Source organism: Micromys minutus (assembly GCF_963924665.1).
Source record: "Micromys minutus genome assembly, chromosome: 4".
NCBI classification, from domain to species: Eukaryota; Metazoa; Chordata; class Mammalia; order Rodentia; family Muridae; genus Micromys; species Micromys minutus.
The window spans coordinates 30,385,411-30,456,540 of record NC_137973.1 but is presented as its reverse complement, the minus strand read 5'-3'; the positions used below and the strand labels follow the sequence as shown (position 1 = coordinate 30,456,540).

Sequence of the window (71,130 nt, the reverse complement as noted above, 5' to 3'; positions counted from 1 at the left end):
TTCCCTAACGCTATACCAAAAGTTCTCTTCTCGGCTTAACAGCGATTTTCAAGAACTGACGGAAGCCATGCTCACCATCCAGAAACAGATAGGCTCCTTGGCAGCAGTGTGCTTCAGAACCGACGGGGACTAGATGTCCTGACAGCTAAAGAAGATGGGCTTTGCCTGTTTCTCCAAGAAGAATGCTGTTTCTACATCAACAAATCTGGGACAGTGAGAAATAAAACCCAGCAGCTACAATCAGACATCCAAAAACGCAGGGAACAGCGTGAGGCCTCCAATTCCTGAATTTTTGAAAACCCTCTATGGAAATGGATACTGCCCTACATATATATATATAAGATTTATTTATTATATATGAGTACACTGTCTCTGCCTTCAGATACACCAGAAGAAGGCATCAAATCCCATTACAGATGGTTGTGAGCCAGCATGTGGTTGCTGGGAACTGAACTCAGGACCTCTGGAAAAGCAGTCGCTGCTCTTACCCACTGAGCCATCTCTCCAGCCCTAATGCTACCCTTCTTAATGCCTCTTCTCATTTTTCTGGCTTTACTATTTGCTTTTTGCCTCATTAATCTTGTCTCAACAACAAATTCAAAATAATTTATCTAACCAAACGATCAGTTCCTTTTACAGGATTAGCAGCCACTGTTCCCAGGGCCTCGATGTAGTCAAGACACCCCAAAACTGACGATACCCCTAGACAGCAGGAAGCAGTTTAAGAGATCCAATACCCCTATTCCCCTTGCACCACTGGCTTCCCTCTCCCCCCTTTTTTCCTTCTCTTTCTGATAAGAAAAGAGGGGGTATGTTAGCATCAGACACTGTTTACAGCCAGCCTCTGAAGCCAGCGATGACATCACCACTAGGAGACAGGACCCTCCTGCATCTGTTGCCATGGCAACTGTTGCACAACCCCAGTACATGCATTATCTGCATTACCTGTATCACCTGGGAGTCTCACCTTCGTTATCTACATCATTTCCCAGATAAAAGACATAGACTCTGACCTATTTTTCTCTTTCTCTTCCTCACTTCTTCCCCTCTTTCAATAAAGACCTCCCAAAGTGAGAACTGTGCTGGTTTGGCGTGATCTGTCCAGGAATGTGCTGCTTCAACCAACAACATGAACCTCTGCTTCAAAACAAATGAATGAATAAAAATTAAATTTCAAACTAAGAGTGGTGGCACACAATTTTAATCCAAGCATTTGGGAAGCAGAGGCAGGTAGTGCTGTGTGAGTTCCAAGCCAGATGGGGCTACATAGGGAACCCCAGGCCAGTCAGAGCTACATAGTGAAACCTTGGCTCTAAATCAACAAGTATGACTCATTTTGAAAACAAGAATCTGAGCAGCCAACATATCCTAGGTTCATCTTCATTAAAGCTGGGCTTCACAAATTCCAGAGTGAGGTTAATTCAGAGACCCATACTCCAGTACCCACAGGTCTTAAACAGGAGGTATTATCTGCACCATTACCCTCGGTTGTTGTCTTAGTCATTGTTCTATTGCTATGAACTGACACCATGACCACAGCAACTCTTATAAAGGAAAGCATTTCATTGTGGGCTTGCTACAGTTTCAGAGGCTTGATCCTTTATCATCATGGCAGGGATCTTGGTGGCAGACATGACAGCTTGGTGAGAAGCTGAGAAATTCTGCTCCACAGGCAGAGAGAGACTTTTGAAACCTCAAAGCCTGCTGCCGGTGACATGCCTCCTGCAAGGCCACACCTCCTAATCCTTCCCTGACAGCTTGTCAGCTGAGGTCCTAGCATGCAAATATATGAACCTATGGGGAGCATGCTCATTCAAACCACCACAGCTGCCCAGCCCTAGCAGAGTTATGGAAATATCCCTTTGCTGATCAGGGCTCCGATTCAATCTAGTGGATCATTTTCCTTCTCGCCATAGGAGAGTTGGAAACTTGATTCTGTCTTAGCTGAAGTATTCATGAACTTTCTGCGTTTCGGTGAGCACAGCAGAAGGGACCCAGCAAATAAAAACCTCTCTGCTTTCCTAGGAGGGGGTGTTAAAGAGAGAGAGCCTGCCAAGAGAAGGAGGGGACTGATCTAGCAACACACAACAAACCTGGCCTCTGATGTCCCAAAGGTAAGCACTGCCCCTGTCACCTTCACTGGGGAAAATCCCAGTAATTCTGAGTTTAGCAGCGCCTCACATACACTTAAAAATATGGGAGAAACCACCAGAGGAAGTTTAGAACTTTGCCTTAGTCATGAAAAATTTCATCTGAGGCAGGATGATCCTCTTGGCTGTGGCCTCTTTTGGATTTAAGGACATACCATAAGAAACTTTCATTATCTCCAGACAATATGTTGCGTGCCTGTATTCTCGTACTCAGAAAGCTGAGGCAGCAGGATTGCTTTGGATTTGGGGCCAATCTAGGCTACGCAAATATATTAGACCAGCCAGGACTACAGAGTGCAGCCCTATCTCAAAATGCAAACCCAAAGTCTCTGTAATTATTTCTTCACCGCCTCTCCCTTCAGAGTTGTTACGGCCAGGAGAGAAAAGCAAAAGCAGAATTCTGAAAAGAAAAGAGGAAGGGGTATGTTTGGTGGAGGCCCCTCTGTGGTCCATGCTGAGGTATTCCTCCCCCGATTTATTTAGGGCATTGGGAAGGGGGTTGAGGGGATAGGAGAGGAGAGGAAGAGAGAGAGAAAGGGGAAAGAGGGAGGGAGGGAAAGACAGAGAGAGAGAGAGAGAGAGATGGAGGGAGGTAGGGAGGGGGAATAGAGTAGAGGTGTAGAGGAGGCAGGTCATGAGCACATGGAGAGAGAGGTGGGAGAGGAATGGGGAAAGACTTGGAAGAGGGTAAGGGAGCAGGAGCCAGAGCAAGAGGAGGAGAGAAGAGAGCAAGAGACAGGAGGAGACAAGCAGCCCCTTTTATAGTGAATCAGGTACATAACTGTGGGGCAGAGCCTAGACAAAATGCTAACACCCCCCAAGGAGTGGTAGGCCACTGCAGATGGGAAAGATAGAGGACCTGGGAAGAAAACACAGAAAGAAGTGACTGATCTTCCTGTAGGTTGACTTTGCATTAAGATTTAAATATCTTACTATTGCAGGAACAAGGTCAACACCAACCAATAGATTCACACCTCACCTTCTTTTTTCTAGTCCTGAGCATTGCTATTTGGATCAAATGAAACAGTAAGCCACAAAAATGAAAACAAAAACAAAATTACAATATAATCTCTCTTGGAAAAACAAATTTTGACTGTGCCATTTTTAATCCTGTATCTGTCAAGGAAATCTACCTTTTTTTTTTTTTCCTTTTCTTTTTTTGAGATGGGTTTCACTTTGTAAGACTCACTGACCCCACTTCTAGGTCAGATTGACCACAAACTCTAGGTGAACCTCCTGCCTCTGCCTCCTGATGGTGTGAGCCAATGTGCCCTTCAAGAAAAACTACATTTGTGTGGTAACTCACTCTCAGAATTCAAGCCTTCAGGAGGCTAGAGTAGAATTCCTGGAAATAAAAGACCAGCCTGTACTGCTTAGTGAGTTCAAGGCCAGCAATAAATATATCTAGCAAAACCCTGACTTTAAAAAAAGCGTTTTTGTTAGGCCTCAGGCAGTCTAAATAACAGAAGCCTTTCTGTAAGATAAAAGGCAGCAATTCCTCGGGAACTTGTGAAACTGGTTTCCATCTGCCAAAAGGAGTAATTTTCCTTACCTCTGGCAGATGGGACGCATGGCTGTCTGTGGCACCTATCAGCACATCATGGCTGGCCTCCAGGCTTCCTCAATATCACAAGTGTAGCATCTTAGCCCTTCCCTTCTTTGGCCCCCATCTCTTGGTGTCTCCACTAGTCACTCCCAGAATCCCTCTCCCCTAGCTAACCCTGGCCAGGTCTACTCCTTTCTTTCCTCTCTCCCGACTCTTCCAGATGCCTCGATCTCGATCTCATCTCTATAATAAAAACTTGAACCATGTCCTAGAGCAGCCATGTTTCCTTACTGCATATAAATCTTCCTTTTGTTTTATCTTGAGATAGGCTGTCACACTGTAGCCCACACTGGCCAGAGACTTCTATTGTAAAATACACTTACAATATTCTTACACTTACAAAATACACTTACAAAAGGTCTTCCTTCTCTGCCTTTGGAATGCTTGATTAAAGATGTGAGCACCCGAGTCTGTATGTTAGCATAAGTTCGAGGCCAGCCTGGACTACAAGGCAAGTTATAGTGTGATAGCCCTTCTCAACATAGCAAAGGCAAAAATATTTATTTAGTTTTGTACCTAAATACTCATATTCTTCTAGAGGACCCCAGTTCAGTTCCCAGCACCCATTCATGTGGCTCACAACCACCAGTAACTCTAGTTTTATGGAATCCAGTGCCCTCTTCTGGTCTCCTTGGGCATCTACACAAGTGCACATAAACACACAAATAAAAATAAAACAATTTTTAAAAATAGCACATAACTGCTCTGGGACAAAACCAAAAGATTGACATTTGCCTATTATTATTATTATTATTATTATTATTATTATTATTATCATCATCATCATTATTATTATTAATGTGTATGTGCATGTGCACATACTGTGTGAGCCAGAGCCCTTCCTACAGGGAAGTACAGCCAGTTGTGAGCCACCAGACATGAGTACTAGAACCAAACTCAGGCCCTCTGGAGGAGCAGGTGCCTTTAGCCACCAAGCCATCACTCCAGCTCCTGCCGTTTTGTTCTGTTCTGACATCCAACATTCCTTTATATTGGGAAGACTTTCCTTCCTGTGACTCTTTGAGAGACAAAACCTCATTCCTACTCTAGAAGGTAGAAGGCTACAGGGACCAAATGTTCCCTCCATGACATTCTGGCAGAGAAGATGCTGGTTCATAATCCTGGGCTTGACCAGTGTAAGATCTTTGCCAGAAGGAAGCACCGGATGACAGTTTATAACTTGGGCTTGGCAGCAGTAGCAGCAATATCCTCGGGACCAGCCATGTCTCCTGCTGTCGCTGCCCTGACCAGACCCTTTTTGAGCTCACACTGGCCAGGTTTCCTCATATCCAGCTTCTGCTTGCTTAGAAGTCTAACTATCCCCCTCTGAAACCTACTTTACTTCTTTCCAATAATGTCTTTTCCATTGATTACAGGAGACTCCATTTCCATAGCTCAAAATTAGGAGTCCTAGTTCACATAAAAGGTCCTGGGGAGTGGAGGAGGAGAGATGACATGAAGGGGGAATTGTGAAGGTAGCTTTTCTGAATCCACAAACTCCTTGTTTTGTGAGGAGTTAATGAAGACTCTTTTGCCCAGGCTAGCCTGAAAGTCATTATGTAACCAGACTGGCCTCAAACTTGCTTTAATCTTCCTCCCTTGGCCTGCTGAGTACAGAAACTGAGGACCTGTGTAGATTCCGTTGAGAGTTCAATGTAACACAGAAAGAAAGTGGGCTTGAGAAAGGCCGTGGATGCACTCGGCAGATAAAGACAGAGCCCAGATGACACCCGTCTGTCTGAATCTCTGAATTCTAAAGTTAACCTCATTCAGAGCTTTTGGTTGGTATTTTGAGTCAGGCTCTTAAGTAGCCCAAACTAGCCTCCAATCCTCCCACCTCTCTGTCTCACTATGAGTTTAGGGCTTTGTCTACATAGTGAGTTCTAGGCCAGCCAAGGCTACATGGTGAGGCACTATCTCAAAAACAAATAGAAAAAAGAAAGGAAGGAGGAAGAAAAGGAAGAATAGGAGGAGGAAAGGAGAGAGGGAGGGAGGGAGGACAAGGGAGGAAGGAAGAACAAGACAAAGCAGGCTAGGAGGAACACACCTTTAACCCCAGCACTCTTGAGGCAGAAGCAGGTGGATCTCTATGAGTTCAAGACCAGCCTGTCTACAGAGCAAGTTCCCAGGACAGCCAGGGCTAAACAGAGAAATGCTGTTTCAAAAAAACCAAACCCAAAAAAAAAAAAAAAAAAAAAAAAAGGAAGGAAGAAAATATAGATAAAGCCTGATGTGGTGGCTCACACCATCTTATCTTAGCACTTAGAAGGCAGAGGCAGGTGGATCTCTGGGAATTCAAGGTCAGCCTGGTCCACATAGACAATTCTAGGATTTCAATGCTAGAGGGAGAGAGTCCCTGCTTTTGAAAAAACAAAACAAAACACTAAAAGATAAATATAAAAATATAAGTAAGTGAAAACGAAATAAGAAAACAGGTCAGATGCGGAGCCTTGGAGCCTCACTGAGATTGGAGGCAGTGGGTGATGGCTGACATATCTTGATCAAAGGCGATTGATTCACACTTACTAAGGTCACTTTGTAGTTTGGAAGGGAATCACGGCATCTTCAGGAAATCAGTGTATTTATGGAGTTTGGCATGATGCTGTCGTGCTAGCAGAGAGCTTAAAGAGACAAAGTGACACACTAGACTTGGAATGACACAGATGAGCAGCGTGGCCCTGTATGAGGATAACACGAATTATGAGGAACTTCACCTTTAGGCAACACTGAGAACATCTTTTCTAAAATCCACATGCCCTCTTGCAGTACTTGAATACCAGGCTGACCTCGAACTCACATTAAAGTTGTGAACCACTACCCCAGACTAGTGCTTAAAGTCTTAATAAGAGCAAAGAGGCAACGAACAGGAAGGATATAGAGGAAGTACAGTAGGAAAGAAAGAAATCAAGTCATCTCATTTGTAGACCAGCTCTTGGTCCTAAGGGGCTGGAGAGATGGCTCAGTGGTTAAGAGCACTAACTACTTTTTTACAGTTTCTGACTTCAACTCCCAGCAATCACATGGTGGCTCACAACCATCTATAATGGGATCTGGCGCACTCTTCTGGTGTGTCTGAAGATAGCAACGGTGTACTCATACATGACATTTTTTTTAAAATTTCTTTAAAAAAAAAATAGGGGGCTGGAAAGATGGCTCAGTGGTTAAGAGCACTGACTGCTCTTCCAGAGTTCACAAGTTCAAATCCCAGCAACCACGTGGTGGCTCACAACCATCTGTAATGAGATCTGATGCCCTCTTCTGGTGTCTGAAGACAGCTGCAGTGTACTCACATAAAATAAATCTTTTTAAAAAATAGGGGGAAAAAGGTCCTAAGAACATTCTTGGATCTGATACTTTTAGCAAAGTGGTATAATACAAAATCAACATACAAAAATGAATAGTTTTTCAATATACTAATAATACAACTGAAAAGAAAAAAAATTCCACTCGTGATATCTTTAAAAAATGAAATTACCTGGAAATAAACCTAAAAAAGGAGACAAAATACTGCCACAAAGAAAACTCAAGGACACGAAAGAAGACACTAGAAAATGAAAAGACCTTCCATGATCATCTAATGGCTAGACTGGTACTGTGAAAATAGGTAGATTACCAAAGGCAGAAGCTATCTATAGATCCAACACAACCCCCATTAAAATCCCAATGACATCCCTCACAAAACTAGGAAAAGGATTTTATTCCAGCACTTGAGAGGGTCGGGGTTTTAAAAATCATCCTGCCTTCTATAGTGAATTTCAGACTGACTTAGTCTACATGAGACATTGTTTACAACAAACAAACAAGAATCATTTTGGGAAAAAAAAGTTGCCCACTTGTGGTGGCCCACACCTTTCACCCCAGCTCTCAGGAGGCAGGAGGAGGCGGTTGTCATAGTTTTAGGCCAGGCTGGCTACAGAGCAAGTTCCAGGGCAGCCAGGACTACACCAAGAAGTAAGTCATGTCTCAAGAAACAAAAAACAAAGCAAAATAACCAGAACAACAAGAACAAGAGAACCATCTGGAAAGAGAAAACAGAACACTTCATTTAAAGTGGGGATGTGGGCTAAGATTGCCATTACCGAACTTATTACATTGTATGGTAATCTCAAAACTAATGAAAAAATAGGCATTTGGAGTGAGGAATCATTGCAATTTAGATCAGAAGGGAAGCATTCAACCTTGCTCGGAAAGATCGCATTAGAAAGGATGCTGTGTCTGCGACTGGCCTCTGTACATTTACACTGCCATCTTCATCTTCTGACCATCAGGAGGAGCTCTAGGACAGCTTTCTCTTAACTCTGAGGCTCCATTTCCCTTTGGCAAACTAAGATATAATTCAGTCCTCTTCATACTGTTCGAAGCTTAATTCAGCAACTTTACAATCTGAAAGTCCCAATTAGGATTTGGTTTTCGTTTTTTTTGTTTTCTTTTTTATCTCCGAGGCTCCGATACTTCATGTAGCCCTGGCCGTCCTGGAACTTGCTCGGTAGACCAGGCTGGCCTCTATCCACCTGTCTCTGCCTTTTGAGGGCAGGAATAAAAGAGATGGCTTATTGGTTAAGAGCACTGGCTGCACCCACGTGGTAGCTCATGACCATCGTAATGAGATCTGACTCCCTCTTCTGGTGTGTGTAAGGACAGAATACTCATTATATATATATTAAAGTGCCAGGTAGTGGTGGCACATGCCTTTAATCCCCGAACTTGGGGAGACAGAGGGAAGCAGATCTCTGTGAGATCAAGGCTATCTTGGTCTACAAAATGAGGTCCACCCAAAGCTACACACAGAAATCCTGTCTCAAAAAAAAAAAAAAGAAAGAAATGTAACAAAGCATTAGCATGTGTGCTTGTGCTGTGCTCGTACATGAGTGAACTCACATGGGATGTACCACAGTGTTTACATGGAGGTCAGAGGACAACTTTGTGAAGTCCATTTTCTCCTTCATGTGGAGGACTGGGTTCAAGTCACTAGGTCTGTGTATCAGTGCCTTTAGCTGCCGAGCCCCCTTACCACCCTGATTGTTGTCCTTGATTGGTTTTGTTTTGTTTTAACTACTGCTCAAATGGAAGAAAGTGCTAACTTCTTGTGTTATAAAAGGATAGAACGGAGGGGTTTGGGTTTTGTCTGTAACCGTTTTGGTTGGGTTTTGGGTTTTGTTTATGACAACTACCTGATTTGGTTTTCTGAGCCAGGATGTCATTTCTGGAGTTAGGAGTCCTGTTTTAATGGCCTTTTACTATATTCTGTCAAGTCATGTTGCTGTCATCCATATTGCTTACTAGTGCATTTTAGATGGTCGTTGTAAATAAGCCCCTTTAAACTGAACGAAAAGTAGCTCAAGTAATTTTTCAGATATAGCATGAAACCTCCAACCCTAACTGTGGATAACTCTGATTATCATGCCAAAAGCAGGTGGGTTGTTTTTTTTTTTTTTTTCCTTGCAAGAATACTCCAATTTTTCACAGGCTGCTCTTAACCCTTGATTGGCTAAATCACATTCTTAGCAGAGTTGGCATGAGTTCATTAAAACGTCATTTAACTGTGTTCCCTAACTCTGAGTCTTTTAAGTTTATTTAATTGAAACATAATACACGTGCATCCTTTGGGAACGATATAATTCACTCTCTCTCTACATATATAGATAGATAGATAGATAGGTAGGTAGATATAGATATAGATATATAATCTAAAGCAGAGTAATAGCACTTTGTACTTGTCAAGCAATAATTGTCTTTTGACGTGTTTGGAATTTTTGTACACTCTTTTCTATTATTACATACACAGATTGTTAAAAAAAAAAAAAAAAAAAAAAAAAAAAGTTCCCTTAATGTGCTATAGAAAACCGTAACTAGTGCCCAGCTGTGGGATGGTACCTACATCTAACTTATTTATCCTCTCCCTCACCTATGGCTGTCTCTAATGAAAACTCTTCTATATAGTTCTATGAGATTTTATATGGTTCTATTTCAATTTCTATACATAAATGAGACTTACCACAACAGCATATTTGATTATATGTTTTTTAAATATTTTTACTATGTTAAAGCTTGAACCCAGAGCTTTGTGCCTTCAGGCAAACACTCTGTCACTGAGCAGTTCCCTCAGTGCCTACCATTTTTTGGATGAGGGTAGTCTTGAACTCCTGATCCTTCTGCCTCTGTCTCCAAAATCCTGGAATTATAGCCATTGGCCACCACATCTACTTTTTTTGTAATAGTTCTGAAGGTCCTTGTACATGCTGAGCCAGTGTCCCACCACTGAAGTACATCTCCAACCCACAGAGTTTTCACTTTTAAAAGACTTTTCTTTTTCTTTCTTTGGTGTGTGTGTGTCTTCATCTGGGCAGGCATATGTAGAGGTCAAAGGTATATGTACCAGAATGTTTTCCTCTGGTTTTTTTCCACCTTATTGTATTAGGGTTTTGTTTTTTTTGTTTGTTTGTTTTTGTTTTTGTTTTGTTTTTTTTTTGAATTTTATATTTTGTTTTGAGTTAGGGTCTCTCTGTGTAGCTTTGGCTGTCCTGGAACTCTTTGTATAGACCAGGCTGACCTTGAACTCACAGAGATCCACTTGCCTCCTGAGTATGGGGCAATACATCACCACACACAGCTTCTACCTTTGTTTTTAATTTGTTTAAAAGAAATTTTTTTATTTTATGCATAAGAGATTTTTGCAAACATGTATGTCTATGTGTCACCTGAGTGCCTTGTGCCCATGGCCAAAAGAGGGATTAGATTCTCTAGAATTGGAGTCACACAGACAGTTGTGACCGGAACCAGGGGCCTCTGCAAAGATCAAGTGTTTTTCACTGAACCTAGAGGTAGTCGTTTCAGTTAGACTGGGTGGGCAGGGAGAGTCCAAGATCTGCCTGTGTCCTTTTCCTAGCAGCATGACTACAGGTACCAGCTCCTGGCTTTGAAGTGGGCGCTGGGCATCTGAGCTCAGGTCCCCACACTTGCACAAGAAGCACTTTAACCCACTGATTCATGCCCTTAGGACCTCTCAACTCACTTTAATCAAGATTCAGTGCAGCATAAAGTGTATATTTATCTTGTGTCAACATAGGGATTTGGCCAGCGGGCTTTGACAGTGAGAGGCACCGTTGTAATCAGTGCCAGCAGGGATTGTACAAACACTGGTGAGATATGGATGAGGTGGGGGGAGACTGATTCTGCAATCCCTGTGCCTACCAAGTCCTTTCAAAGGGCATCACGTGTTTCAGAAGGAGCAGGCACACTGAGGGGTGCCTGGAGGCTATTGTCACCAACAAGGAGTCATTCCCGGTTAGGAGGAGAGGCCTGTTGCTGTGAAATCTAAGGAGCAGAAATTCCATGGGTCTCTGTCTCCCTCGTGCTGAGAGACTAGAGGCATGTGAGATTTCGTGCTGTTTAGTCAGTGCTATTTGAAAAGGGTCTTCAGTGACCATTTTCAATCTTCTAATGAAGATTGACATTGCTCAAAAACCCCACAGACAATCCCCACTCAAACACCAACAGCTTTATGCAGAATACAGGCAGGTCGACTCGCTGTGGGACACTTCGTCCACTAACTCAGAACCACCCACTTCAGTGTCTCTTCTCCCTGGAGGTGCTGGGGCCTCAGGGGACACAGCTATGAAAATCTGAATCATCCGTAAAACCAACAATTTAAAGCACTAGGCTGTTGCTGTTTTTCTTTAATAATTCCATAGATACAGAATTGATACATTGTCTAATCATCCACACTCTATAATTAAATCATCGTCAGCACATCCATCAGGTTTTACATCTTGACTGGCACAAAAATGAAACCCAGGATTGGGGGGGGGTGTTATTTGTTTGTTTTGGGTTTTGTTGTTGTTGTTTTGCTTTTGTTTGTTGTTGTTCTTGGTTTGGGTTTTTCAGGACAGCCCAGGCTGTCCTGGATCTCACTTTGTAGATAAGGCTGACCTCAAAATCACAGATATCCACCTGCCTCCCTGAGTACTAAGATTAAAGGTGTGTGCCACCATCACCTGGCCAGAAACCCCTGTGTCTTTAACTCTGATCTTAGCAATAATTATTCTGTCCTCTGTTTCTTTAAATTTTTTATTTTATTTTATTTTATTTTATTTTATTTTATTTTTTTGTTAACATATAAAGAAATAGCCTAAACTAGGCTTTTTGTCTGAGACCAGCACAGACAATCAACAGGTTCCCCAGAGCCAGAGCAAGGATTGAAAGAAAAAGGACATGGTTAGTTAAAGCTGCAACATGTCTTTCGGCCCAACTTGAGGCCGAAACCTCGAGGCAAAGCTCGTTTTATTCCGTCCTCTTTTTAAATCACTTTAATTACATGCAAAAAGGTAACAACTGTTCTGAGACCGGGAACAATCCTAGTTAACAATCAAAGATCCTATAAACATCTTACTGGAGGTCAGGTGAAAAGGTCAGAGACAAAAATGGATACTGCTGTGCCTACTTCCCAAAACCCTGCCCAGCCACCAGCTGCATTCCTAAGGGTCCCCCCGGAGCTTCAAATGCAAATGTACTTCCCTATGCCACATTCCTAAGGGCTCTACCCTGAACTTCAGATGTAGATGTACTTTCCTATAGCCTTATCTTAGGGGCTCTGCCTAGAGCTACAGATGCATATGTGCTTAATACTAGCCCTTACAGGGCATAGCACAGAAGCCAGATTCCTGTCGATGGTCAGCTTCAAGATGTCCTGGAAAATTAATATTATCCTGCCACCAACTGTCCAGAGGTGCCATAAATGCTCTCCACAGCTTTTCTATGACTAGAATTATACAATATTCTGGGTTTGGCTTTGGTTTTATAATTGTCTTTCACTTATCATAATGCATTGGATATCTGCCTAAGGGTCTAGTATTTTTAAGATGTATTTGTTTATTTTATGCATGAGTGGTCTATCTGCATCTACACCAGCTTGCCAGAAGAGGGCATCAGATCTCATTATAGATGGTTATGAGCATCCATATGGTTGCTGGAAACTGAACTCAGGACCTCTGGACCAGCAGCCAAAGCTCTTAACCACTGAGCCACCTCTCCGCCCCCAGAGAGACATCTAAGCTATTGCTATACAGGTGGATGACCTTGAACTTTTGTCTCCACCTCTGAGGTTCTAAGGTTACAGGCATGTGCTAACCTGAACCAAATGAGCTGTCACCAACCTGCTTCCAGAATTCTTTCTTTCTTAAATTATTTTATTGGATAGTCTCTGTATCTACATTTCAAATGTTATCCCCCTCCGCCCCCAGGAATTGTTTTTGATGGGTCACTTGTTTTTCTTTTTAAAGTTTAATTTATTTTTTTTTTGATAATTTCAGAGATCTATATATTTTAAAGATTAATTTATTTTATTTATATTAGTACACTGTAGCTGTCTTCAGACACACCAGAAGAGGGCATCAGATCTCATCACAGATGGTTGTGAGCCACCATGTGGTTGCTGGGAATTGAACTCAGGACCTCTGGAAGAGCAGTCAGTGCTTTAACTACTGAGCCATCTCTCCAGCCCTATATATTGTATTTGAATCATATTCACTGTTACCCTCTCTTGGGCATCTTTTCCATCATCTAAATCTCTTCTAGTCTCTCCAATACATTCATATCTTATGTATATGTATGTCTATACAAGTTTATATGAGACCATTGAGTTTAGAGTTGCTTATGTGAGTATTGGTGGAAGATTGTTTACCTAGCAACTTCTAACTGCCATTGTCTCCTCAGGAAGGTAGGCTTCATGAGTCTCTTCCCCAGGTATGATGGTGCTAATAAACAGTCTCATTCGGTCTTGGGCAGGTGACCACAGACAATCTAGGACAATGAGTTCACTAGCCATCCCATGTTCAAAAGCCAGCCTTCCTTCCTGTCCTCTGGCTCTTATACTCTCTGAGGCTCATCTTCCAGTGTTCTCTGTGCCTTGAAGGGGGCAATATAGGTGTCCCTTTAGGGCCAGTCAATAAACGGCCAATTGCTGTTAGCACTCTGATCAGTCTCTGCAATAACCACAGACCACTGCAAAGTGAGGCTTCTTGCCCAGCACTGAGAGGAACACCAACTGATGAGCATGGATACGAATGTGGTTTGATGGGCACAACTCGTCTGTTAATAAAGAACTGTAACGGCTTCTGTGCTGTGCAGCCTGCGATGTCTGCAGTTACAGGATTCTGACCAGTTTTACAGTACCAAGCACAAATTCCCTCCTGTGGGTTGTGCCTCAAGTTTAATCAGAAAGCAATTGGTTACCCCGATCACAGCCATACCACGGAGCAACCTGTGCACACAATGTACCTGGTGGTTTGGTTGTGCATTACACAGCTACTCATAAATGGGTAAAACTTAAAAACTTTTAAAAATATGTATATGAATGTTTGCCTACATTTAAGTATGTGTGGGTGCTTAGACTTCCCAGAGGGCAGAAGATAGTCTTGCATTCCTCAGAACTGGATTTACACATGCTTGTTGGCTGCTGTGGGGGTACTGGGAACCAGACCCAGTTTCTCTGCGAAGGTAATAATGCTCTTACCTGCTGATCCACTTTTTTATAACTCTCCACAACCCCTATCAGCAGGCATAGTGCCTTCCGACATTATGAAAGATAGCCAGCAAGGGGGAACCTTCCATTTCTGTTCTGATCGATTATGTCTTGTAGTAATAGGCATGTCTACTGTGTTAGGTTCTTACCATCTAGTTCTGGTGGGTAACCAAATTCAGCCCTGGTGAACTGTGCTTTAATAATTGAAATTGATGACTGAATTTACGTGATTTTTCATCAAGAGTTGAGAATGACGGTATAGTATCCAGTGACTGGAACAAACAGCCATCTTACATTACTGCTCATTGAGTTTTAGATAACATGGCTGGGCCTGGTTTGGTGGCTAAGAACACCTGCTGATCTTCAACAGGGACTGAGCTGGGTTCCCAGCACCTGGTCAGATGCTTACAAGCTTTAAGGGATACATAATTGCTTCCCTCCATGGACACCAAACATAAATGGCATACACATATATAAAAAACAGAAATACTTTAAAAAGGTAATATTGAAGTCAGGCAAGGTGATGCATGCCTTTAATTTTATCACTCGAGAGGCACAGGCAAGAGGATCTCCAAGTGTTCAAGGCCAGCCAGGGCTACACAGAGAGATCCTGCTTCAAAGAAAAACTACAAAAATTCTAGGAATTAGAAGAAAATTTAGGGAGGAATATGGAATTGGCATGTTTAGGATTTTTGGTTCTTGCTTTTTGAGACAGTCTCTCTGTGTAGCTCCAGCTGACCTAGAACTTACAGCATAGACCACCTAGCCTTGACCTCACAGAGATCCACCTGCCCCTGCCTGCTGAGATCAAAGGTGTGTGCACCACCATGCCTGCCTCTTTCATAGAGACCTTGATCTTCCAACCCTAGGTCTCTGTAGTTTCCACACACTGCTAATGCAAACTTGTATATGCTCTTTATTTTTCTAGAACTATGACAAATCTGAAGCTATCCCCATGGAGGTAGCTGTGTCTGGAAGACAGTAAGAGATGTGTGTCCTCATGGAAGATTCCAGCATATCCAATGGTGTTGATGTGGACAAAGGCTTTGCCATTGCCTTCGTTGTCCTTGTGTTTGTGTTTCTAATAGTGATGGTTCTTCGGTGTGTAAAATTGGTGAAGAATCCCTATGAGGTCAGCTCTACAACCGCAGACCCACCTCTGAATTAAAGTACCATCAAACCTGGTGGTCTCCTCTCACAAGAGACTTGTAACTTTTTTTAGGGGTACTTTTAGCATCATCTATACAGCCAAGGCTTGCCTCAACCCCCTGGCCCTTGTTTCTCCTCCACCTCCTAAACACCGGGACTATAAAGAATGCTCCACTACAACGTTCGAAATCTTTTACATTGATGTGTATGATCCAGACTTTATAGTCCCTTACCTGTGCATTTCTCAACCTTGCCATCTTGTGTTCTGTAACAAGCACATAGGAGTCAAGTATCTCTCCAGAGAGAAAACTCAGGCTATTTTCATTGTTCTTTTTCAGGGAATCCATTACTAAAGTTGAGCTTATTGACTAGACTAAGGCTATGACTTTCTATTGTCCCATATCTATGCTCCTGGGGTAGGATAGTGTATCTTAATTTAATGATGTAATGTAACATAATACTATGCTTGGTGAGGCCCATCTGAAACTAGAAGCTGACTAGGATGTGGCCACGTTTATTTGTTCCTTAAGGTAAGAGGAAATGGTAAGCATCTGACAAGACCTATTCAGGTTGTCAAATCTTCTTTCTTCTCAAAAGGGTAGAGCTCTATGCTACAGGTGGTTAATGTGCCTGAAGTAAGTCCCCCAGTCTTTGTCAGCCAAAGTTCCCTCAGCTATAAAGTAATATAGTTCCAAAAGGCACATATTCATGCCCTAATCCCTGAATGCTAGGGACACGCTCAGATTTGGGAAAAGTCTTTAAAAGTCAAGACTCTAAACCTACCAATAATACCAGAATGTGGGTGTCAGAGGTAGGAGGATTGCTGTGAGTTCTTAGAATGGATCATACAATGATTTCAAAAGAGATGGGTGGTCAGGGGAAAACCACATCAAGATGAAGATGGTGGCAGAGACTTGAGTTGTGCAGTCACAAGCCAAGAACTACCAGAAGCTGAAAGAGAGGAAGAAGGACTGTTTCCTGGGGCCATTGGTTGCATGGCCTCACCAACCGCTTGTGTGTGGACTTCTTCACTTGATGTTAGTCAAATGGCCAAGAAGCTATTTGATTGGCAATTTCTGCTCTCCAGAACATAAGAGAGTACACTTCTACAATAAGAATACTTTTTACACCACAACGTGATTGGTGACAACCACAGGAAACTGATAGATACACTATCATCAGTTTTCCAGAGATATGTGTGTGTGTGTGTGTGTGTGTGTGTGTATGTATGTGTGTTTTGGGACAGGGCTTCTGGTTGCTCTGGACATTAAGAGCTCTGCCTTACTTTGTCAACCAAGCTAACCTCTAACTCACAGAGATGTCTGTGCCTCCGGAGTACTGGGATTGAAAGCACCACCACCCCTGGTTTGAGGACGCTTTTGACAAAAAGGAAATTGCAAGTCTCTGCTGTGCAAAGTGTGAAGTTAAAGAAACTTAAGAGTGGGTTATCGGCCACTGGCAAGAAAGTCCACAAGGGAATTTCCTGGAAAGACAGGGGGCATCTGGTCGGCTGAAGCTCAAGAAGAGTAATTCTAAGAAAGATTGGCTCTATTGTGGCATTAATGGAAAATAAAAACTGTTATGTCCAACCACACCAGCCAGCTACTCTAGACAAAGTAAGCTACTCTGTGAGTGTGAATTGAGAGCCATCATTTGGATGTAAGCAGGGTAAATCACCTGAGATCAGCAAGTAGTCACCTCAAAGGAAATGTGGGTCTATGGAGTCATGCTGGGAGGAGCTTTATACTGCAGTGCTCAGCACTCCATATCCCAGAATTCAATCAACCGTGCATCAAAAAGAGTCAGAAAAAAAAATCACATCGTTTCTAATATGGTCACACAGACCTATAATCTCAGTACCTGGGAGCCAGAGGCGGAAGATCTGAAGTTCAAGCCAACCTGGATTACCAGAGCCCCACATTTAAAAAGACAGAGAGCACTGTATCTATATTAAGCAAGTACAGATTGTCTTTCCTTGATTTTTTTCTAAGCAATGCAGCATAGACTATATACATAGGCTCTATATGTACTGTGTATTAACAGGTAATATGGAGATGATCTGGGGTACACGAGAAGACGGGGCTAGAGCCATGTCTCAATGATTTACAGTTCTTGCTGCTCTTCCTGAAGATCCAAATTAGGCTCTAAGCACTCATGATGGTTTGCTCACAATTTCCTGTCATTTCAACTTCAGGGAATCAGATGTCCTCTTATGGCCTCCCTGGGCACCTGCATGTACGTACGTGCATGTACACAGATGGACATGTGAACACATAAATGCATGAACACAGGACATACACACACAGACATGGTTTACATTCACATGCATACTCACATGTGCACATACACTCACAAAAGCATATTAAAATTTTTTTTTAATCTTAAAAAAAATGCATATAAAGAGGTTGGGTCATATAGGTCATCGATAGCATGCTTGTCTACCACACACAAAGCCCCAGTTAGATCCCGAATAAACATGACATGCTGGTCTATAATTTTAGACATTTGGAAGGAGACAGGAGCATTTGAACTGCACCCACATAAAAAGCCAGTATTGAAACATACTCTTATAATCCCAGCACTGGATAGGCAGAGAGAGGAAAGTCTTTGGGCTAAATCTAGCCAAACAGATGAGCTCTAGGTACAGTGAGAGATCTTGTCTGAAGAAGTAAGGTAGAGAGCAGCAGAGACAAATGTAACTTATAATTTTTTTCAAAACCTATTTTTAACCTCCCTTCTAGGCCATTTTCTACTTCTAGGTAGTGGAAAAGAAATGACACAAAGGTAGGGAGGGGAAGTGGACTTGTTTTCAAAGGTTCTTCGGGGCAACTCCCATCTGCGTTGTCAGGAAATCGGCAGTGCAGCTCACGGGGCCGTAGCGGTAGCTCAATCGACTCGCAAACACTTCACAGACACACCAGCAGTGTCGGAATGTAGCAGCAGTGGCAGGGCCTTGCAAAAACAACCAGGCCTCATCTGAATCGGCACAAGTCAGCAGGAGGGACCAGGGCCAACAGGAACACCAGAAAAAGTTCTTGGTCGTGCCTTTCTCAGCAAAGATCAGTGAAGGTGAGAGAAGACGTGAGACCTCCAGTATGTGCTAAAAACGTACTGATTTTTCTGGTGTGCAAAGACTTGAGACCAAGTGTCTAGCTATGCAAGCAAGCCCAGCCCAGCCTCTGTCACTGACTCTTGAGTCCTGTTTATACTCTCTCCAAACAGCATGAGTCCTCCACAGGTCTTACCTCAGCACAGGAGTCTGTATCAGCTGACATCACTCTGCCAATCCGCCAAAGTCTGCAGAAGTGGCAAGAAGCCACAGCACACTACTACTTTTTTTGGTGCTTTTCTCTCTATGGAGTCCTGACAAATAGAGCTAAACTATGCAACGTAAGGCAGACCAATGCACGTGTGTCCTTATCAAAGAATCTTTCATCATGTGTCCTTTCATGTGCTTGCTTTCGCAGACCATCCTCTCTTCTGTGTTGCATTAGTCTTTCACCTGTGTCCACTTCAGAAAAGCATTCCTTCATGTGTTCGCCCCAGTAACACATCTTCCAACACAACTGACTTTCCAATGAAGCCAAAAGTTTCCACTTCCGGCAAATGATGACCTTTGACCTCTATACACATACAAAAAAAGGCATACTGGCGCGCACACACACACACACACACACAGACATACATTAAAAAAAATGAAGCATATAGGAGGTTGTATACAGATATGTGTGGTTGTTATGCAGGTGAGGGCAGGCACGAGAAAAAGCAAGGCCTGTGATTGGGCAGTGAACAAGGAAGGCGGGGACAGAGTTTTTGAGAGGCCAGAGAGATAGGGGAGGAGAGAGAAGAAGCCAGAATAGAGTAGGAAGACAATTCATCACTGTGTAGCTTTGAATAGCCACAGGTAGCTATGAATATTTTTTTAATAAGGTACCTTTTTTTAAAATTATTTATTTTTATCTGAGTGCACTGTAGCTATCTTCAGACACACCAGAAAAGGGCACCAGATCCCATTACAGATGGTTGTGAGCCACCATATGGTTGCTAGGAATTGAACTCAGAACCTCTGGAAGAGTAGTCAGTGCTCTTAACCGCTGAGCCATCTGTCCAGCCTCCAGCTATGAATATCTTATAAGGGATAGATTATTATAGGAAAATTTGTCTTATCTAGGTGGGCAGATTATATCATATCAATTGGCTCTGAGTTTATTGTGTGGATGTTTTGTGGAGTGGGAATTTATTCATATAAACCTGAGGCTGTCTGAGGTGAAAATATCCTGCAAACACCATGTGGCTCTATAATGCCAGCAATAGTGAGAGTTCCTGCTGCTTTTTCTAATATTTTCCACTACAGATATGTGCAAGCACCATGCCATTTTTCATAAGACACTTAAAGACTTGGGCATACATGGATTTTGTTATACATGAAGTTCCTGGAACACATTTCATTTATACAATAAAGAGTAACCACTGTCCCCTTGTCATGAGTTTGCAGTGATCCTGCTTACTGACCTCGGGCTATCAGGCTTGCATGAAGAGTTCTTAGTCCCAGACTTAGGAGACAGAAGCAGGTAGATCTATGTGAGTTTACAGCCAGCCTGGTGTAGATTTATGTTATGTCGATACATGATTGGACAGTGGAGAGGTAGGCAGGGAAAAGGTAGGAAAACTGAAGAGGAATAGGGATTGAGAGGAAAGCAAGATGAAGCTGGAGGACCCCTGTTGATTTTCCTAGCTGGCCTCAGACACAAATTGCAACAAAACTACCTTAAAAAAACCAACAATCAACACCACCCCCACCTCTTAGGCATCTAGTATTTATGTACCCTCCTGAAAGTTCCCAGAATTCCAAATGCCACACAGAATTGCAAAAATTATCTGCAGCTGGCAGAACCATGCTTCTGCTAAGCAAGAGGCAAATTAAGGTCAGCTGCTGTGGACAGACTGAAGCATCCCACATCCCTACACCTAGGAGTAAAATAAAAAAAAATTCTTATAATATTTTTGTGTTTTCAAAAATTAAGCAAAATTCCAGAATTCTTTTTAAAAATGTCACTACAGAGTAAGAATGAAGTCCAATTTGTACAATGCTAACCAAACAATAGGTAGGTTCATGGTTCAATCTTCATTGGTTTAATCAAAACAAAGGGAATAATAACTCAGTCTCTCCACACATTTGATGACCTGAATTTAATCTCCAGAACCCATGCATCCTAGTTAGGGTGTCTCTTGCAGTGATAAGAAAACGTGACCAATCAAAATTTGGGGAGGAGAGGGTTTATTTTAGCTTACAGATCCACTCCATCATGAAGGGAAGTTAGGATAAGAACTCAAGACAGGAACTTGGAGGCAGGAACTCATGCAGAGGCCATGCAAGAAGAATGCTTGCTCCTCATATGTTGCTTATCCCACCTTCTTACATAACCCAGGACTAGCAGCCTAGCGGTGGGCCCTTGCACATCAATCATCAATGAAGAAAAAGTCTTACAGTCTTTTCCACAGGTCAATACAATGAAGTATTTTCCCAGGTGATGTTCCAGATGACTCTAGTTTGTATCAAGTTGACATAAAACTAGATAGCATATCAAATAAAAGTGCTGGGTGGGTTGGCACTTGAAGTGGGGAAACTAGGGTTCCTGGAACTTTCTGTCCATCTAGTCTAGCCTAATTGGTGAGATTGGGGTAGTGAGATAGACTGTCTCAAAGGAAATAGATTGTGCTGTGTTCTGAGGATGATAGTACAGGTTGTCTTCTTCCTCTGACCTTGAAAAATGCACTTTAACACACATGCACACTAACAAATACATTCATGGATAACGAATATTGACATACACGATGGTTTGGATAGGTATGGATCCCCGTAGATACATGTGTTTGAGTGCTTGGACAATAGGGAGTAGCACTATTAGGTGTGGCATTGTTGGAGCAAGTGTGCCACTGTGGAGGTTGGCTTTGAGGTCTCCGATGTTTAAGCTATGCCCAGTGTGGTACATGGTCTCCTTCTGATACTTGTGGATCAAAATGTAGAACTAGGCTCCTCCAGCACCATGTCTGCCTCCTTGACACCATGCCTCACCATGATGATAATGGACCAAACCTATGCAACTGTAAGCCACCCCCAATTAAATGTTCTCCTTTATAAGAGCTGCCGTGGTCATGATGTCTGTTCACAGCAGTGAACCCAAAGACAATGTGAATGTCTTCAAGATATAATAATAGAATGTAGTCAGCAGAGTGCTTTGGTGACAGTCCCAGTTCCACATAAAAACAGGCATGGTAGTATATGGGGACAATCGCCACACTCGGGTGAAAGACCTCCGAAGGGAGACCCTCACTCAAATCTCAGGAGAGGCGCGCACCCAGTGAGGCACCGAGACCAGACTTGCTGCAATCGCACGAGGAAGTTTATTGAAAGTGAAACAGAGTGAGATCTCAAGCCAGCATGCTGGGGTCGAGACTCATACACCACGCAGGGGTAGAGGAGTTCGACCCCGGCCTGAACTTGTAACGGGCTTATAAAGGCAAAAACCACAAAGGAGGGGGAGGACAGGGGGAATGAGGAAATTCAAAGGGGAGGAATCATACATTTTTTATCAGTGCACCCGGGGCACATCTAGGGCGTTGAAACATTCCACAGAGGTCTTCCGGAACTTCTGCGTTATTTTAGGAACTCAAATCTCAAGAAAGTGGGATTTCCTGGGAGCAATTTCCTGCTGAGGAAATCCCTAGGGCAAGGAATTAGTGTCCTTTGACAACCTTTTACTCTTCAGGGAAGTGGATGCAGGATGATCAGGATAAGGGCGCAGGAGACACTTTTTAAATAAAACAAAGAAAAATATCAGATGGAGTTGCACAAACCTTTAATCCCAGCACAGGAGAGGCAGAGACAAGTGGCTCTCTGAGTTCAAAGCTAGGCTGATCTATACATATAGACTATGCGTCAAGAGAAAAAAAGAAAGGGTTGAAGAGATGGATCAGCAGTCAAAACCTTAGGTATTTCTAAATGTTTTGATTTTTATTTTCCCTGAAAGGATATGGTTCTTGTGTCCTAGGTATGAAGATCAGGGATAAAAAGGGGGTCTCAAAAGACAAAGAGACTGCTGAGCCTACATCCACTGAATCTGCCCTGTCTGGAGCTACATTCCTAAGGGAAACCTTGGTGCTTCACCTGGAGCTTCAAATGCAAATGTACTTCCCTGGGTATTAGTCCTAAGTGTTTTGCCCTGAACTTCAGATGCAAATGTGCTTAATTCTAGCCCTTACAGGGCTCAGCACAGAAGCTAGTTTTCTGCTTATGGTCAGCTTCCAAGGTGTCCTGGAAAATTAATTACCCCGCCACCAACTGTCCAGAAGTGCCAAAAAATGCTCCCACAAGTTTGTTGGTAGCCATGGTCAAAAAAATAAATGAAAGAAAATAAATTAGATTCTGGGATTTTCCTAATTCATCTCTCCCTTCTGAGACTTGGCAACACAGCCTAGAAGAAACATTAGAAATGAAGGCACAGGAAATTACAGATCAGAATAAGAGACAGAAAGATGAAAATGAAGGTGGGAGACAGGAGCTTGAAAAAAGGTTAGAACAAAATATACAGCATCTTACAGATCAAACTGAGCAGCAAAGAGAAAATAATGAGGTTTGGAAGCAAGACTTGGAGAATAACTTTTTTAAATTAATCAATCAAAAATTAATGAACAGTAGACTATCAGAGTTGCAATATAAAGAAAAACTGAAAATGTGGAGGCAGATTAACCATTACACTCTCTATTCCCCTCATAACCATCAGTAAAGGGATCCTGCATTCATATAAATAAAATAATTAAATCTTAAAAACAAAGAATACAAGGCTTTGACCTAGTCCTTTTATAGCTGCTGTTACGAACTGTTTAAGATGATTAAGTAGTACAAGTTAAGGGCCAGAAAATAACTCATGGTTATATTAGATTCTGATTTAATTATAATAAAGTGTTTTCAATATTATTCAAATAGAAATGGACCAATTTAAGTGAAAGAGCTAGTTCAGAACAAGCCTAATGTATGGCCACGCTTTCATAATTAATAAAAAGGTTTTTCCATGTCATTATTTCAGAGCTAGTCAAGTCATTATGAAATTGTGGGTAATCAGTGAAGATTGACAAAGAGCTCATAGCAGCTATTTGGGAAAAAAAATAACAGCAAATATCTTAAATGCAGGTGTCTTCAGTTTGTGAAAAGAACTAATTAGATTCTCCCATGTATTGTAAAAGGAATGCCAGTTAATGAAAAACCTGCATTTTACCTGATGCAAATAAGTTGGAAATGTCAGGCTATAAGTCAGACAAAATGAGCAAAGTAATTCAAAGCCCATATATTCAGTTCTGCAATCAGAGCTGTATACAATTCTTACGGTACTATTAGCTTTTTTTTCTTGAACTTCTTAATATAATTGCTGACTCTCAATATGTAGAAAGGGTTGTTGTGCATATAGAAACTGCTTAATTTATTCTGGATAATTCAGAATTAACCTGAACAGGCAATCAGAAATAGACTATCTATTATATGTCACCCATATCCAGTCTCATATAGGTTTGCCAGGTCCATTAAGCCCAAGGAAATGAAGAAATTGATGAATTATTAATAGGAAATGTGTTAGAAGCCTCAAAATGTTTTCACTTAGCTACAGCCCTGTGTTAACATCATGTTAACAGTAAGGTTTACTGAAAAATTTTTCTGTCACCTAAAAACAAGCCAAGGAAATTATGAGAAAATGTCCTTTTCATAACCAAATGTTCTTTGTATAACAAAACTCCATTACCCGCTGGAAGTAACCCTAATGTGTGAGCCTGTGTACTAAAGGCTTTTCATGGAGATCTCTGACCCAGCCAGGTGTGAGAGTTCATGCTAAGGGGAGAGAATTTGAGCAGGAAGGGAAATTGCCTCCTCTGCTGCTGCAGCTGCTCCCTTTCTGGCCTGAGTTGGGCCAGGCAGGCAGGAGGCTAACTAACCAGTGAGGGGTGCAGGGACGCTTCCGGCAGCATTTTCGAGAGAGCAGATCTCGTCCCCAAGCAGCAGTGTTACAGCTCTTATGACAGAAGCTCTCAGATAATGGAGTAATTTTTACACACCTTTATTCCTTCAGGATAGGATTCTTATATACAGTTTTGGAGTGGGTCAGGATCTGACAATAGGTACTTCCTATTGGCTTGGTCTGAGAGCTTATGGAAACCTTATCTACATGCAGGAGGGCTTGGGGTGCTGCTCCTAATACTGTTGGCCACAACACTGTCTACAGGGGGTTATGGGGGACTGTAGCTATGTGACAGGGGCTTGGAGCCCAGGATCAGGCAAAAAAACACCTACTGTCCCTTCAGGGCCACAAGGGGTTTCAAGCCTCAGCTCAACCGGGAACCAGGATACCTTTCACAGCCCACCACCCAACACTAGTGGTGTCAGAAGAAATAAAGTCTGGCAAGTAGATGTGTTTCATTTTGAAGAATTTGGAAATCTAAAGTTTGTACATCATGCCATTAGTACATATGCAGGTTTTCTATAGGCAACTGCTTTGAGTTCTGAAAAGGCTTATTCTGTGATTACACATTTACTGAAAGTAATAGCTATCATGGGGTTACTTATACAGTTTAAGACCGACAATGCCCTTGCATATGTCTCCAGTATGATAAAACAATTATTTGCATAAAATATAAAGCACAGGGCTGGAGAGATGGCTCAGTGGTTAAAAGCACTGACTCTTCTTCCAAAGGTCCTGAGTGTAAATCCCGACAACCACATGGTGGTTCATAACCATCTGTAATGAGATCTGATGCCCTCTTCAGGTATGTCTGAAGACAACTGCAGTGTACTTATATAATAAATAAATAAATAAATAAATAAATCTTAAAAAAATATAAAGTACATTACAGAAATATCATATAATCCTACAGTTCAAGCAGTTGTTCAAAGATCTAATCTCACTTTAAAGGAAATGTTATGAAAACAAACAAACAAAACCCCCAGAGACAGAATCAACACTGCTCTGCTAAGGTTAAATTTTCTGGTTGTTAATGAGAAAGAAACAACAGCACCCAAGAGGGACCAGGTTATAGAAAAAAACTATGAGATTAAGTTGGCTTCTCTACCATAAGGATGTATTAATACCAGAATGGAAGCCAGCAAACATTATGCATTGGGGACATAGATTTGTTTGTATTTCCACAGGATACCATCAAAACTGATAAAGAGTAGAACTGAGCCGGAGAGGTTTCTTGAAAACCTTAGTCACTGACCAGAAAAATGTTCATTTCATTGAAAATATTTCTGCTTATCGTTTCCCACTGCACACAGCACAATTAATGGCTTAAAACAGAAGAAGGGTGGTGACATTTAAGAATTATGGAATTGTGATTAAAAAAAATACAAAAATATAAGAATGTGTATTGTGGTTAAATAAAAACTGTGGGAACCTTTTATTCCACACTAGTGCCAGCATGGACGAGCCATATGGCGCTGTGGGATACCTTTATCTCAGCGGCTCCATGCTGCCCCCAAGTACTCACAGGTCCTGACTTCCTTTGACCCAGGCAGTTTGCTCCACCAGCCCTGGCTGCTTCTGACCTGGGTGTGGGTTGTTACCACTCTTGGCACACATGCTTCCTAATTCTGTTGTGGGTTTTATGCGTTCTGCCACTATACTTTCTTCTCACCCAATTAAGTCGCCACATTAATGAACACACCAAGATACTCATAACAACTGGTAACTATGTGCAGAGAATCTTTACATCCGCCACTATGTTGACTTCCAGCTCCTTCCCCTGCTCCCTCTTCCACCATCAACTCTGATTCTCCTGCTTCTTTTCCTCCTCCCTCCTTCCTAGACTTTCCCCGCCTACCCTTTCTTCTCATGCAATGATAGGCTGGACCCACCTAGCTGCGTAATGACATCATCCTACAAATGTGCTTTCATTTTAATCCCAGGTACAGGAATGTGGAGCTGCTTTGGAACATACACAGGTAGCGACTATGATTTGCCTCATGCTCTAGCAGATGTGTGATTTTTGCCAGCTGCAGATAATTTCTGCAATTGTTTGACATTTAAAATTCTGAAAACTTTTCAGTGGGTGCATAAATGCTAGAGCACCAGGAGATGTGGTGTGTGTGATAGTTGTCATTAGGGAGGTTGGTTGCAGTTTGCTAGTAGCTATGGCCTAAGAAGAAACAAAAGAAAAGAAATTAGACTCAAGATTCTCCAAACTCCTTTCTCCCCTCCACCCTTGTCTCCTTTTCATCTGGTGATAGAGTTTGAAACTTCTTCTATCTCATTTTGTCTATTTTTCTTGCTGTCTTTCTCTTCTGTCTCCCCTAGGCTGACTACAAACTAATCATGTATCCAAAGATGGATAACCTTGAACTCTTTATCCCCCTGCCTCCACCTCTAAAGTGCCGATATTACTTGCACAGACCACTCTGCCCAACTTGGCATCCTACTTAGACCTATAAAAAACCTGCCATTACTACTTAGTTTCTCAAATTTGATTCAATAAATTCTCTGGGGTTCCTACAAAGATTCAGATTTGGGATTGGGCATACACATCTTGGTTGAAAGCTTGTCTATTATGTGTGAGAAAATGGATTTGTTTCTCAGCATTGTGAAATAATAGTAACAACAACAACAACAAATACAAAAGCAATAGAAGTTATCTCGTGTGTGTGTGTGTGTGTGTGTGTGTGTGTGTGTGTGTTTTGCATGTGTCTGTTTACACATGTTAGGAGTTCAGAGGTCAGTGCCTAGAGCTTTCCTCTGGTACTTTGAATCATACTATTAGAGACAAGGTATCTAATTGAATCTGGAGTTTGCCATTCAGCTAGATTTGGTAAATAGCCAAGGTGTGTGGCTCCCCATTACCAGAATTTTAAGATGTGCCACCATGCCCAGACATTTTTGACTGTGTTGGTAACCTAAACTCAGGTCTTTATGCTTGTCCCAGGTGTTAATTCTTCAATTATTTAATTTGCTTTTTGAGACAGTGTTATGCTCAGCCCAGGGAGTGGCCCAGTTAGAAGATGTGGCCCTGTTGGAGTAGGTGTGTCACTGTGGGCATGGGATATAAGACCATCACCCTGGCTGCCTGGAAATCAGTCTTGCACTGGCAGCCTTCAGATGAAGATGTAGAACTCTCAGCTCCTCCTGCACCATGCCTGCCTAGATGCTGCCATGTTCCCACCTTGATGATAATGGACTGAACCTCTGAACCTGTAAGCCAGCCCCAATTAAATATCCATTTTAAGTCTTGCTTTGGTCATGGTGTCTGTTCACATAGTAACACCCTAACTAAGACAGACAGAGTATATGTATCTCTGGCTTTCCTGGAGCTCACTCTGAAGAGCAGATTGGCCTAGAACTCACAACGATCCTTTTGCATCTGCTTCCTGAATGCTGGGATTAAAGACATATGCGTCTACATCCAGATTCAGGAGTTAATTTTTTCCCGGAGGCCAAGTTGGGCTTTGTGCATAGGCCTTATTCATCATTCATTCATTCATTCATTCATTTGTTTTGTTTTTGTTTGGTTTAGTTGTGAGACAGGGTTTCTGTCAAAGACAGGTAGGGCCATGGGGTTGGCTGGCCAGCCAGTCTAGCTAAATTAGTAAAATTGTCTCAAAAATATAAGGTAAGGGGGGACTGAAGAAGACACCTGATATTGATATCAGGCCTCCATATGCACACATGTGTACATGTGTACCGTACACATATCCACACACAAAAAGAAAATAAGAAGCCCAACCCACGAGAGTCTTATGGCAGGGAGCACCCTTGCTATGGATACATCCAAAGATTTCCCCGCCAAGACACTTGTTCATTTTTCCACCTCAGTGGCTCAATTGGCTTTGCTTGGCAACCAACAATGCATACAGTACTTTGGCATCCCACCTAAGGATTTAATAGTTCCCTATAATGTAAAACAGTTGGAAGTTTTATCAGCCTCAATAGATGATTGGGCAATTTTGAGGTGTAGTTTTCGAGGTAACTTTGATAATCATTTCCCTAAGGATCCTATCCTACAGTTGATTACCATTTATCCTGTAGTTTTCCCTCTCATCACTTCAAAGGATCCTTCGCTAGACGCCCCATTTATCTTTACAGATGGTTCCAAGACAGGACAAGGAGCATATGTGGTGGCAGGGTTCTCTCCGGTTACCATACAATTTCCCCCTACATCACCCCAAGTTATTGAATTGCAAATTGTGATTAAGGTATTTGAGTTGTTTCCAGGTCCTTTTAATTTGATCTCTGACAGCCAGTATGTGGTTAATATGTTGCGCTGCTTGGAAGTGGTAGGCAAGGTCAATTTGAAATCCACCATTGACGGGTAAGGGGCATTGTCGCAGGTCGCAACCTAAGACAGACATTCTCTCTGCCATTAAATAAAGAAGGGGGAGGTGTGGAGAGCGGGTGTGGCAATAGTTCCAAGATGGAGCAAGATGGCGCTTGGGACTCAGGCCAAGTCTTGTGACTGGCCAAAGCCTTCCTCCCACTCCCGAATACAGCCATGTCATTCCTTTCAGCTGTGCAGGCGCACCCATGATGGGAGATCAGGTCAGATGACGTGGACCTATGAACTGCAGCCACGCAACATGGACTGAGGAAGTGGAGTTGAGAGAGGATAAAAGGGACTGTACTTGGGGGCAAGGGTAGATATTTCACTTGCATGCTGTAAGGCTCCTGAATAAACTGCTTTGAGAAGAATGCTGTGTCGTCACTCCTTTTCTGCTAGTCTGGGACGGTAGCGACAACATTGTAGATTAGGCTGCCTTGGAACTCACCGAGATCAGTCTTTATTGGCCTCCTGCTTACTAGCATTAAAGGTATGAGACCCCACTCCTAGCCCAATGTATTTCTCTTTTAATTTAAAAACAAAATACAGAAGCACATTGGTTTATTTCAGATTCTTTACAAGTCTCACAAATTAAATCAAGAACATTTGTGCATCAAAGAAACACTCTAGCTAAATACTTTGATTTAGAAAAAACAAGAAAATTCTACTGAATTTAATAAAGCATTTGTTGCAGTAAATATTAAAAAAATAAAAACCAGTTTATCTCTTTGCTAGCCCTGAGGTCTCACTCCTCAGGCCCAACCCTGATACAGAACCGCTCGTACCTCTGGAGCCTGGTCTGAGCCACCACTGCCCAATTTGTCTGCACAATTCCCCTCCTGTGGCGGTTTACTACCGCCTGTTCTCCACCTTTGTATAGGGGTAATTCTGTATCCCCAAACCCCACACAAACACAATTCTACAGCCCAATAGCTTTTCATACAGGTTTATATATACAACTCTCAATCCACAAACCCTTTACACAACAAGATTGCATCAAATAGACAAAGATACAAACTGCCCTTCATGAAAGATGTTAAGCCTATAAAATCCTTGATGTTCATAGCTATTTAACGCCAATTAAAACCACCTGGGTCTAGCTGGTCCTTGGGAAACTCCATGTTGCCACGACCTCTAACCTCAGTCCTCTGACCTCCTCAGAGCTCTCAGTCCTTACTACTTCCCTCGTCCTGCCCAGTCACTGGCTTTCCTTTATTTTACTAATTAAAATAGGAAGGTTCAGTTGGAGTCACTAACTAGGCAGCCCTTCTTGAAGAAGTAGAATTAACCTTAAAATACAAACAGATTCAGGATAATCTACAAGCATTAAGTTTGAAAAAAACAAACAAAAAAACCCCACAAACAAGGGCTGGAGAGATGACTCAGTATTTAAGAACACTTTCTGCTTTCCACAGTATTTTGAGTTTGACTTTTAGTACCCATGTTGGATGGCTCCGAACTGTCCATAACTACAGTTCCATTGAATCCATTGCCCTCTTCTGGCCTTTGAGGCCAACTTGTACCCATGTGCACATACCCACTCACAGACACATAGATGTATGAAAAAATATATTTTATATAGATATCCTGTAGGGCATGGTGGCTCACAGGTTAATCCCAACAGGTAGAAAATAGAGGCAGAAAGATCTTTGTGTGGTTTATATAGCAAGTTCCTAGCCATCCAAGGTTATACAGTAAGACCCCATATTAAAACCACAATAAACTCCAGCTTCTTGAGTCTGCTCTTTGTTTCCATCTGTATATTAGAGCTTCCTTTACCCTTGCAGGCAGGGTTACAGGAGAACAGTGGAAGAAGACCTGAGTTTGGCAGTTTAATCTTAGGCCCATTCTTAGGCTAAAGGGATGGGGGTCGGGGAGAGATTGGCCAGATCTGTAGTGAAAGTAATTGCATTCAAAGATGAAGAGGCAGAAGCAAAGAACAACATGAGAGAAACACACACAAATGAAACCCACCCCTACCCTTAAAAAGGAAAGAAACCCAGAGAATAGAGATATCTCCAACAAACCTCAGGAAAGACAAAGTTGAGCAAAACCAGAGAAGAATCACGATGGGGGGGGGAGGGAAGGGGAAGAAACTTAAAAACAAAATTTATGTATTATATATAAATACACTAGAGGGCAGCAGATCCTATTACAGATGGTTGTGAGCCACCATGTGGTTGCTGGGAATTGAACTCAGGACCTCTGGAAAAACAGTCAGTGCTCTTAACCACTGAGTGGTCTTTCTAGGCACCCCACCCACAAAAGAAACATTTAAGAAAAGACTGGTTCAAGATCTCCAGAGGCTTACGGGGGATGAACACTGCTGCCCTGTAAGCAATGAAGATATGTTGAGAGAAATGGGATACGTGAAAGAAACAAACATGCATGCGTACAAAACACCCATCACACTAAATAAAATTTAAAAACAAAAGTCCCGTAATATATTACATAGACGCACATTAAAAATTTGTGAAAGACGAAAGACTACACAATCTCAGTGATGGAATTATGTTTTTTCTGTTTATTTGTATTTTTTGGATTTCCTACTATATATAAATTAATTTTGCTAAAAAAATAACAGTTTTTATAATATCTTCAAAGGAAAACAACACAACTATTTTAGCCACTAGTAAGGGAGGAGCTTCTGTAAACTTCGCCCACACAAACCATGCTTTGCCCAACTAGTACCTTACCCGGAAATGCCCTATTTCACACATGCGTACTGCCCTTTTGTCCCATGACTCCTGTCTTGCAGCGCTGTGCTGTAAAATTTGATCGCTTTGGGCTACCGTAGCTAAGGCCGGAAGAACGCTCCATATTGCTTCCGGACCGTCCTTTTGCTTCCACCTCCGCCCCCCTTTGCCTCCTCACGCTGTTTCCCCTCCCCCGCTGTCTCTCCTTCAGTTTGCGTGGGTTCTGGCGAGGCGGAGCCCTGGAGTAAAAGCTGGGGTCGGTGTTGTGAGACGCGGCCCTTGCGCTCGGGAGCCGGAGTCGTGGGGAGGACTGACTGAGGTAGGCTGAGGCTGAGGCGGACCTGGGAGGGTTTGCTTGTGGGAGGTTGGGGCCGCGTGTGGAAACTTGGCGGGAGAGGAGCGAGGCGGGGCGGGCCGGCCCGAGGCGGTGGCTGCGGGTGGGCGTGGGGTCGTGCGCGGGTGAGGCGCGAGAAGGCGGCCGGAGGCTGCTGCGTTCCTCCGTGGCTCAGGCGGCCGAGACCCTTGTGCGCGTTGTTCGGAGTGTGGCTGTTGGGTGGTCGCCATTGCTTCAAGCTTTGCTCTGTTCACGTAGGAGAGCCCGAGAGCCCGACCTTTCCTCTACATCTTTTTTCCTTTTTATTTGTTTTTTCCTTTCCTGCTGGTCGCAGACTCCAGGGCCTGGTGCAGCCGAGAACCCCCTCCCCTATGCAGCTGCCCTCTTGCATGGTCCTAGGAGGTTTTAAAAGCCAAGGAAAGCAAAGTGCCGTAACAGAGGAGCAATAAACAACCCCCGTTGGAATTAGTTCATTACGGATCAACTGTCTCCTGTGGACGGGGTACTTGGGACTAGGCACTGGGTAGAGACAAAGTTAGTTACGGAACAAGTTAGCTGACAGAAGTACCTTCCTTTGTGGACAAGCATCCTTTAGTTTTCTGAAACATCGTTTTAGGTCGTTCCCTGGTGTCTGTTGGTGTTCTCCAAGGTGTCTCTGCTCTCAGTTCAGGGCTTTAGTGTGTGTGAGAAGACGAGTCTCCCCGGGAAATCTCCGGATCACCTTCTGGAGAAGGAGGGGAGAGAGAAAACAGAGTTTGCAGGATAGGAGGGCCTTTTGTTATGAGACAGAAAAGGTGTGAGTTGAGGTTAGAGTTGCTTTCTGCTTTTCTTCCTGCACAGGGCCAAAGCATGTCCTCCCTCCCTGGGTGCATGAGTTTGGCTGCAGCGCCAGCTGCAGCTGACTCTGCAGAGATTGCTGAGCTGCAGCAGGCAGTGGTGGAGGAGCTGGGTATCTCTATGGAGGAACTTCGTCAGTTCATTGATGAAGAACTGGAAAAGATGGACTGTATCCAGCAGCGCAAGAAGCAGCTGGCAGAGCTGGAGACGTGGGTCCTCCAGAAGGAGTCTGAAGTGGCTTATGTTGACCGGCTGTTTGATGATGCATCCAGGTAAGGCTTCATGGAAGCAGCAGTAAATGTCCATTTGCATCGTCCTGGGAGTGACTGTTGTTGTCATCGTCCTAAGCACTCTATACTTTGCCAGGTTCAGTCATGTGGGACCTTACACTTCCTCTGAGTTTATAGTGCAGAGTTGCAACAGAACGCTTTTCCCCTGTGGGTAGCAGATATGTGGTCAGCAGTAGGTAGGTTAAAGGCTTGAATTCCCTAGTCTTCCTCCTGTACTGAACTTCCTTACTAAAATTACTCAGAAAGTGAAAATTGTAGAATTGCTGACTTTTTTGTTTTTCTGAGACAGGATCCCAAAACCTAGCCATTGCTGGCCTGAAACTTGAAGAGATCTGCCTCCTTGTGCCTTCTATGTGCTGCATTTAAAAGTTCCTAGCTTATGTTTGTTGCGTTGATTGGGGTCTCATGAATAACATAGAGTGATCTTGAGCAATATTAATTCTTTTTTTTTTTTTTTTTACATTGTGAGTGCTGGGATTATAATTGTCGATCACTGGGCTAGAGAGATGGCTCAGCGGTTAAGAGCACTCACTGCACTTCCAGAGGTCCTGAGTTCAAACCCAGCAACCACATGGTGGCTCACAACCATCTGTAATGGGATCTGATACCCTCTTCTGGTGTGTCTGAGAACAGCAACAGTGTTCTCACATACATGAAATAAATAAATCTTTAAAAAAAACCCTAATTGTGTTCCACCATGCAGAGTTCATGTTGTGTTTGGGATAGCAGTAAGGGCTAGGCAATCTTAGGTACATCCTCAGCCTCTTAACCTGTTTTCTTTAAGTGTGAAACATTAAAATTTTTAGTTCTCCCGGAATATCTGTTTCAGATTGTCAGTACAATTGAAGATAATCAGATTGCTAATGTTAGCACTGCACTTAGGGTAGATTTTGGATTGTTTATAGGCGAGTTGAAAACTGATGCAGCTATTCATCTAATTTTTATTTATTTATTCATTCATTCACTCATTTTTGATACAAGGTCTTTTTACATAGTATTGGCTGCCCTAGAACTTACTGTATAGACTGTACTGGGTTGGATTCACAGAGATCCGTCTTTTTCTCTCCAGTGCTGAGATTAAAGGGATGCTTCATAACACCCAGAAAATGAAGTTCCTCTTCAAACCTGACTTCTTAGTTCCCAAAGCCACTTAGAGCATAAGTATCCTATATGATGTCTTTTGTAACAGCAGGTGGAAAATTGAACTCTGGCAAATTGTTTCATGGAATAATTAAATGGAAACATTCTGTGGAGAAAGCATTCTAAATTGGAACATTTAGAGCAAATAGTCTATATTTAAATATATATAATTTTCTGTTACTGTGTTGCATTGTGTATGTGTGTGTTTGTGTTTTGTTTCTTATTTTAGTGGGTTTTGATTTTTTGAGACAGGGTTTCTCTGTCACTCTGGCTGTCCTGGAACTACCTCTGTACACCAAACTAGCCTTGAACTCAGAGATCTGCTTGTCTTTGCATCCCCTGTGCTGGGCTGTTTTTGTTGTTTCTAAAGGTTTCTTATTTTATAGGCCATGCTGGCCATGAACCCATGTATTGAATACCAAAGTGACCTCAAACATAGACAATCTTGGTACCTCAGACTAAGTACTAGGATTACATGTATGAGCTTGTAGACTAGGTATTTCATAAATGTATGTAAATTCTAATGCTTTTAGACTGTACTTTCTCCATTGCCTTTGATTTTTTTCCTACATGTGTTCTAATATTAGGGAAGTGACTAATTGTGAGTCTTTGGTGAAGGATTTCTACTCTAAGCTGGGACTACAGTATCGTGACAGTAGCTCTGAGGATGAAGCTTCCCAGCCTACAGAGATAATTGAGATTCCTGATGAAGATGATGATGTCCTCAGTATTGACTCAGGTAAATTATGAGCTTTGGTTAGAACAATCTTACAGTGGAAGCTGAAATACTGGAAGGTAAGCAGGTAGATGATAAAAGAATCATGTTGCCATTAATTCAATACACCAAATTAACTGACAATTATTATAACAAAAAATAAGTATTATTAGCATCATGTTTCCTATATTCTGATTGCTCCCTTTTCCCATTTCAGATAAGGTATATTTCTTCTCTGTCTTTTCCCCCTATGTGTTTATGTGTAGTTTGCCTGTGTCTCGGTTTCTTTTTCAGTTACTGTGATAAAATCAGTTGACACGGTTAAGGAGGCTTATTCTGGTTGGTATTTCTAGATCATATCTATGATGGTGGGAGAATTCACATTGACAAAAGCCTAAAGCATCTGGCCACCTTGTTCTGCAGTCTGGAAACAGAGAGGGAATGTCTCATCCTGCTGCTCTCCTGATAGCTCTCTTTGCCTGTTTATGAAGTCTGTGGAATGGTACCACTCAGAATGGGCAGGTCCATCCACCTCTACATAATCAAAAACTTCCTCATTGGCTGGCACAGACTTCCATTTCCCACGTAATCTTAAATTTTGTCAAGTTGATATTAATGCTCACGGTGTGCATGCACATACCCATGTTTGGGAGTAGATATATATGAGTGGGTGTTCATATATGTGGAATTCAAATTTACATCAGGTTTATTCCTTGATCACTCCTCACTTTATTATGGAAGTAGGGTCTCCCTGAACCAAGAGTTTGCCAATTCTAGCGTGTGTAGATAGCCAGCTCCTAGAGGTTTCTGCCTTGTAAGTGCTTGGATTACAGATTTGGGTTCTGAGAATCCAGACTCCAGGACTTGGGACTTCTATGACAAACACTAACTGCTATTTCTCTCTCTAGTACTTTTATTTTGCAATAAGATTTCACTGTATCTGGCTGGCTCGGAAATCTCCACATAGACTATACTAGCCTCAGCCTTGGAGCAGTACTTTTACTTTTTTTTGTTTGTTTGTTGTTGGGTTTTTTTTTTTTTTTTTTTTTTTTTTTTTTTTTTTTTGTTATTTTGAGACAGGGTTTCTCTGTGTAGCTCTTGCTGTGTAGATTAGGCTGGCCTCAAAGTCAAATCAATCTGCCTGCCTCTCCCTTCCGAGTGGGATGAAAAGTATGCACCATCACCACCTGGCAAAAGTTGTTGGGACCCCCCATATTTATTGATTGATTGACTGATTTTTGTTTGTTGGTTTGTTTTGGTTTTTCTTTCTTTTTTTTAAAAGACTTAATTATTTTATTTATATGAGTACACTGTAGCTGTCTTCAGACACACCAGAAGAGGGCATCAGATCCCATTACAGATGGTTGTGAGCCACCATGTGGTTGCTGGGATTTGAACTCAGAACCTCTGGAAGAGCATTCATTGCTCTTAACCACTGAGTGATCTCTCCAGCCCATCTCACTTTCTTATTGTTTGGACTTTTGTTTTTATATTTGTGTATTTTTACACACTATTGTAGGCCAGGCTAGCTTCAGACTGACCACATGATAGAGAATTATTTTCAGCTCCAGATCCTCCTACCTCTACCTCCACCAAGATCATAAGTGTGGATATTATAGTTTAATATTTATCCTTGATCGTTTCATGCTTATATAAAAATGGGTTTTGGTCATATATACTAACTTTCCATACTATCTGGAATCTTTTATCTTCTTAACTAACTTACCTGTCCCTTTCCTTCTTTCATGTTTTGTTTTAATCCACTGGGTTTAATTTGGGTGGCTTGCACATACATGAGTTTGGGGTTCTTGAGCAACTTACCAGTGGCTACATCCCTGAAGAAACAATGTTCCCCCTCCCCCCAGCAACCTTTAACAGCCTCCTTAGGGAGGGTTGAGGCTTGGTACCCCTTCTCATTTCTTCCAGGAATGTTGACTGACTTGTTCTTGTATAGGTCTTAGGGCAGGTAACCAGTGCTGCTCTGAGTTGATGAGTCCAGGGACCCCATCAAGTCCAGAAGACAATTTTTCCTAACACTACCCTCCATCCTACTCTTACCCTCTTGTACAATGTTGTCCTGACCCTTGTTGGCTAAGTGTGCTTACAGCTGTCCCTTTTAGCATGAGCACTCAACAGTTATTTATTCTTAGTGTTTTGACCAATTACGAGTCTGTGCTCACTGCTAAAAGAAGTTTCTCTGGCCAGAGTTTAGAGCAGGCTTGGGGAAATAGCTTATCCAGTGAAGGTGCTTATCATCAAGCCCTATGACTAGAGTTGGATCTCCAGGAACCAGCCAGATGGAAAGAACCACTTCCTACATTTGTCCTACATTTGAGTTGTCATGAATGATGCTGTTGTGGACATTTTTGTTTAAATGTTTTGTGGACATTGCAATAACATTTTTTAGGCAAAATTGCCTTGGTATTTCAGAGCAGTTATACCAGTTTATATCTGACTGCTGGGGAAATGACTCAGTGGTAGAGCATTTGCCTGGCATGTATAAGGTCCTCACTGTTGAAGTAGAGTTCCAGGCTGCCTGATGCCTGTGTTTACCAATGATTAGTGCTAACAGGGTTTGTTTTTTGAGGGTTTCTTTTTCTTTGTTCTGGAGACAGTGACAATAGTATTTAGGCAGAAAATTACTGAGTTATGACAGCCTTAACTACATAGTTTCAGGACTTCCTTGGGTGACAGAGTGGGACCATTCTAAAAGGAAAGATAAATAGGATGAAATTTGAAAGGTCTGTTATTGCCTAAAATAAAGAAAGGATTCTGTCACAATAAAGACAATTTTATTTTTAAATTTCTGGAGGCTGAATTCAGTAGTACATGCTTCTTATTCCAGCACTTGGAAGGTAGAAATAGGTAAATACCTGAGTTTGAGGTCAGCCTAGTCTACACTGCAAAGTCTAGGGCAGCCAGGACTAGTGAAACACTGTTCAAAATGAGAAGGGGCAAGGGCTTTAAAGGGACACTTTGGAGTTGTTTTCTTTCTGTTAAGGGTTGTTTGGGTATGTTTGTTCTGAAACAGGGTCTTTTGTAATTCAAGCAGGCCTAGAATTTAATGTATAGATAAAGATGACTAAATACCTTATCTTTCTGCCTCTATTAAAGCTGAGGTTACAAATGTGTGCCACAGCATCTGATTTTGTAGATTTATAAATGGCAGTAAATACATGAAAAGATTCTCAGCATCACTCATAATGGGCCAACATAAAAACCACTTTTGAACTGTAGTACATACCTGTAAAGCCAGTGCTCAGGGATAGAGCTCTTTTGCTTTTATTTTTCAAACGGTTTCTCCATGTAGCCTGGCGGCTGTCTTGGAACTTACTTTGTAGACCAGGTTGGTCTTAAATGCAGAGATCCATCTGAGTTCTGGGGACTAAAAGAGTGCACTGCCACCAGCTAAAACAGCACTCAGGAAGTGCCATAATAAAGATTGTAGGTTCGGGGCTGGAGAGATGGCTCAGTGGTTGAGACCACTGACTGCTCTTCCAGAGGTCCTGAGTTCAAATCCCAGCAACAACATGGTGACTCACAGCCATCTGTGATGGGATCTGATGCCCTCTTCTGGTGTCTGAAGACAGCTACAGTGTACTTGTATATAATAAAAAAAGTCTTTAAAAAATAATAAAATTTTCTGGCGCCTATCAAGTGCACAAATAAGTATAGCATGTTGGGGCACATTCACTGGTCACATATGAGTCCTTAGAAAAGAAAAGTACTGAGAGGGCTATTAAAAGGGTCTGGAGATAGAAACAGTCTGTGCCTGGCAGTGCTTACCTCTGGGTAAGTACTGAGACAGGTGATAGTTTATCACACTTAAGGTAAATGTCATCTATTTGAATTTTTGTAACATAATTAATTATTCACACAACTCAAAAATGAAACAAGGCTAATGAGCTTCAGTAAATGCTTATTTTCCAGAAGCATTGTGCGACCAAACTATCAATGATTACAAAAACACCCCACAGCTAACACTGTCCACTTCATTAACACCTTGCTACTTAGTGCACAAGAAATGTGGTTATTTTATCAAAGAAATCATGAAATTCACTTATTCTTAAAAGAGGGCACCAGATCCACTGAGTTGTAGTGACAAGTGGTTGTGAGCTACTGTTGTGGGTACTAGAAACCAAACCTCTGCAATAGAACTACTCTTTCTGAACCTCTGATCCTTTACTTGAGTTCCTGGTTTTTATATTTTGCCTCTTAAGCATTCTTGCCTGGCTTTCAGCTTAACTTTACAGCAGGTTAACCTTAATAAACTATGTTCCTCTTGCCCTACTTTGCTTTTTATTTTAAGACATAGTCTAAATTGCCCAGGCTGGCCTAGTTCTCTCGTTCTGTAGATACAGCATGCCTTGAAGGTGTCATGTTCCTGCCTCAGTCTCTCAAGTAGCTGGGTTCATAGGCCCTGCTTTTCTTCATTGAAGTTTTTTCTTCCATAGGTGATGCTGGGAGCAGAACTCCAAAGGACCAGAAGGTGAGTTGGGTTGGTATAGGAAGTAAAGAATCATGAAATTGGGCTGGAGGAATAGGTTTAGGAGAACATGCTACACTTCTGGAGGACTTGAGTTCAGTTCCAGCATCCATGTTGAGAGGCTTTCAGCTGCTTGTAACTCCAAGGGATTTAGTGCCCTCTTCTGGATTCTGGAGGCACCTACATACAGTTGGCATTCACTTACATGGGTAAGCAAAAGTAAGACATAATTAAAGCCAGGCCTGGTGGCACACAACTTGAATCCTAGCACTGGGGAAGGAGAGGCAGGTGGATCTCTGAGAGTTCAAGACCAGCCTGTTGTATATGGTAAATTCCAGGACAGTCAAAGTTATATAGAGAGACTTAATCTCAGAAAAACAATATAATAACAACTAGAAATAATAAAGGTGTGAGCATGGTAGTACACACCTTTAATCTCAGCACTGAGAAGTCAGGGCAGGTGGATCTCAATGAACTTGAGGTCAGCCTGGGTTATACATGGAGTTTCAGGCTAGTTAGAGCTACAAGTGAAACTGTCTCAAAAACATTATTAACAATAATAAATATGTGTCTATAATGGTAGTTCTATGTTTAAGAGCACTCACTACTCTTAAAAAGGACCAGGGTTTAGTTCTCAGCGCCTACATTGTGACTCATAACCATAAATATGAATGAATTTGATGGACTATCAATGTTGGTCATTTGGTATAGTACTTACCTAGCATTCAGAAATCTTTGGGTTTAGTTTAGCGTTACACCAGCAGTTTTCTGATGATGCATGCCTATAATCCCAGAACTCTGAAGAGATAGAGGCAGGAAGATCAGAAATTCAGGCTCATCCTCAGCTATATATGTTTTTGAAAGCTTGGAAAACAGATGACCCCATCTTTATTTAAAAAAAAAAAAAAAGTAGTGCTGGAGAGATGGCTTCTTGGTTAAGATAAACACTGGCATATCTTCCAGGGACCCAGGTTCAATTCTGAGCACCCACATTGCAGCTCACTTCTATATGACTTCAGTTTCAGGGTATCCAACACCCTCATATAGATAGACATGTAGATGAACTTCAATGCTCATAAAATGAAGAAACTTTTGAAAGTAGTGTGTTTTGGCATAAGCATACATTGAGTTTAGTTTCAGTGTATTCACCATGTAGTAAGCCCTATTCATTACAGTCATCTTGTAGATATTGCAAGGATGCAGAAAATTTGAGAAGTTGCCTCTGTCTCACTTTCAGATACAGTTGAATCTATTTTAATTATTGAAGACAGATTCTTCATGGGTAGTGTTCTGGTTTGTTTGTTTTTGTTGTTTTTTTGTTTTGTTTTGTGGCTTTGGGATCTAAACCAGGGTTTCCTATCATGTTGGGCAAGAGGTGTTTCACTGAGTCCCTGTAATATTCTCAAGTTGTGTCTTACCCATGATACTAATTTTTTTTTTCTTTCCTTCTTGTTTGCTACAGCTTCGTGAGGCTATGGCTGCCTTAAGAAAATCAGCTCAAGATGTCCAGAAGTTCATGGATGCTGTCAACAAGAAAAGCAGTTCTCAGGATCTACATAAAGGTTAGTGTTGAGGAGTACCTGCATAGATGAGAGGTGAGTTCTTTCTGAAATGTTACTGACAGTCAGCTTTGCCTCTCAAAATGCTGTTTGACTTGTCAGTCTCTCTTTAACATTAGTTTGATGTCCACAGTCAATCTGAGAGTGATTGATTGAAGTGATGGCTCAGGCAGTTAGCTGTATTTCTGTTGCTGTTAATAAGGAGTTGACCATGTAGCATAGGCTGGTAGGGTATGCCAAAGGAGTCAGAAACGTGGGGATGGTCTGTATTCATTTCTCCTGTTAGCATAACCAGTTGTTTGCCTTGTGTTTCTGCCTCTGTCAAGGTTTATCAAAGTGGCTAATGGTCACAAAATACCTGTTTCCTGTTTCTCTACCACCTTCTGTTTTGAGATAGTATCTTTTGTATCCCAGGCTGGCCTTGAATTTTGTGTGTTGTGAGGATGACCTTAAACTTTTGATCTTCCCGCCTTCTTCCCTACCTGAGTACTTGATCACAGACATGAACTATGCCAGGTGTATGCAGGGCCGAGGTTCAAATCCAGGGCTTTGCACATGCTAGGCAAGCAGCCCAGCAGCTGAGCTCCAGCCCCCTCCTACCTTACTGCCCTCTTGACCTTACTTTTCTCCATCCAGCCTCTAACATCACTTTTTATAACAACTCTGTTTCTAGGAACCTTGGGTCAGGGGTCTGGAGAACTGAGCAAAGATGGGGACCTGATAGTCAGCATGCGGATTCTTGGCAAGAAGAGGACTAAGACGTGGCACAAGGGCACCCTTATTGCCATCCAGACTGTTGGTGTGTATGTTCAGGCTGGAGGAAGGACTGAGGAAAGGCAACCTGTGGGGCCTCCATTGCTGATTGTCTTCCAAAGCCTTTCCTGTTGTCTGCTCTGTTACACCCAGGACTTAACATGGAAAGTAAGGGTTTTTTGTTTTTTAAAATTGTGTTTGCTTGTCTTTTCTCTTCTGCAGGGCTAGGAAAGAAATACAAAGTGAAATTTGACAACAAAGGAAAGAGTCTGCTGTCTGGGAACCATATTGCCTATGATTACCACCCTCCCGCTGACAAGCTGTTTGTGGGCAGTCGAGTGGTGGCCAAATACAAGGATGGAAATCAGGTCTGGCTTTATGCTGGCATTGTAGCTGAGACCCCTAACGTCAAGAACAAGCTCAGGTACCTGGACAGGGATTGCAGATTGTAGGGGAATAGGGGCCTGGAGCTTGGTGCCCTTCTCTTCATACTGTGGTCAGAATCTCACTGTTAGCTTTTATGTCCTCAGTGCCTTCCTTATGATCAGAAACTATTTCCTTCTTCTTCTTTTTTCTTTTTTTTTAACGTCATTTGTGTGTGGGGGGGTTAGGTACTTTTTAATTTTAAACATCTCTATACCTTGCTAAGATTACTCTTTCTTTCTTTTTAAGAAATTGAAGTAAGTACCAAACTGTGATTTATCTGTTTTACATTACATGTGTGGATGTGTTATTTGGGTGTATGTATATACATCACATGCGTGCCTGAAGCCTGCAGGATCTACAGGAGGATGTCGAATTCCCCCTGGAAGTGGAGTTACAGATAGTTTTAGGCCATTATAATGTGGGTACTGGGAACTGAACTCAGGTCCTGGAAGTGATTACAGTGCTATTACCTCCTGAGCCATCTCTCCAACCCCACTGTCACACTCATGTATCCTAGATTGGTCCCAAATTCACAAACCACCCGCCTCTGTCTTTAGCATGCTTGGATTGGAGAAATGTCTCATGCATGTCAACAGGTTGCTGTGAAGCTTATAAAAATACTCCTGCCTCTACCTCCTGGGTGCTGAGATTAAAGGTGTGTGCCTTCGAGCCTGGAAGAAAGAATAATTTTCAGAAAAGGTTCTTTAGTGTAAGGGAAATAAAGGGAGCTTGACTGGTCTATGGTTTGGAGAATGAAAAGTATGATAAAGTACCCTGTGATAAATACTCTATAACCTCCATGTCTTGTTTCTTTTTCCTGCAGATTTTTAATTTTTTTTGATGATGGCTATGCTTCCTATGTCACTCAGTCAGAGCTGTACCCCATTTGCCGACCACGTAAGTGTCCTCATTTCCTACGCCACTTTGTCTTCTTAAGGTGGTAAATCAAGAAACTTGACTTCTGTTTTGATATTCCCGTTTGTTTGGAGACAGCGTTTTTGTCTAATTTTGTAGCCAGAATGAACCCTGAAAGATTCTGACTGACTATTGACTAACAGGTGTGCTTTGATTTTATTTCTAAGGAACTTAGATTTGAAGAGCTGATCTCATGTTTTCATTTCTGTTTGTATTGTGTACACATGCTTCCTATAGAAGCCGTGTGTGTGTGTGTGTGTGTGTGTGTGTGTGTGTGTGTGTGTGAGAGAGAGACAGAGAGAGACAGAGAGAGAGAGAGAGAGAGAGAGAGAGAGAGAGAGAGAGAGAGAGAACGCACCCATGCACACATATATCAGAGGTGTTCCTCGAGTGCTGTCGATCTTCTTTGGTTCTCTTATTAATACTTTAATTTGCCTTATTTGTCTATGTATTCTGCTTACATATATGTCTGTGCATTTTACTCTCCTGGGATTGGAGTTGTCATGTAGGTGCTAGGATTTCGATTGGCCCTGGCATTTCAAGTACTTGTTCCCATGGCTAACTTTTTGTTACGTTCTAGGAATTAAACTCAAATCTTCACTGTTGTAAAGCAGGCGTATTACCAACTCTGCTATCTCCACAATCTTCACAACTGTTTTTAGTTTACTTTTTTTTTGAGACAGGGTTTATCTGTATAGTCTTTGCTATCTTAGAACCGTCTATGTAGATAGACCAGGCTAGCTTTGAACCTACAGTCATCACATGCTTCTGTTCCCACACTTATTTATTTGTATTGTTTTTAATACTTTGTTAAGAGGGTTGCAGAAAGTTTGTAGAATTCCATGCTGTCTGCTGTCCTGAGCAGGGCAGACCTTAGAGATATCCCCGTCACTAAGAGCCCACACTTACTTTTTAATCTGTGTGTGTGTGTTGCACCTGTGTACTTAACCATTGAGACCAGATGTGTAGATATCCATGTGTTCTGTTACTCTCTTCCTTATTGCATTGAAATAGGATCTCATTGAAACAGAATTGTGTGATTTTGACTAGTCTAGCTGGCCAGAGAGCTGCCAGTATTTACATGTGTCTAACCCCTAAAGGAGGAGTTACAAGCATGTATGACTTGTGCATGGGTGTTGAGGAAGCATACTCAAATCCACAGGCACACTTACATAGCAAGAGTTCTCACCCACTGAACTATCTTCCTAGATCCACAATTGTTTTTAATTGCAGAAGAATCAATTGCTTATTATTAACATGGAAATAAACACATAGCAGATCTTTTGAGTTTTTTAATTTTATGTTTGCACGTTCACATGTATTTGGGATTGAATGTAGGCCAAAGTTGATATTAGATGCCTTCCACAATTGCTGTGTACTTATTGTTTATTGAGGCAGAACTGTCTAAAAGTGGAGCTTGCCAACTTCAGCTAGCCAACTGCAGATAGCCAGGTTGCCTTGGGGTATTCTGTTTCTGCTTCCTGAATGTTAGAGTTATAAGCAGTCTTCACACCAGCATAACTTTTACAAGGGTTCTGTGAACTTGATCATCAGGCTTTCATGGCAAGTGCTTTATCTATTTAACCATGTCTTCTGTAGATCAAGCTGGCCTTGAATTCTGTGTATAGTCAAGGCTGTTCTTGAACATCTGATCTTCTGTCTCCTACATGCTGAGATTATTTGTACATGGCACCATTCATGACTATAGTGTGTGTGTGTGTGTGTGTGTGTGTGTGTGTGTGTGTGTGTGTGTGTTTTAATATTGGATTTCTTATTACCTTATTTTTCATCTAATGTCTTTAGACAGGGTGTTCCAAAGCTCTGACTTTGGCTTCCTAAGCTCTGGCTTTGCTATTTTGGCTTGCTGGCTGGTGGGTAAGCCACCATTATTTTTGAGTGCTTCCCTCCACAATATTAAAGTTGCAGATGTATGCCATGACACCCAGTCTATGTCAGGGCTGGGTGTCTTGAGTTAGGCTGGCGGATGGTTTGGTTTTTAGGAGTACTTGACGCTCTTACAGAAGACCCGAGCTCAGTTCCCAGCACTCATGTTTGGCAGCTGGTAGCTTCCGGTAACTCCAGTTCCAGGGTACCCAGTGTGCTCTTCTGACATCTTTTGGAGCACTGAACATGCATGATGTACAGAAATATGCAGGCAAAACACAAGTCTTTAAAAGAAATAAAAGTTTGGAGGGATTGGAAAAAGAAACAATAGGCTGTGGTGTAGTTCTGTAGTGGGCAGCTCTTACTTTGCATGTGGATCACCAGCATTGATAAGTAAAAGAAGCAAACGCGACAGTGGTGGTACACACCTCTGATCCCAGCACTTGGTAGACAGTGGCAGGGGGATCTCTGGAGGCTAGCTTTGTCTCCAGAGCAAGTTCCCGGACAGTCACGGCTGCTTGACAAAGACGAAGGAAGGATGGAGATACAAATGACTAGTTGTTTAATAATAGTTTACTACACTGGTTAGTAACTCTTCATAAAGTGAAATGTCCTTTTACATGAATTGCTTAGGTTTGTGTATGGTTTAGTTTAGTATTTAATTTGTATATGCATTTACACATTAGTCTCTGTACTTAAGGTGGTCTTGGTTTTGCTTCCCGTGAGATTATAATTTTTTTTTCTCTTTGAATTTTAAAAGTGCCAATAGTTCTTCCCTTTCAAGATATGTCCTTCCTGTCCTCAGCTCTGCTTGTTTCCTTTGGACAGTAAAAAAGACTTGGGAGGACATAGAAGACAGCTCCTGCAGAGACTTCATAGAGGAATATATCACTGCCTATCCAAATCGCCCAATGGTACTTCTCAAGAGTGGCCAGCTTATCAAGACCGAGTGGGAAGGCACATGGTGGAAGTCTCGAGTTGAAGAAGTGGATGGCAGCCTAGTCAGGATCCTCTTTCTGGTAATGTTCTTCCAAAGAAGAATTTGTGGTAATACTAGGGAGCAGATACCAGTGAATAGTTAATCGAGTAAAGACACTTACTGCCAAGCTGGATGATAAGAGGTGACACGTGGTTTATATTTTCTCTACAAGAGACAGGATTGATTCTTACCCTGAACCTGCTTTTGTCCCTCCATTTGCTCCTGCCTCCCAGGATGACAAACGATGTGAGTGGATCTATCGAGGTTCTACACGCCTGGAACCTATGTTCAGTATGAAGACATCCTCAGCCTCTGCAATGGAGAAGAAGCAAGGGGGTCCACTCAGAACCCGTCCTAATATGGGTATATTCTAAAAGATACCTAGGGAAGGGAAGAGTAGACTAGCACAGAAAATTATATATGGCAGCTGTCCTTTTACTTACCAGAGAAACAGCACTGATTCACTGGATAGAGACATGTGTCTAAAATATTCCCATTAGTGTTGGTGGCTTTGTGGAGCTGCCTCCACATTGCTGTATTTGTTTATTCTAAATATCCACATATAGCCAGACATGTTGGTGCACACATTTAATCAGTTCCAGCACTTGGAAGATAGAAGTAGGAATATCTGGAATTCAAGACTGTCTTTGTCTTTTGTCTCCTCGGTGAGTTTGAGGCCAGTCATGATTACATGTGACTATGCCCCAAAACAACAGAAGTCTTTCCAAAACTAGCATTTACCAGTATACCCCGTTATTGGTATAAATAGTAAAAACAAAAAAAGGTTAACACTTAGAAAATTTGTCATTTTCCACTTTTGTTTATGAATACAGGCATACACATGCCAAAGTGCTTGTGTAGTCAGCTTTAGAATTAACCTTTTTGTTTGAACCAAGCTCTGCTGTTCATTGCTACATGTGAAAGGCTAGCTACCCAGCATTGCCAATTCTCTGTTCTCTACCTCCTACTTCCCTGCAGAAGCACTGGAACTACAGACACATGCTGCCATACCTGACTTTATATAGGTTCTGTAGATTTGAATTTGGGTCCTTATGCTATGTCACTGAGCCATCTTTATATTACATTTGCTACATTCCTGTTAATTCTGTTTGGATTGGGTTTTCTTTTTGTTGTCTTTTCGACACAGTGCTTCTCTGCGTAGCTCTGACTGGCCTAGAACTCACTCTGTAGTATAGGCTGGCCTTAAACTCACAGAAGTCCACCTACTTCTACATTCCAAGTGCTGGGACTAATGGTGGCCACGGCTGCCTGGCTATCTCCTGCATGTTTATGTTGGATCAGTTGATAGGGTTTGTGCTTAAGAACTTCTGGCACAGCTGTCATCCTCTCAGCAGCCAGTCTTTGTTTTTCCTGTAGGTGCTGTGAGGAGCAAAGGTCCTGTTGTTCAGTACACACAGGATCTAACCAGTACTGGAATCCAGTTTAAACCCATGGAGCCCCCACAGCCTGTAGCTCCACCTGCTCCACTTCCTGCACTTCCTCCTTCCCCCCAAACAGGAGACACTGAGTGAGTGCTCATCATTCTTTCTACTTCCAGTTATTTATTTATTTATTTATTTATTTATTTTTACCACATATACCTTCTGATTCCTTAATATGTGGTTTCTTCTCAAACCCCCTAGAAGCTTAGAAAACCAGCTTGCTCAATCACGGAAGCAAGTAGCCAAAAAGAGCACATCATTCCGACCAGGATCTGTGGGTTCTGGTCATACCTCCCCTACTTCACCCACACTCAGTGAAAATGCACCTGCTGGGAAACTTGGGATAAGCCAGACATACAGGTAAGAAAATCTCAGACATTGGGCAGCTTAACAACATAGACTCCAAGGACCTTTAAAGTTATGTCACTGAGAAACTTGGACTTGAAAAGGCAGCTTCTGAGAAGCTGGTAATAAGAATAGTTAAATTAGAAATTTTATGTCTTAAGAAACACTGTTACTGGAAAGTGATTTGTCAAAACTTATTGAATATAGTGACATCATCATTGCTTCAACAGAAAGGAGGCACCATCAAGTCTTTTCCTTTTCCTAAGTCTCTTAGGAGATGGCGAGAATGTTTAGAACCTTTGGTAGAACGCTAAACTCCACTTCCATAGCATAAGGCATGCATTAGGGAGAAGTACCCTGTTGAACTAGAGAAGCAGTCAGTCTGAAGAGGCAACAGGGAGTAGCATCATATTGTCCAGGCTTGTTTGATAAGTCAGAGGATCTAACATTACTCTTCAGCAACCAGAGCACAGCTGGCTGGGAGTATTGGTACACACCTGTAATCCCAATTCTTAGGAGGACAGAGCAAAAGATAGAGCTGTGGGATAGCCTGGGCTACATGAGACCTTGTCTTAAACAAAAAGACTATATGAAAGATGAGAGAAATAGCTTAGCCAGGTCGAGGGAAAACTGTATAGCAGAGAGACTTGTTGCCTTCTGATCTTATATCTTGCTTTTCTTTTGCAGATCACCTTTGGCCTCAGTAACATCTACTCCAGCACCTGCAGCCCCTCCAGGGCCTCCAGCTCCTCCAGGGCCTCTAGCTCCTCCAGCCTTCCATGGCATGTTAGAGCGGGCACCAGCTGAGCCTTCCTACCGTGCCCCCATGGAGAAGCTTTTCTATTTACCTCATGTATGCAGTTATACCTGTTTGTCCCGGATCAGACCCATGAGGAACGAACAGTATCGGGGCAAGAACCCTCTATTGGTTCCATTACTGTATGACTTCCGGAGGATGACAGCCCGGCGCAGAGTTAACCGCAAGATGGGCTTCCATGTAATCTATAAGACACCCTGTGGTCTCTGCCTTCGGACAATGCAGGAGATAGAGCGCTACCTTTTTGAGACTGGCTGTGACTTCCTGTTCCTGGAGATGTTCTGTTTGGATCCATATGTTCTTGTTGACAGAAAGTTTCAACCCTTTAAGCCTTTTTACTATATTTTGGACATCACCTATGGCAAGGAAGATGTTCCCCTGTCCTGTGTTAATGAGATTGACACAACTCCCCCACCCCAGGTGGCCTACAGCAAGGAACGCATTCCTGGCAAGGGTGTTTTCATTAACACAGGCCCTGAATTTCTGGTTGGCTGTGACTGCAAGGATGGGTGCCGGGATAAGTGAGTTGGTGGGGTGTGCAGACATTGCTGTCTCTCTCTTCAGGTTTATTACAGTTGCTTTTCTTTTTCTTTTATTCTTTTTTATCTGTATTGTTTTCCCTATATTCCTTTTCCTCCTCTTTTAGCTAGAATTCTGCTAAGGCCACTATGAAATACAGATATAGAAATTGCATGCAATGGCACAGATTTGTAATTGCAACAGGTTCATTTTGAGTCTGGGCCAGCTTAGGCTTTGTAATAACTTTGAAGCTAGACTGGGCTAGCTACGCAGTGAAATCTTACTGAAAAAAAAAAAAGAAAGACAAGAAATTAAGAGACCAGGGTCTGATAGTCTTATAAGGCCCCATAAGTAGCCATGGGAATGTGTGGGTTTTGTTCTGTTCTTGTCCCCACTTGCTTTTTCTGTCTCCCCTTAAACTTCATCCCTGTGTTCAGCACTTTGAGTCTCTATCTCTACTCTCACTGTATCTTACTCATGCTTTTTTTTCACTACCTTTACTTTATCCCCATCATTTGTTGTTGATTGGTTTTTGCCCTAAGGTTCAGGTTTGTTGAGGGCATGAAGGGGCTATTGGGAGTTCCTGGTGACTGAGGGTAAGGCCTTGAAAGTCCCTGGCAGGTACGAGTTTCCATAATCAGTAACTGCTTAAAAGTATGGCTTTTAGCCCTATCTTGCTTCAGTAGGGTTTGCTTCATGCTCAGAATGGCCCTGGAGGTTAGAGCCTTTCAGTATTTCACATTTTAGGCAGTCCTTGCCAACAAGGTCACCCACTCAGCAGGTGCACCTTTTTTACCACACAAGGGGTCCCTTGGGCATGGCAGAGCCTGGCCTAAGATGAGTGGCTGCAGCTAGCAGGTCCTAAGTTGTGGATTTGACTGTTTTTATTTAAGATGACTCAAGCTGGCCTAGAACTCACTAGCCAAGGATAGCAGTTAACTACTAATCTTCCCACCTCTGTGTCTCAAATGTTGGATTAGAGATGTGGATCACTTTGTCCAGCTCCCATCCTTATAACCTCAGAAAACCACAGCTCTGGTAATTCTTTTCTCTCTGCAGATCCAAATGTGCCTGCCATCAGCTAACTATCCAGGCCACAGCCTGTACCCCAGGGGGTCAAATCAACCCTAACTCTGGCTACCAGTACAAAAGACTAGATGAGTGTCTGCCCACAGGGTAAGTAGTCAGTTTGGCAAAGTCCTTGAGCACATTCTTGTTTTTCTGTTTTTAAGAACATTTGGAAACCTAACCATTGCTTTTGGGAGGCTGAAGCAGGAGGATAGTTTCAGATACATCTTAGCTATAATACCAAAAGTCTGCCTCAAAATGTATATGAGAGTGATTAGAAAGCCTTTAATACTTTTTCTTATGTAAAACCTTAGATGTGATAACATGTGCTTGTAATCCCAGCACTCAGGAGGCAGATGCAGAACAATTGGTTGATTTTCAGGTCAGCTTGGACTGTGCCAGGAAGACCTTGTGTAGAAACAAACAAAAATGGGACTGGCGATTCTCAGCAGTTAAACATTCAGCACTTGTTCTTGCAGAGGACTTGGGTTTGATTCTAGTACCTACATGGTAGCTCACAGCCACCTGTCACTCCAGTTCAGGGGATCTGGTACACACATGTGCACTGACATGCATGCAAGCAAAGCATTCATACACCTAAGATTAATTTTACAGATGTCTGAACGTTCTGATTGTGACTTACCCTAGCAAGTGAAATTTATTCAGAGACAGCGGGAAAGTTAGAATCAGGCCTAGTGGTAGTGGTACAGTCTTTTTAATCTCAGCACTCTGGAGACAGAGGCAGGAAGTTAAAGGAAACCCTGGTCTGTTCCAAGACAAGCGGGACCACACAGTGAATGAAACTCTCTCCCAATAAATAAATAAATAAATAAATAAATAAATAAATAAATAAATGGTAGAATCAAAATCATGATAAACAGGAAGTAGTTACTTTTTAAAGTAGCCTTTTAATCTTTTTTCTTTTGGGGGGGGTTGTTATTTGTCTTAGATCAGAAAAAAATAAGATTTCAAAGACTAATTTGATAATTTTAAGAGAATACATGAGGGGCTGGAAAGATGGCTAGCGTTTAAGAGCACTGACTGCTCTTCCAAAGGTCCTGAGTTCAATTCCCAGCAACCACATGGTGGCTCACAACCATCTGTAACAGGATCTGATGCCCTCTTGTAGTGGACTCAACTGTAAAACATACACCCTCCACCCCCCACCTCCACAACAAGATGCTTTCTCTTATAGGCTGAGGTATCTCTTCGTAGCAGTAGAAAAGTAGCTTAAGATTAGCACTTAACCACATATCCAGTCCTATAAGAAACAGACTTTTCCTTCTCTCTTTTTGAAAAAACAGGAAAATAATTCTGTTCTTTTTTTGAGACGGGTTCTCTTTCTATAGCCTAGGCTGCCATTCAAACTTGCCATCTCCCTAGCTTGGCCTCCCAAGTGCAAGATTTACATTCCTGCACCACCATATCTAGCAAAAATATTTCTGAATAAGTATAAATATATGTCACTCATGTACTTAAAACTATTAATTGCCCAGTACACATTGATTTCATTCTAACCCTTGACTTCAAAAACACTGTACTCTAGCTAGCCTGCTTCTGTCCCTCTAAACTTGATTGAACTGTGTTTATATCCATTACTTTCTAACAGTTCACAGTTGGGTTTTTTGTTTTTATTTTTGTTTTTTTGTTTTGTTTTGTTTTTTAAGCCTACCTTGGGTTTTTGTGTTCTTGGCACTTTCCACTGCTTTTGTTTGGCTGGCTTTAACCTCGATCTCTCAGTTTCAGTCTCCTGTCTTCAGCCTGTCCCTGGGTATTTGAAAAGTAGGTCTTTTCCCCCTGGGAATTTGTTTTGTTTGTTGGACGTGAACTCACTTGCTAGTAGCTTCCATCTGACTGTAGAGCCAATGATGACTTTGAATTCCTGATCCTTCTGTGTCTACCTCAACTGCTGGAATTATATGCATTTATCACACACATAGTGTATACTCTGTTTCCACCCTCTTTTACAGCACTACATTTGTACCTTTTATAAGTATTTCTAACAACTTTGTTGACTCAATGTGGGTTTGTTTTTTGGTTTGGTTTTCTCCTCACACATTACAATGTAAGCTTTCTGAGCTTTGTTATCAGAATCACCAGGCACAACCTAGTGCAAGTTACAGAGTATCCACTGAAAGACATTTGGAGGAATGGATAAGTGAATGATACTTAGTATAGTTACTTTGATGGCTTCCTGTGCTGGTAACAAATATATTTACATGAATAGCTCCCTAATTCTCAATAGGCTTTCCCTAGGCATGTCCTGGAGCTCACTGTGTAGTGCTGGGATTCAAGGAATGTACCACTAAATCCAGTAGGCGTTTAAGGATGTATAGTAAAACAGTACCCTGAAGAGGTGCTGATATGTAATATTCAGTTTCTGAAAACTGCTTGAACTTTAGTCCTGTTAATGCATTTTTGTCTGTCTCTATCACAGTAATCCCACTCAGGTTTTGTTTGGTTTTAACTTATTTTTATGGTGCTGGCAGTCAAGCCCAGGTCTTCTCATGTCAGGCAAGGGCACTCCACTGAGCTACATAGCCTCAACAGTCCTTCCTAAAGTTGGGGGGGGGCTTTTATTGTTGAATAAATCGTTTCAGTTTTACTCTTACTTTGCATTTTGTCTTGCATACATACATGTATGTGCACTATGGATATATATGCCTTTTGGATCCCCTGGAATTGGGTTTACAGATAGTTCTAAGTCACCATTATGAATGCTGTGAACTAAACCCAGGTCCTCTGAAAGAGCAGCAAGTGACCTTAACTGCTAAGCCATTTCTCCAGCCCCTTTTCTGTATCTTGAGATACAGTTAGCCCTGGTTGGCCTTGAACTCAGTGTTGTCAAGAATGACCTTGAATTTCTAAAATGAGTGCGTCTACCTGCCAAATCCTGGGCTCACAGGAATATACCACTATCACCTGTATATGCTTTTTACTAGGGGTCTAATTCAGGGATTCTTGCATACTAAGCATGCTCATTACCTAACTAAGCTACATCCCCTTCCCTCGTGGACATGTGTATCATGGAGGTCAGAGGGCAACATCATGCGTCTTTGATCTTTACTGCCCTTTCTTCCTTTACCTCAGGATTTTTCTGTGTAGCTTTGGATGTTTAGAGTGTCAGCCTCTGTTGTTGGGATTAAAAGTATATACCACCACCAGCTGGCAACTATTTGTACTGTTTATTAGGAGCTTTTTTGTTTTATATTAGATTTTTGTGGTTTTGAGACAGGTTCTCTCTTTGTAGCCTTGGCTGTGCTAGAACTCAAGTGTGTTGACCAGGCTGACATTGAACTCAGATTCATCTATGTCTGCCTCCCATAATATTTTTTTTTCTTCAGTTGTTGAATTAGTAGTATGAGGTCAAAATTATTATGTTCCTTTTCTTTGTGTAGTTCCAATGTTTGACACATCTCTTGTTAAATAAATATTTATTAAAAACTCATTATATTGGCACAGGCCTTTAATCCCAGGACTTGGAAGTTAGAAACAAGTGGCTCTCTGGGTTCTAGGCCAGCCTGGTCTATGTAGTATGTTCCAGGACAGCCATGGCTATGTGAGAGACCCTGTCTCAAAAAAAAAAAGTGTTTTCTGGAAGAATATTATCTTTATGCTAACAAAAGAATTGGTTCTTTCCTTAAACCTTGTGGCCTCCAGGGGTTGAACTTAGGTCATCAGTCTTGGTAAAAAGTGCTTTTACCCACTAAGCTGGCTCACCAGCTCCCCTACTTGTATCAGCTGAAACAATCTATAAACTTACATCTGCAGTCTGAATCAGCTCATTGTCTGCTAATCCTTCCTCCAGGGGTTAGGCACTCTCTCACCCATTATGCGTAGTCTTACTATGAGCATCTTTGTGAAACACTTTTCCTTCTGAATTATGTTCCTGGTCTTTATTTTCACGAGTTCAAGAGGATAGATGGATCATTCCATGAATCTACTCTCTCGGGTCACTACCTACTTGATGGTCTTTGCTCATGATGTGTTACAGATTTAAGTACTCCAGTGACTGCATCATTGACTGACTGTGTTCTGACCTCCCAGGGTTTATGAGTGTAACAAGCGCTGCAAATGTGACCCAAACATGTGCACAAATCGGTTGGTGCAACATGGACTACAGGTTCGACTGCAGCTATTTAAGACACAGAACAAGGGCTGGGGTATCCGCTGCTTGGATGACATTGCCAAAGGCTCCTTTGTCTGCATTTATGCAGGTTAGTGATAAAAGAGGAGGGCTTTTACCATCGAGTTTGGGACATGGAAGGTCAGGGAAAAGTTGAACATAGCAAAGTGCTAGTGGGCATGTAGCACATGTCTGTAATGGAAGCACTCAGAAGGTGAAGGAAGAAAATTGAGAGTAGGAGGTAACCTGAGCTACATACCTAGACTCTACCTCAAAACAAACAAACAAGAAAGAACCCAGCATTTGAGGAGTGGAGATGTAGATTAGGAAAACAGTGTGTGCTTAGTTTTCAGAAAGCACTGGATTCCATCCCTAGCATTACAAAACTTAAAGGATGGATGGATTAGTGACATGTTTGACAGTTGAACTGGGAACAAGAGGAGATGGAATCTCTTCTATGAAGGACATAAGTGATATCCCTGTACAGGGAAACCAGAGAGAGGCAAAGGTGCTTCATAAATAGTGGAACGGGATCAGATTTTGACTACAAGAGGATTCCTTCAGTGAGAGACCTCATTTGGATTTGATTGTATCATTTTCTCCCAGAGATATTTTAGCACAGCTAGGAAGTGTCAGGGAGATAAACAGAACAAAACAAAGAAGAAGAAAGAAAATGGGAAAGGCAAGGTCACAGGCTGCAGTGACAGTGCCATATAAGTGCATAGTATAAAACTTTACCCTGCTAGTGGGTGTAGTAGTAACTAAGACCTTCAATTCTCCTTTTTCTCAGGCAAAATCCTGACAGATGACTTTGCAGACAAAGAAGGCCTGGAGATGGGTGATGAGTACTTTGCAAATCTGGACCACATTGAAAGTGTGGAGAACTTCAAGGAAGGATATGAGAGTGATATCCCCACTTCCTCTGACAGCAGTGGAGTAGATATGAAGGACCAGGAAGACGGCAACAGTGGTTCAGAGGACCCTGAAGAATCCAATGATGACAGTTCTGATGATAACTTCTGTAAGGATGAGGACTTCAGCACCAGTTCAGTGTGGCGTAGCTATGCTACCCGGAGGCAGACTCGGGGTCAGAAGGAGAATGAATTGTCTGAAATGACTTCCAAGGACTCCCGTCCCCCAGACCTTGGGCCTCCACATGTTCCTATCCCTCCCTCAGTATCTGTTGGGGGCTGCAATCCACCTTCCTCTGAAGAGACATCCAAGAACAAGGTGGCCTCATGGTTGAGCTGCAATAGTGTCAGTGAAGGAGGATTTGCTGACTCTGACAGCCGTTCCTCCTTCAAGACTAGTGAAGGTGGAGATGGCCGTGCTGGTGGAGGCCGGGGAGAGACTGAAAGAGCCTCTACCTCAGGATTGAGCTTCAAGGATGAAGGAGACAATAAGCCACCCAAAAAAGAGGTAAGAAATGTGAGAGCAGCCCTCCTGCCCTCCAGAAATGATTACCTTTAATTCCCAGATCTGGAGGTATAAAGCTGAATCTGGTGATGTCCATCCTAGCTGTGGATTCCCAAGGCAGTGTAAGGTGTTGCATGGTAAGATTCAGGGAATGTGTATCCATGTTAAAAAGCAATGCCTTTTAGCATTGGTACAAATGAAGATTGAGACGGGGATCACCCCTTTGAAGACTCCATCTCAAATGCAGACAAATAAAGAATTGATTCTAAGTATATAGGGTTTACTGCTTTTGGTTTTTATTTCTGTTTTTATTTAGACAGGTGACAGTACACTCCAGGTTGGCCTGAAATTTGCTATTAGAAACTGTATCTTTGGTGGTGAAATACTCCCCATTACAGGTAGTAAAGCTGTTGGGTCTGTGAAGCACTGGTCCCAGTGCTGCTCTCCTAGGCCTGGAAAAGGTTAAAGCCCCTTGCCAGGGGAATATACTGTTGACTGTTACTCTTAACAAGTTACAACATGATTTACCCACATCACCCCCTTTAATGTGTCTCTTGCTGACTTATGATAATGTTGTCTTTGAGATCTCCTGTTACCTTGGACCATGAAAGCATTTAACCTTTCCCTTGTTCCCTTCCAGGACCCTGAGGACCGAAACAAGACATCAGTGTAAGTGCTTGCTTTTTCATCCTTTTAAGTCTGCCTCCTCCTCTCAAGCACACAAAAGAAGGCTAAGAAACAGCCAGTAGCAACCTGACCCTCTCAATCTTTGACCTTCCCATAGAGTTACTGAAGGCGCTCAGAATCACGGACACAACCTTCCCATGAAGTCTGAAGGGCTTCGCCGACCAGCTAGTAAAATTTCTATGCTCCAGAGCCAGCGAGCTGTGACTTGTACTCAGTCAAACCCTGATGTGAGTGACCTTCTTATGGTTGTCTTGCCTTCTGTTTTATTCAGGCCAAGCGAAGGAACACACAGCAGTCCCACCTCAAGTCCTTGGCTGAGTGACTGTTAAGTCTCTGCTTTGGCTTTGGCTTTGTGCTTTGTTCTCCAGTGTCTAATCATCATCTTACTATCACCATAGCCCTTTTGCCTGATCATGGGTGAAAGCGTGAACTGGAAACAGCCTTTCCATTAGCTTCTTTTCCTCCTCTGTCTCCCCAGGATATCCTGACACTGTCCAGCAGCACAGAAAGTGAGGGGGAAAGTGGAACCAGCCGAAAGCCCACTGCTGGTCAGACTTCAGCCACAGCCGTTGATAGTGATGACATTCAGACCATCTCTTCTGGCTCTGATGGCGATGACTTTGAGGACAAGAAGAACTTGTCAGGTAGTCTGAAAATGTTTGGATGTAGTGGGAACAGGAAATGTAGGAGAAACACTTTTAAAGGGAGAAAATAATCCAGATCCTAAGAATTATGCCGACTTGCCAGCTCAGCTACACTGTTAAATTACCACGTGCCCTTCCTTTCTTCCCAGTACCCCTCCTTTTCTTCAGCTCCTTAGTTCAACATAACTATTCATGCTTTTAATAAAGTGTGACAAAAAAGCTCAGCCTGGTGGTATTCCAGCATCTGGGAAGCTGAGACAGGCTTGTGGGTTTGAGACCACCTGCTGCACATGAAACCTCACCTGAAACAATGTGACTTATGATCTTCCCCACCCCCAGGACCAGGTTGGCCTTGAACTCAAGATCTACCTATCAAATGCTGGGTTTAAAGGCTACAACCAGCCACACCTGGCTAGTGATTTAGCGTCCTAGACTGAATTTAGCTAGCCTATTGTTGTCCCTGAACTGCAATGATTGGAATAAAAATGAGAACTATGATTCCAGCACTTGGGCGAAAACAGGCACAGGAGGACCACAAGTTTGAGACCAAGCCTGGCTTAAAGTGAAGGTGGTAGAATGTCTGCTTAGGAGTTCGGGTGATCCCTGACCACCACCAACTCACTTTTTTTTCCTTTCCAGGACCAACAAAGCGCCAGGTGGCAGTAAAATCAACCCGAGGTTTTGCTCTTAAATCAACCCATGGTATTGCCATTAAATCAACCAATATGGCTTCTGTGGACAAGGGGGAGAGTGTACCAGTTCGTAAGAACACACGCCAGTTCTATGATGGTGAAGAGTCTTGCTACATCATTGATGCCAAACTTGAGGGCAACCTAGGCCGCTACCTCAATGTAAGACTCTGAACCACCTCTAGGTATAGGGTTATGCCACTGCCCTCAAATTCCTTTTAAGATTTTATTTATGTACATAACTACACTGTAGCTGTCTTCAGACACACCAGAAGAGGGCATCAGATCCCATTACAGATGGTTGTGAGCCACCATGTGGTTGCTGGGAATCGAACTCAGAACCTCTGGAAAAGCAGTGAGTGCTCTTAACCGCTGAGCCATCTCTCCAGCCCCCTTTTTTTTTTTAATTCCTAACTTTTCAAAGATACTGTATAAACCTATCTTTGCTTATAAGTTGATCTTAAAGAGTGAAAAGAGTAAAGTAGCTTTCTTTTAAAACATCACTGCTATAGTATATAATGCGGTGTGTATATTTGTAATTCTCACAAAGCCAGATCTTCCCTGGTTGAATGACTGTCATCTTTAAACTTACAGCACAGTTGCAGCCCTAACCTGTTTGTCCAGAATGTTTTTGTGGATACCCATGATCTTCGCTTCCCTTGGGTGGCCTTCTTTGCCAGCAAGTAAGGGGGAATAATGAGGAAGGGGCAAGTTCTATGGAAATTGGGGTGAGGGGAGTACCTTCCTTTGTGGTCAGGTTTCATCTTTTATGCTCTAAACACATCCTTTTCCCTCTTCAGGAGAATCCGGGCTGGAACAGAACTCACTTGGGACTACAACTACGAAGTGGGCAGTGTGGAAGGCAAGGAGTTGCTGTGCTGCTGTGGGGCCATTGAATGCAGAGGGCGACTTCTTTAGAGGAAACTCTTCCTCACTTTGAGAACCCTTAAACCATCCTTTTCCCCAGGAATTGGGTCTTTCTGACTCCAAGTCTCTGATCTAGCTTCTCCCCAGCTCCTAGCAGATAGAAATGGGGATTCTAGATCAGGACTTTACAAGCGTGGTGCTAGCAGGCACTAGGGTGGGTCACCACCCTAGCCTGAGGTCCTTCTCATTCTCTATGTGTTCATGATTCACATGGGCTCTGTATCTGCCATCCCTGGTTTGTATGGTTTCTTGAAAGTCTTCTAACACGATGATAAAATGGAGATTGTGGTTGTCTTCTCTCCCCAGTCTTGATCTTCCAGGGAGAGGTCGTTTCCCAGTGGACAACGATCAAGTAGTTCACGCCTTGATTTTATTTGCCTTGTGTAATTTTTAACAAACCGTAACCACAAGGGAAACCTAAGAAAACTTAGTAGTCTGACACAGTCATGTTTTATTTAACCTTTAATATACTTTAATTAAAAAAAAATTAACAGTACGTTTTGGTCTGAAATGGTCCCACGCCGAAATGCCAGGTCCTAGCTGTAGTTCTGGCCTTACAACTGAAACCCCAAATGTTCAATAAATAACAGAACTAGTTACCCTTCTACTCCACACCAGCTTGTCGTAGCTGAAGGGAGGGGAAAGGGACACCAGAGACAGGAGGCAGTGAGATCCTAGGAACCATGGTCCCTGGGGTAGGGTAAGGGGCACGCATACCCTCCTTCACTTAATTGACTTGTATTTAAGGAAGAGGAAAAGTTAAAAGTAGCTCAGCTTTCATTTTTGGCCTGAGCTAGGGAGCTTAGAAAGGTGGAACCTTGGTCCAGCTTTGGCAGAATGATGCCCAGAAAAGGGACTGTAAGGCACAACCCTGTCTTGAAGTCAGGGAGTCAGAGGCAAACAGCTAGCTCCAAATTCTTAGGAATGAGGAATGTGAGTTATGACTCCAACCCTCAGAGCTGAAGAAGGGTTAGCAAGAAAAGGGGTAGCTTGGAAGGTAGAGGGGAATGAGGCCATCCTGTCTCAACAGGATGTAGCTAAGCCTCCTTTCTACCTGGAGATAGCTGTTTAGAGTCTGGTTTAAAGGCAGCTGGGTGAAAAAAGAAGCAAGGAAGGTCAGTGCAGACTCCTCCTCATATCCTTTCTCCCCAGAGCACTTCCCCTAAAGGGAAGCTTGGCTAGTTTCTTGGCCTCATGTATTGATGTGGGAGGCAGCTAAGACAATGGTTCAGTCATTCTTAGGATGATTGTTATTGAGGATGGGGTGGCCATTAGCTAGGAGCCGGCTCTTTGCTCCTGCCCCAGCTGCAGCCTCCTCCCCCTCTGAACTCTCTGTTTCTTCTCTGTCACTGCGTTCATCTTCTACCAGCTGTGAAAAGGACAAAAAGGGTTATGTCCTTCAGTATCCAAGGGCTGTCTGCCTCTAAGTTTCCTGTTAAACCCCAAAGCCTCGTGCTTAGAGAGTTGCTGGCATGACAAGGAATTGGAGTGTTAACAGGGTGAGAGCCTTGCAAGAGGGGAATGGGCTTTCCTCACCTTTCCAGTTATAAACTTGTGGGCCATGCGCAGAATGAAGTAGGCCCAGAAGATGTGGAGCATCTGTAGCACTGCCATCATGCAGTTGAAGAAGTAATAGCCAAAGAAGGCAGGGTAGAGCTCCAGGGGATATACCGTCGTGCAGTGTAGGATCCTGAGGATTTAAGGGCAAATTGTAAACATGGCCATGAGTGAAAGCTTGAGGTAAACGAAAAAGGCAGGAACCTGAGCATCTCTACTCACCAGAAAGGCATGATAACCAGTCGAGTGATGATGAAAACGATGGCAAAGACAATGAAGAGGTTATTGCAGGTGTTTTTCCATCCCGCGTAGTTAAACATCTTGGCAGACTGTAGAAATAGTCCTGTCTGTTATCATGGGCTCTCACTCCCATGTGGCTAGCAGCACTGACAACACCCCCTCAATCCCCTAGAAGACGAGGGGCAAGGAGAGCTACGCTGGGGCCTCTACTGTGAAGAAGCCTAACCTCCAGCAGGTAGTCAGAAGAGTCGTGCAGAGCCATGATGAGGGTGCCTGCTCGGACGTAATTGGCAAACCAGGAGAAGCAGAGGAGAACGATGGTGGCCACATGATGAATGATCTGTTCCTTAAAATCCTGCAGGAAAAAGAGGCTCCATTGCTCCTCCTTTCCCCTCAACTTTTGTTCCCCACATCCCAGCAGCTCTGCCCAGCTCCCCAAGAAGTCAAAGGAGAGGCTCTTCACCCCAGGACCTCATCTGTCCTGGACTTAATCTCACAGCCTCTTTACCCACCTTTCGCTTGACATCAGAGGCAATGCTGAAGAGCAGGGACCAGTAGAAAGAAAGTTCAATCATGTAGTACCAATACTGAGAAGGGAGGATGCTCTGGGAGAGGAAAGAGAGGTAAGGAATCCCAGAACAATTAGACGTAAGGGGCACAACTTCAAACTTGTCACTTCTAGGCCCTCAAGATAGTCTTCATTCATGATTGTCCTCTGCCATATATTCATGAAACCCTTAATAAGGGGGTATTGCGTGTCATAGAACACTCCTGCATAAAGGATTTTCTCATACCTGTATGGGATATCCCTCCCAAACTTTCCTCAGGTCATAGAACCAGGGTTTCTGCAAAAAGAGATTAAAGAAAGAAGGATTCAAATCCTATGGTTTTACCCCATCTTCAAGGATGTGTTCCCACTTCCCAGTACTCACATCCACAGTGACAGCCATGCCAGCAACAAAGGCAATTAGGTAATATGTGAATCTCCAGCTGCAAGAGGAAGCAAGGTGAGAGGATCAGTTTCCCACTGCCTCCAGACTCCCTCTCAAGGTACCCTCACCTCTTCTGCACACCACAGCTCTCCTCCCAGCAAGAAAAAAACACAACTGTGCCATCTAGCTTTACTTGCCCCAACTTCCCCCACCTGGCTTCTCGGAACTTCTTGAGAAGACTGGGCCTGTCCTGGTTGCGGCGGCGGCGGAACCAACGTTCTACCTGGCGTCCAGAGAGCCCACTCTGCCGAGACAAAAGGTCTACCTCCACCTAGGCATGGAGAGACCATTATATTCAGCCCTCAAATCAGCAGTGCCCCCATTCTACTTAACCTCTCCCCAAAATAACCTGTCAGGCCCACCCCCTGCCAAGTCCCTGCCTTCCAAAGCAAGCATTCAAACTGACCCACCCAAATTCAGCAACTCCCAGAGTCATCTACAGCCCATACCTGCTTGGGCTGCTTGCCGCTGGTCAGGTAGAAATGCTCTAAGGTGGCATTAGGAGGTGCCCGCAGTCGGGTTTTCTCCTTAACATTCAGGAGGGCAGCCAGGGGTGTAGCCACATAACTGGGAAAGGGACATGAAAGAGAGGTGTCTAGCTCCCTTGGAGCCCTCCTAACCCCTAAATGGGATGTAGAAAGTACTGCAAGATTTAATTCTGGGCCTCAGTTTCCCAAGTTCCCTGGTAACCACCTTTCCTCTAGCCTCCTGGGCTGCCCACAGCTGACAAAGCTGCCTATCTTCGCTATTGACCAGCAGAGGAGGCGGGTACTGGATGAGAACAAATAACCATTGAAGGAAAAGGCTGGGGGTGCTAAGCTCTCAGGAAGACAATGGTGCCCTGGGGGAGGGGTAGCATGGGTAGGGACCTGGGTGGCCAGAACACCAATGCCCAGAACTAAGAATCAAGAGACCAACATGAAGCCTGATAGGTTGACTGGCAATCAGAGAAGGTTTGAGGGCATGCTCACAGCTCAAAGAAGTATCGAATGATGAGAAAGAGCAGGCCCAGGGGTAGTGTGATGTAGAGGTCTGAGGCTTTGGCATAGACACGACCATCTTTGTCTTCTAGATCAGCCCAGGTTAAGTTGACAGGCAGCCATAGCCGTTCCCACCAGAAGTAGTCATACAAGGTCTGGAGCATCCTAAAGGTGGAAGGGAAAAGTTAGAAGGCCAAGTGAGAACACACTGCAGGCAAGAGAAGGAATGAACACTCCTGGCTGTCAAAAGGAATGGGACAGTCACTCAAGTCTTAGACTCTGGCTCTGGCTACATGGCCTTGGAATGAATTGGTTGGCTTAAGTGCGCTGGTTTCCTCATCTGTAATAGGAAATCAGTGGCTTTCAAGTTCAGCGTTTATTTACAGTTTGTTGCAATCTTGGGTGATGCCAACCACTCAGGCCTGATACCCTGACCCAAAAAAAAAAAAAAAAAAAAAAAAGCACTCCTTTCTTATCAGTCTTATCTTTTGGATCTCAACCTGGAGGACAAGCAAAACCCAGTCTGAGAAGCTGTAGTCAACAATCAGGAAAGTTAATCGGGGTGAGCAAGTGGAAGGGTGTGTGCCTTTAAGCCCAGCACTCAGGAGGTGGAAAGATCCATACATCAAGTTCCAGGACAGCCAGGACTACAGAGTAAGACCCTTAGTTTGTAAAATAGGCTGTGTCAGGTGTGGTGAAGAGTCTGTAATTTTGGCACTTGAGCTGCTGAGGATCATAAGTTTGAGACCAACCTGAAGTGCGTAAGCTGTGCCAAAGAGGAGGAGGAGGAGACAGCTCAGTTCTGAATGAGACAAAGCACAATGATCATATAACGCCTGCACACAGACTGCACTCCATGCCAAGTCATTTAGTGTCTACACGGGAGGCAGGAAAGGACCCGAAAACCTCTGTTCAGAAACGAAGTGAAGAATTTGAGCCAGCAAGGTCTACAAAGGAAAAACAAGTGCCAGCACAGCCAGCCCTATAGAGGAACCCTGTCTTGAAAAACCAAGAAAAGAAAGGAAGAAAGGAGATAGAGAAAAAGAAAGGAAGTCGCGGTACAGGTGAAGATAGAGTCAGGACTGGGGACAGGGAATTCGAGCAGCAAAGCAAGACATTTAAATGAAGCTGACATTTAAGTAAAACTTTTAAGTAAGACATTTAAGCAAAACTGAACTACTCCCTTACCCTCTTTCTTCTTTAAGATGGCACTTATGCACCCCAGCTTGGTCTCAAACTCATGATCCTACTGCCTCAGCAGCTCAAGTGCTGAAATTACAGACTCATCACCACACCTGACACAACCTATCTCTTAACAAAGGCTTGTCCAGAACATAAAAACCTGCCTTCAAGGGAACTAGCCAACATCCTCAAGCCAGAGAAGAGCTGCTGTCTTCAACCTCCCTTCTTCCCTCCACAGAAAGAACAATGTGGCACTGACCACCGGAACCTAGACAAGGCAGAGACATGGTCTTTGGCAGCTGCCCGGGGTTAAGAAGCAGCCTTTAGGTGTCCCACGAAGGTCAATCGTTAGTATAACGCCTGGAAAGTCTAAGACCGGCTAAGTAGAAGAGTCAGGGGTGTGCTCCAGGTTCCCCAGCTCTATGAAATGGGAGAGGTGGCCGCTTGCAGACTGACCTAGAGACTAAGAGCTGTGACAGGAGAAGGTGGTCTCCCAGGTGGAGAGGAATGAGCAGCAGCCTGTGGACCAGTGTGAGCAGAAGCACCAGGCACTGACTGTGGAATTGCTGAAGGAGGTGAAACCCTCAGCTCACAGCTGAGCTAGGCTGGTCCTAGGTTTGGTTGGCTCTTTCAACAGCTCCGCCTCCACTCTCCACAGAAGCACTTGCGAAATCCCTCTCAGCATGTCACAGGTCAGTCAGTATTCCAGCTCAAGGACTTTACCCTCTTGTCCCCACTCTTGGTCACTGCTCTTTTGGATGAACTCAGAGGTCAGCATAGATAAAGGATTTTCAGCTGCATACATAGCACACATCCCAATTATATATTCCAGGCCCCAACATGGAGAGCACTGTCCCTTCCCCTCCACCTCAACCTGAATAAATATTTAGTTTGTTAAAAAGAGTGGAAGCCTCTCCATAGGACAGAGTTAAATGTAACCCCCCCCCACACACACACACCCCACACACACACTTTCTTCCTAGAGAAAGGAGGAAACAGAATAGGGAAGGGAAGAAGGCAGAAACCCAACTGAAGGAGCAATTTGGACACCCCATCTCTTCCTACCTTTTGGATACCTGATGTTGTCACTTGGCTACTGTATTCCTTAGTGCCTAACTCTTCCTCCAAGGAGACCTAAAACCAAGCATGCAGGCAATCCTAGCCCTGGGCCATCTTCCTGCCACCCCATTAGTAGGATTTTTTTTTTTTTTGATAAGAGCCTTTTGAGGGTTAAAGAATCAAGAGAGCTAGCTAAGGCCCCAGGGAGTGGGTGGAGCATCTCTCCAGGGCTCCAGAGTAGGAATGTCTAGTGCCTTCCTTATCCCTACTAAGAAGGTAAGGAGCTAGAGGGTGAGGATTGAGTAGCCCAACTGTGTATCACAGAACAGCACACCTATTTCACCCCAGGACTGAGGGGCAGGGGGCGGGGCTGCACACTGGGCTTCAGGCTTGCTGTGTTACTCTTTGCTGTACTGGACCTTTGCTGTTCAGAGTCAGGGCTTTTAACTCAACAGGAGGAGAAGGGGCTAGGGTTTCCAGTCAGCCTTACACACCTCCACAAATCCAGCCTGCTCCCTGCCGCACCCCTGGTGGCTACTTGGCACCAGCACACCAGACAAAGCAATCCATGGACAAGAAATCAGGACGAGAAGTCGGCATCCAGCCCCTAAGGGCTGATTACACCTCGATTACACCTGCAACTTGTCCACTCACAGAAATTATACTGCCTGCACACATGAAGAGATATGGTGTAGTGTCCATCTATCTGTCTTCCTCACACACGCCTGCCTCAGAGACAGGCACCACAAGAGGAGCCAGTACAGCATGGATTTCACAAGCATTATATTACTTGAAACTTAAGCAGGGTGCTAGCCTGGCTCCAACCTTTGCTCCAACTCTGATCCTCCAACAAAGACCCTCCAACAAAAGTGAAAAAGAGTGACAGGTGAGCACTTGTAGACCCAGAAGGCTGGGAGGGTAGAAGTTTAACCTGTAAGAAAATCTCAGACCCAGTAGGACAGCAGAGAGAGTGAGAGAGACAGTTTCACAGCCACCAACTCTGCGAAAACATGAAAAAGGCCACACAGCCCTAAATAGACTTTTGAAAACTTTTCGGATAACAGTAGCTGGTCATGACCTTCTTTCTAGAAGCAATAGAAGTCAAAAGGTGTGGTAACAGCTTCAGGCTACATACAGTACAAGCCCAAAAAAATGGGTCAGATTCCGGGAGAGGCTAGGAGGTGAGGCCGTGATAATGGTGGCCTCAGGCTTCATGTGGCCGGTATCTTCTCTGGATTATTTCACAAACTTCCCTGCCCCAACCTCAAACACTGTTTAAGAATATGCCCCCAAGAGACAGGGAGAGGCCAGTAGGTTGATGTAGCAGCTGCAAGGAACTGTATAGTGTCAGTCTGCCTATGGTAGCGACAGAGGGGGAAAGACACCTCTTCCCAGAGAGAAGCCTAGCTAGAGACCCTAGTGACAATAGAAGGGTATGAAGCAGCAATGGACACAAGGACCAATTCACCCCCACACACCCCACACACACTCACGCGCGCGCACCACCCCCCCCACACACACACACAAGCACGCACACCTTAGAAATTAGGCACTATGTGGCCAGAAACAAGAATACTTCCTTAAGGGCCCCATCACAAGTGTAGTCAACAAACTTATTCGAGCCAGTCACCTCGGCTCTGGGATGGCAAGTGACTTCCTACCCCAGCTCTAACACAAACAGAAGCAATTGCTGGAGGCCTTCCCTAATTCAGTTCTCTGGAAAGACCGGCCCACTCCAGACCTCACAGTGCTTAGAACACCCTGACAGCTGAGGCTGGCAACTCGCAGAAGTGAGATCTGGTTTGGAAACCAGGAGTGCGTCTTAGGCACAGGAACTCCCAAGCTCAGGCTAAAAAATGTCACCCACCTGCAGATAGCCAAGTAGCTTGAGGGCCTCTGGGCCTGTAATTAGCAAGTTACCACACAGAGCTGGCCACACACGCCCCATAACGGTATAGGAATGTTAGCCCTTTGAGGACGGGACAGATACTCAAGAATGTACTCCTTCCTGTTTCCCATTAGGCACATGGACGCTCTCACCTCCCTCCTGGGGTGGGCACAACGGGCTCAGAAGCAGCGGCAGAAGCGCGGCGGCGGTCGCAGCAGCAGCAGGGGCGCCACCGCTCGTCCTCGGCCTCCACACTCGGGCCCCAGGGCGCACGCGGGCCCTCAGGGCTTCTAGCATCTAAGGTCCGCTACTGCTCCCCTCCCAACAAAGGGGCGTCTGTGCCATTGATCCTGAGCGAGTGCCCGGCTCCAGCCCCTACCTGTTGCCCCACAGGCCTTCTCCGGGCCGAGGCCCCAGCCCGACCCGGAGCGCCCGCTCCCGCAGCGCTCGGCCCGCCCTCCGGCAGGCCGGCCGCCATGAGCCGGTGGAGGCCGGGCTCCCTCTGAGCTGCGCCCTGAGCCCCTGCGCCCGCCACCGCCCCGCCACCCCCGCGGCCCCTGCGCACAGACTCACTCGGCGGCCGGTGCAGAGCTGACCGGCCCGGGCGCCGCTGCTCCGTGTCCCACTTCTAGCGCCCGGCCAGTGCGCACTGACTGGGCCGGGTCCTCTCCTCCCCCTTCCGCCGCCCGCGGCTCCCTCCCTCCTTCCTCTTTTGCCCGCCGAGCCCGGGCGAGCCCAGGCCGAGCCCAGTAGCGGAGCGGAGCTGGGCGTGGGCCGCGGCCGGGCGGGGCCGGGTCCCCGGAACCCTGCGCTACGCTGAGCCTGTGGAGCGGAGGAGCCCCGACGGGGCGGGTGGCGCGTGCTCTGCAGGGCGTCCCGGTCTCTCTCTGGTGGCGTGTTTGCGGCCTCCACCCGGTCATTGGTCAGGGACTCCCTGGTGCCTGAGCCCAGAGCGGCTCAGAGAGGGCTGCCTCTGCCCAACCCTGCGGCCTTGGTGTGGTCGGCGATCTTAGCCCGGCCTTCAGCCCTTGGTTCACCCCCGGGCTGCTTGCCACAGTTCCCGCGTCCGGCCACACTGAGCAGCAGAGAAAGGGTGCAGCCAGGACCCATCCAGGTGCACCTGAGAAAGCCCTGAAAGAGACCCCGATGCTCCCCACGGTGAGATCCAGTCCCCCCCCCCCCCCGAATTGGAGCTACTCTCAACCTTTTGTAAACCGTACTCCAGTCTCCAGGCTACACTATGGTTAGCTGAGATCAATTTCGTATTAGAACCCGTTTTCCCTTAACTAGTCCCATAAAATCCATGCCTCAAGAAGGGAGCAGCAGGCTGGAGAGATGGCTCAGTGGTTAAGAACACTGTCTGCTGTTCCAGAGGTCCATGTGGTTGCTAGGAATTGAACCACATGGTGGCTCACAGCTATCTGGGATCCAATGCACTTCTTTTGGTGTGCCTGAAGACAGCTACAGTGCACTCATATAAATAAGTAAATTGACAGATAGCGCGCGCGCGCTTCTGGTTGAATTTGATGGCTCATGCTTTTTATCATTTGGGAGACTGTATCGTTTGGGAGAGAGTACCCTTTTTTTTCCAACCTTCATGAAATAGTTTTTCTTTTTTTATTTATTCTATGTGTATGAGTGTTTTGCCTGCATGTATGCATGTGTTCCACATATGCCTGGTGCCCAAGAAGGAGTTACATAAGGTTGTAAGCAGCCATGTGGGAATTCTCATTGCTGAGAATCCAGCCGGGTCCTCTGAAAGAACAAGTGCTCTTTACTGCTGAGCTGTGTCTCTCCAGCCCTTGTCATGAACCCAGGTCCGGAGCAGCCAGTGCTCTTAGCCGCTAAGCCATCTCTCCAGCCCCGAGATACAGAATTTTTAATGATGCTATCATTTAGCCTGTGGCAGAGGCTCACAAAGGATGCAGTCAAGCACCCATGATCTTAGGAAGAGGTGTGGCCCCATTACTCCAGTATGAGAGTTTGGCTCTAGATCTTGTCTCTTTTGGGAGTTGTAGAGGCAGTAGGTGAGTTCCAGCCTGTTTGTCTATTTGGTCCTTGCAGAGAAACCCAGCCACAAAAGTCTGGCTGCCCCCTGAACTTTGCTTTATCCCTCTTCAGTGCCCTTTTTAAAATCTTCTGCAACACACACCCCTCACTCCTTTTTCCAAGAGCGTTCTTATGTCTGCTATTTGGGCACCAGCTAACTCTTTTTAACCCCTCCCCACAGTTCTTGATGAATTGTCCCCTTTCTTTAGCTTATGACTTTTGTTTTGTTTTTTTTGTTGTTGTTGTTTTGTTTTTGTTTGTTTGTTTTGTTTTTTAAATACTTCGATTTCCCATGGTTTCCACCAGATATTTTTGTTTGTTTGTTTCAAGACAAGATATCTCTCTGTAGCCCTGGCTGTCCTGGAACTTTTTTTTTTTTTTTTTTTTTGGAGACAATATCTTACTATGGCCCAGCCTGGTTCCAAACTCAAAATCCTCCTAAGGTCTGGATTTACAGGTGAACTACCACACTCAGCTGCACCAGACTTTTTAAATGTGTCCTCTGGATGAGTGAAATTAACTTTAAGAGAGGAAGAGAAGAAGAAAAGAGAAAACAGAAAACAGTGGGGAGTTTTGTGGGCAGAGGCTGGATAATGAGGGCCTGAGAAATAGAGATAAGAAGGCACACAAAAGAGAAAACTGAAAGAGGAGGAGCCTGGCCTCAGGCAGCACCAGGGAGATGTTCCCCACACGCCCTCAATGGCTGGACCAGGAGAATAGAACCACCATGCCTGCCTTTCTAACCCATCCTCCACCCTAAGTTGGCATTGCCATGCCCACAATGCCCCAAGTGTGGCCTGCTTGTGGTGACTCACTTCCTCTGAATAAACTGCTGAGGTGTCCCAAGGCATGGAACAGGTCATGGGGGCAGGGTTTAGCTATTTAACTAGCTCCCTGGAAGACAGACACATGGAACCTAATGACAGAAAGGAGATTGTAAAACACAGAAGCCTGCCCATCACAGTGACACACTGTTAATCCCAGCAGAGGCAAGTAGATCTCAGGAGTTTGAGGCCAGGACTACAGAGTAAGACCCTGTCTCCAAAAATAATAAAATAATAATAGTCATAAAATTATATATGTCTGTGTGTATATCTATGTGTGGTGGGGAAAGGCCCTAAAAGAGAAGAAAAGAACAGAAGGAAAAGCAATATTGGGCCAGAGGGTTTGAAGAAGTGCTAAGGAGTCAACAGTTCAGGTGCTGGGCAGCACTGCTGTACCACTAAGGGACACCCTAAGTCTTTAGAAGCAGCTGGAGAGTCGTGACACACCTTTAGTCCCAGCACTTGAGAAGCAGAGGCAGTTGGATCTCTGAGATAAAATCCAGCCTTGTCTACAGAACAAGTTCCACAACAGCAACAACCAAGGCTATACAGAGAGGAAACCCTGTCTGGAAAGACCAAAGAGAAAAAGGAAAAAGAGGCATTGAAACACCTGGACTCTGTCTCAAACTCCATAAGCAAGGTTCAGGGGAAATCTCTGAGATGTCCACCAAGCTTATAATCCTTTTAGGTGATTGGTAAGTCTGAAAACTGTACCTAGTGTTAAATAAGACGAAAGGCAAGACTGAAAGGGGTGAAATTCTACTCGAGTTTCAGCAGAAACACTGTAGATGAGGCACACACACTCCTCAGGCTCACAGGCAGGGTTTGCTTCTGCCGCGTGACCGGGTTTCTGTATGACTTTAGAGTTCAGACTTCTCTGAAATTAGAGAAGTCGAAGGTTCTTGCTAGTAGTCCCCTGGGAAGCGTCGGCCAGGGCTAACGGGTGCCCTTCCCTTGCCCCCTCCCTCCCTTTCACCATGTGCTGCCTGTGGAGCCAGAATAGAGTCAGAAGGTGGGCAGTGTGTCACATTGCCATTCCCGGCATCTCCAAAGCAACAGTCTCCAGCATGTCCTCAGAGGTCACCCCCATCTGCCAGTTGTATGTGTTTTTTCTCCCCCAGACTTCTTGTTATCTTAGCTACCCACCAAGTCCACCCTGAAACCTGATGTTCTCAGGATGCTGTATTTCTGACCAGTGGATTATGAGAGCCCCGTTCAGGTGGAGCCAGGGACTTCAAGTGGCCTTAAGTGGTTTATTATTGATACTCTCGGTGGTTGCTTATGCCCTCTGGTGGCAGAATTCGGGAATGGCAGGAAAAATTGAAGCTGGCCAAGATTGGACTTCGCAATCTGGAAGCAACAGTTACTAGAAGGAAATAATATAATAACAATACTTGTTACATCTTAACATTTTGACAAGCATATACTTAGTACTCTGTTGCAAGAATGTTTCTAATTGTTTTATGTGTATTTGGAGGTGGGTTTCTAAGGAATGGACCCGGGTCTCATCCTTGTGAGGTGATGACTCTCTGCTCCTGAATTACATCTCCACCTCGATATATATTTATCTAATTCCCACAACAACCTATAACTTAAAAGCTTGTGGTGGTTTGAGAGAAAATGTCCCTGTAGGTTCACAGGGTGTGGCACTATTAGGAAGTGTTGGAGGTGTATCACTAGGGGTGGGCTTTGAGGTCTCAAAAGCTCAAGTCAGGCCTAGTGGCTCGTTTATCTTCTCCTGCCACCTACAGGTCAAGACAGAACTCTCAGATCTTTCTCCAGCACCATGTCTGCCTGCGGACTGCCATGATGATAATAATGGACTGAACCTCTGAAACTATAAGCCAGCCCCAATTGTGTGTTTTCCTTTATAAGAGTTGGGGGGGGGGAGGGT

At 43.6% G+C, this 71,130-nt stretch overlaps 3 protein-coding genes across 3 annotated transcripts; 2 read left to right on the top strand and 1 right to left on the bottom strand.

The window, feature by feature from the left end:
• Nucleotides 1–15,263: 15,263 nt before the first annotated feature.
• CTXND2 (cortexin domain containing 2) lies at nt 15,264–15,443 on the top strand (the record flags this gene model as incomplete). The annotated part of the gene is made up of 1 exon (XM_080916249.1): nt 15,264–15,443. One exon carries the CDS (start codon nt 15,264–15,266, stop codon nt 15,441–15,443), a length of 180 nt encoding a protein of 59 aa, XP_080772375.1.
• Nucleotides 15,444–31,672: 16,229 nt separating this feature from the next.
• SETDB1 (SET domain bifurcated histone lysine methyltransferase 1) lies at nt 31,673–58,916 on the top strand. Its single transcript, XM_080916130.1, has 22 exons — nt 31,673–31,786; nt 32,642–32,910; nt 34,656–34,807; nt 39,238–39,272; nt 40,732–40,831; nt 41,502–41,627; nt 41,804–42,005; nt 42,831–42,904; nt 45,635–45,825; nt 46,019–46,148; nt 47,163–47,313; nt 47,429–47,587; nt 48,260–48,910; nt 49,968–50,084; nt 54,024–54,193; nt 54,893–55,521; nt 56,159–56,187; nt 56,303–56,432; nt 56,684–56,849; nt 57,489–57,700; nt 58,133–58,221; nt 58,339–58,916. The coding sequence occupies exons 2-22, from the start codon at nt 32,651–32,653 to the stop codon at nt 58,454–58,456; spliced, it is 3,891 nt and encodes a 1,296-aa protein (XP_080772256.1). The 5' UTR covers nt 31,673–31,786; nt 32,642–32,650; the 3' UTR covers nt 58,457–58,916.
• CERS2 (ceramide synthase 2) lies at nt 58,913–67,037 on the bottom strand. The gene is made up of 11 exons (XM_080916131.1): nt 66,937–67,037; nt 62,226–62,399; nt 61,704–61,821; nt 61,407–61,525; nt 61,195–61,252; nt 61,057–61,107; nt 60,775–60,867; nt 60,489–60,617; nt 60,245–60,351; nt 60,002–60,155; nt 58,913–59,834 (listed from the first exon to the last, which is right to left on the bottom strand). The coding sequence occupies exons 2-11, from the start codon at nt 62,396–62,398 to the stop codon at nt 59,694–59,696; spliced, it is 1,143 nt and encodes a 380-aa protein (XP_080772257.1). The 5' UTR covers nt 62,399; nt 66,937–67,037; the 3' UTR covers nt 58,913–59,693.
• Between the last annotated feature and the right edge of the window lie 4,093 nt (nt 67,038–71,130).

Excerpts from the sequence above, each read along its gene's own strand:
- SETDB1 (XM_080916130.1), top strand. The coding sequence starts at position 32,651 with ATGTCCTCCCTCCCTGGGTGCATGAGTTTGGCTGCAGCGCCAGCTGCA. Across the intron at positions 40,832-41,501 it reads TTCTCAGGATCTACATAAAG|GAACCTTGGGTCAGGGGTCT; the intron begins GTTAGTGTTGAG and ends CTCTGTTTCTAG. Across the intron at positions 56,850-57,488 it reads GGACAAGAAGAACTTGTCAG|GACCAACAAAGCGCCAGGTG; the intron begins GTAGTCTGAAAA and ends TTTCCTTTCCAG.
- CERS2 (XM_080916131.1), bottom strand. The coding sequence starts at position 62,398 with ATGCTCCAGACCTTGTATGACTACTTCTGGTGGGAACGGCTATGGCTG. Across the intron at positions 61,253-61,406 it reads AAGAAGTTCCGAGAAGCCAG|CTGGAGATTCACATATTACC; the intron begins GTGGGGGAAGTT and ends TTCCTCTTGCAG. Across the intron at positions 60,868-61,056 it reads GGGAGGGATATCCCATACAG|AGCATCCTCCCTTCTCAGTA; the intron begins GTATGAGAAAAT and ends TTCCTCTCCCAG.